Raw genomic sequence first — 52,946 nt, forward strand, 5'->3', positions numbered from 1 at the left:
ACTCATAACTAATTTGTCCCCAAGTCCAACTCTAAATCACCTCTCTTTTCTAGGCCCAATCAACTTCCTTTATATAAAATTAGGTCATTTGTGAATTTTTAGTCCCCAAAAATAAATTTTTTGTTGGGTTTTGTAGAAAAAAATTGTTCCAGTCCAAAAAATCAAAAAAACCAAAAATCGAACCAAATTATGGGCAAACCAAAATGAAAAAAAATTTCATCAAAAATTGGACCGAACTAGACCAGATGAGTAGTACCAATTTCGAGCACGATTTGAGGTGAGAACCAAATCGTGCCCACCCCTATTGGTGTGAGAGCCTCTTTACCCTGGATTGGGTCTGCACTGCATCAAGCAAGAGAAGACGCTATTCAAGTTTTAAGGATTTGGGATTGGGTCTTCAATTATACGGTTGTTGATATCTTGCAAGAGGACTCCTTCCCTTCCGTTGTATACATTGATTGCAGCAATTTTTTTTTTTTTTTTTCCCTTGACCAAAACGACATCGTTTTAATCATGAGTTTTTAAAAATAAAAACAAATAGGCAATGCGCCTGCGCTCAACACAGAAACGCAAAATAGAAGACACATCTACCAAGAGCTCTTAAACCATCCTAAGATATGTAATTTTTCCAATGTGGGATCTTGAGTTCTAACACTTAGAGTAAGCATAACCACTCGTCCGATGGTCTTTATAAAAGGCCTAAGAATTAGACTTTATAGGCTTTATTAGTAAATACTGCACATATTATACTTTTCCCTTCTATCAAGGGATCTCTCAAATAATTTAATTTGAAGGACATCCCTTAGGAGTACTCTACAAAAATATTTCCAACGATCAAAATCATCTATTGTTTAAGTCTTCATTCATAGATCATCCTTGCAAAACATTAGACAAATCAGAAATTATTTAGACATCTAATTATGTCCTTGAAATCTATGAACACGGTGCTTCAAGAAAGTACTAAAATTTCAATAATTTAATTGAGTGGTCAAATAATATTGGATTCAAGTGATTTTTTGTAGAGATGATCTTCGAATGAATATTTACAAAATAGATGGTTTGGATTAATGAAATACAATGTATGATGGCACCTACAAAAATATCCTTTAAATAAACTTATTTGAAAAATCCCTCAACTAAAACTCACTATATATACACATGATTAGCCATTTCTCATGACCGTGTTTATCTTTTTGTTTTGACTGATGACATTGTTTATCTTTTCCGAATTGGCTATGTAACTAATTGGTTATTATCATTGATGGGAGGAAACTGAAAAACTTTGATATCTTCAGCTTCCTATGATTAAAATAATATTTTGCAGAATGTCAGCTTTTAAACAAGCATGAGTGGTTGACCCGAAGAAACAATTGACTAAAATAAGCATGATTAAAATTCAACTTAATTAGCGATTTTATATATCCTGGACTGCTCTTGGTCCACCAAAAGGCTGCTTGAGCATATTGTAGATTTTATTACTTTCGTCCATTTATAAACCAAAACGTGACATTAAAAAACATAACAAAATAAAAACATTGCAAACGAGCAAAAACGACAGTGAGTCACTATGTGAGAGACTTGTTTATGCAATTTCTTGAAAGGAAATTTGATTTCGACTTAGATAGTGTAACAATATGGCTCATTGCTCTTCGTTGTTCTGCTTTACACAAATAATTTCCTTTTTAATTGGTTAGAAGAAGGCCTAGAGGTAGGGATGGCAAAAATCCCCGCGGGGGCGGGTCCCCGACCCTAACGGGGGGAGATTTCGGGGCCAAACGGGTATCGGGTACGGGGATCCCCGAACTTGAAAAATCCCTGATGGGTATGAGGAGGGGATGGTATTGGTGTCCCCATCCCCGAACCCGACCCGAAAATATATATGTTTATATTTAAATAAAGAAATATATAATTATAATATTTATGTTTAACACTAAGTTAATCTCCCTCTCCTAATTCTTCCTAATCTTCTCTGGATTTTCATATTGATGTGATTTTGAATAGTTGATTTGAATTTTATAGTTAATTTGAATGTGTTTAATGATAATTTAATATGAAACTTAATGTTAAAATGTATGATAATTATTTTTTATGCAAAAAAAATTAGGGATTCGGGGCGGGTATGGGGGATAGTCTCCCGACGGGTACGGGGACAGCGATTCCCCGAAACCTATTAAATGGGGATTGATTCGGGGATGGGGGCAGGGATGGAGAGCGGGGACGGGGATGGTATTGTCATACCCGGCCCCTACCCGGCCCGTTACCATCCCTACCTGGAGGGGCTAATAAATTGTCTTAATGCCAGCGGGTGTTTACCTTAGTGGTAGAGGTGTTTGTTTGCAAACTCGATGGCACCAGTTCAAATCCCTTTGTGTGCACACCGACCCACCCCCTAGATTAGTTGATCTCTCTATCTTTTAAAAAAATGTATTAATGATAACCTTGTTGTAAGGTGTAAGCAATGCTTCCGATTAATGAAATTTCCTTTCTTTTGATTTCTTTAAATTTAAAAAAAAAAAAAAAAAACAATGGTGCAGTGATATTAATTTAGAGTTTTCAGAGATAGTAAAAAAACCCTAAACTCTCTCTCTCAAGGTGAAATCGTGAGCTTGCATTGCAGCTGATGTTAAGCTCATAATTTCATACATATACATGCCCAAATTTACTTACTTCTTTTGCTTAGTTTCCTAGATTTCTATGTTATTTGCCTCTCTTTGTGTGTTTTGTAGGCAAAAAGAGCAAGAGAGCATAATTCATGCAATTCAAGCATGTTAAGGCCTAATTTGGATGAATGGATGAAGAGCTTAAAGACAAACTCATTTTGGCTACAGCCCCCTGCCAGTCCAGTTCCGTAGGTCATATTGAAAGCTTTGTTTCAACAACCTACATAGCTCGAATGAGGCCACATTCTTCATGAAAGTTGTTCCAATTGGTGTTTACTATAACATATCCAAAATTCAGCCCCATTGGATAAATCTGGAGTCCGTTACCTAGCAAACATAGAACCATGCTCAGGATGGATCTTATCAGCGCGGAAAATGAGTTAGCAATTTGTTTCGGCCTTAACTTCTTCCTCCGACCTTGGATTGGCCCAAATAACATATGGATGGAAAGAAGACATTCTGAACTTCAATTTAGAGTGCTTAAAGTCCTAATTTGATTAAGAGAAGCCCAAGTTGTAAGCCCTTGAAGTTGCTGGTCATGCTGACCTCAGCATGTGCTGGTTGGATGCTTGGTCATGGTGAGCTAGGTATGAGCTATAATTTCTGGTTGGAAGCTTGGTCATGGTGACATGAAGATGAGCTAGGGCTGCTGGTGGGATCTATTGGTGAAGTGCATCAACCAATTCAAGATTTTCTAATACAAGTGCATCAACCATTTCAGATTTTATAAAACAAGTGTTGTATGCATTAGCCATATTGAATTCAGATTTTCACTTCCCCTAGGCGTATAAATAGGGAAGTTCTCTAAGCTTGTAAACACACCCCAAGGGGGGGAGCTCTCAAACACTTCTCTAGAGCTCCCTTCCCTTCTCTCCCTCAAATTCTCTTAGTTTTGCTTTTTAGTTCTCAATTCTAGCTTTCTTTAATACAGCTGCACCAAAATGGATTCAGTTGCATCCTCAACTTGTGATACTCGCAAGTGCACGAACCGTTCGGTAGTATAGCGTATGTAAGTGCGAGGTCGATCCCACGAGGATTGGTGATTGAATGATTCAATTCATTTTCCCTACACAAAACAGAAATGAAAAAGAAGGGAAATAAATAAAACAAGGAAGAAAGAAAATAACTAACTCAAGCAGATAAGTTCCCAAGTTCAATTAGATTAACGGATTGATTCTAGCTAATGTATGATTAAGCCATGGTGTGTGGTCATAACCTTGTGTTCCTAATTCCCTAATTTGATCATTTGTTGTCTAACCTAAAATTAAGCATTAGGAACCCATTAAGCATAGAAGAACAATTTAAACAACCAAGCATGTATCTAATCCCTGTTGTCGAATGTCCATACATACTCTTCCTATTCATAGTTCAATTCGAATTAAAGTATGGTGTCTACTCTTAATTCAAACCAAGATAGCTAACATGCAAGCCTAAATGGTGATCAATCATTCAAACTAGCATATTAACTTATAAGCATAATGAATAAGAACAAAAATCATAATTGAAACTTGGAAACTTATCTGCTTGAGTTAGTTATTTTCTTTCTTCCTTGTTTTATTTATTTCCCTTCTTTTTCATTTCTGTTTTGTGTAGGGAAAATGAATTGAATCATTCAATCACCAATCCTCGTGGGATCGACCTCGCACTTACATACGCTATACTACCGAACGGTTCGTGCACTTGCGAGTATCACAAGTTGAGGATGCAACTGAATCCATTTTGGTGCAGCTGTATTTACACAACAAGTTTTTGGCGCCGTTGCCGGGGATCGGTAACATTGTTTGATTCTATTTGGCTTTCCTACTTTATTTTTTTTTCTTAACTGGACAATTTCAAGTTTTAAAGTTAATGACGTTAATGGACAAGTTGTGTTTGTAGTCCAACAGAAAAGGACAATTGCCCAACAAGCAAGAGAACTGGGTTTAAGTCCCAGCTTACACAACCCATTGGTGCTTGTTGCTTTGAAGCATGGAATTGGACTTGTGTTGATTTTTCCTTTTCATTTTTAGTTTTTTTTTTTATATTTCGTAATCCTTTAATTCCGTTTCAAGTTTTTGTGTGCGTTTGTTTTAGCAATGTAAATAGCTCAATAAAGAGGGAGAAAGAAGGCAATTTCAAAGATAGGAAGTGTGGAGTAGTGGGAGAAGTCGCGACCTCCAAATGCATCACGCTCGACCTAATCGCTTCAAGGGGAAGTATTTCGATCCTTTCTCTTTACTTGTTTTGTTTTTATTTTAGTAATTTTAAGTTTATGTTTCTTTTATATAAAAAAAAAATTAAAAAGATTTTTTATATGAGCTGACTCGTGGTAACTCCAGTGAGCGTCTCCGTCAATACAGTGTCTAGGAGTTCTTTAGACGACACCTTCGGTGTCTAAGAAGTTTGGGTTTTAAGCGGGACCATTGTGACCCCTCCAACCTTCCCGGATCCCCTGGCTGTGTTTTCTGAGGCCCTTAACTGGTCATCCTTGAGTTACTTGTATATTTGTGTGTTTTAATAAATTAAAAAAAAAATATTCAATTTGCAATTTGAAACCTCTCGTTTTTCTTTTCTGTTTCTTTTCTTTGAGTCATTTTCAGTTTTCCTTCCCACACCAATGATAAATCTTGAGTCTAACTTCTAATATGGCTCTTAGGAATTTGATAAGCATTGTGTTAGGTCTGAATCTTATTCTTTTGCTAGCTAAGTCTCACATAATTATTCTTGAGCTTTCTATGCACCTAAGCCATGACTATACACCTCTTGCATATCTTACCCAATTGTATGCATTTTTTTGCTTGTGTGATTCACTGGAATGTTAAGTTATAACTAAGATATGATTTAGGCCATCTTTGTTAAGCCTCTTTCTTTTTCCTCCATCAACCCATACAATACATATTCCCTTGTAAACCCTTTTGTGCCCAAACACTTAGCCATTTCTTTCTATCACCTTATCATCTATTAAATATCCTACCATCTAGGGGACATGTAGAGTATGATTGTATTTGAGATTGTAATGTATTCAAGGCAATAAATGAGCTATTAAAAAAAAATTCAGAAGAAAAAGAGAAAAGAAGTGTGGCCAATGTAGTCACGACCCTAGGGTGATATAAGGAGAAATCAAGGTGATCTAGGGTAAAGAGCCGCAAAATTGGGCCAAATATTATACAAAGTGTGTAAATGTCAAAATCAAATTTTGAAGTGATTCAATTGCAAAATCTGGTGTTGTGAGCTTTTCAATTTATGTGCCTTACATTTCAAATGTCAATGATCTTGTTTATATGACATGCTCTACTTTGTTCCTTAGACTTTGTGTTTCAATATCCATTCCTTTTCTAACCATTACATTACATCCATGAGTAAAGTCCTATTGATTTTGGTTTAGCTTGGCAAACTTGTGTTCATTCTTGCAGGAATTCATATCGTTGTTTGAGAAGCATGAGTTGTATCTTCATGGCTATTTCACACACACACCTTGAGCATGATTTTTTGTGAGATTGTGGTAGCACTTGAATAATGTTTAGAACTTCCTTAGTGCTTGTTTTGTTCCTTGTTGAGCCATGTCTATGAAGTTTAACATTTTTGTCCGGTTGGAAGGTTAACGGTTTTTGTATTTTGTTTTGTTTTGTTTTGCTTAAGGGCTAACAAATCTATTAAGTTTTCTAACTACTTTGTTTTGTAGAGTCAATAAAACGTTTGTGGGTATCGTATCTGTTAAACCCTCAGGAGACACAACTCCTCCTACTAGGGATGCCTAGAGGTTTAAAGGCTTGTTGCATACGCTCAATGCAATCGAGTTACCTACGAAAGTGGTCTAGTTAACTTCTTGTTTTGTTTTTAGCTTTGTTTTTCTTTTGTTTTGCTCGAGGACTAGCAGCTGACACCCCCCCCCCTCCCCGGGTGTCGGGGCTTCCCCATCTTCCATCTTTCTCTCCTCCTCTCTCTTTCTCATTTCCTAGTTTTCTTCCCCTCTCCTCTTCTCTCCCGAGATTTGTTTGGATCTTGGGTCCTCTTGCCCAGATCTATCTGGATTTTGGCTTTTGTTTGTTTGTTTGGGTATTTTCTTTTGTAGGTCCTTTGTGACTTTTGTTGTTCTTGGATGTGTCTTGCTGTCGCTAGGATGGTTGCGGTGTAATGTTATCGATCCAACTTTTTTCTTTGGTTTTTGTTGTGTTTTTTAAGCAAGTACTGCAATCCACCATAAATACCATGATTTTGTTGCAGCTTTTAGTCCATTCACATGAATTTTGCTCCAGTTTAGTGTTTGGAGTTGGAAAAGTGATTGTTGCCGATTTGTGTGAGATCGGGTTTTGCCTGTGCAAAATAAGAGATTTAGCCATGTTGATGGAGAGGATATGGTACAGTGTCCTTGTTTATGTGTTTATTTTAGTCTAATAATTCTCATAAACTCAATAAGAGTTTGCCAATATTTGTATTTATTGTTTGACTTTTCGATGTGGATTTGTCGTTACTGCCGTTACGCGGTGAATTTGTATTGCAGGTCTAAGTATAGGTGCTTTTGTCTGCTGAATTAGAGGTTTTAGGTTTTTCTGGCATGCGTAATTCTCTCCAGATCAAACCAATTTATTTTTGTGTTTGGTCACTGGATATATTGTACTCATATTTAGCATTGCGGCTGCTGTGTACTTTTTTCTATGTTATCAATAAAATTACTATTGCTTTTAATAAATAAAAAATTTAGAGTTTTCATTTAATGGTTGGATTTGACACAATCAAGATAAACACTCAACATCTCAATAGTCGAGGAGGTTCTAGTCTTGTAGTTTAATAATGAATGCTATTAGGCTTTGTTTATCTCGATTTCAATCTCAATGAAGTCCCCGGTTTACCATTTAAATGAATCAAATTTTCGTATTGGGGTTACCCAAAATGGTGAGGGTGGATGGGGAACTAGGATAGGATTTAGCGATGGCCAAAATTCTCGTCGGGTCTCCGAATTTTAAAAATCCCTAGCCAAAGGCAGGCTAGGGATGGTATTGTTGTCCCCATACCTGAACCCAACCCCATAAGTGATATATTATTTTTATGTAATATATAGTATAATATAACCATGTATGGTTATAATATAATATTTATTTAGTTGTGTCAAATTGAATTGAGATGAGTGTGAATTTTGAGTTGAATTTTATAATTCAATTGAATGTAATTGAGTTGAATAATAGTTTAAGGTGAAATTAGTGTTAAAATGTGTTATAATGATAGTTCGACAAAAAAAAGGTGACATTAGTGTTATAATGTAGGATAATCAATTAATTTTATTTTCATTTATAAATTTGAGATTCAGGGCGGGTTTGAGAGAGAGCCCCCCCAATGGGGACATGGATGGGGGCGGGGAAGGAAATTGTATTGCCATAACTAACCCCGAACCGGCTCGATGTCACCCCTAATAGGATTAGGCTAATGCAATGGTTCAACTCTTTTGCATTGAAAACCCCATCCTCGCCACCTGGGATAACCCTATGGGATTCAACTCTTTTTAGTATTAGTTATTCATTAAAGATTGTAGTAGTTGGATCATCGAATCCAAAACTAATTGGCGAATGGTAGGGAGGGTCATAGCAACCTATTTTGTAACACAAGGCTCAACATTCAGAATGCAGACATAGTTTGAACATGTCACCTCAAATTTCACTTAAGTCAAGTACGTTGGCAATCTATATTAAGTGACATAGAGCACATTTTTTTATTTGACCAAATACGTGGATTACGTACTATGTACTATAATATAATTTTAGCATCCAATCTAAAACCAATTAGTAATAGTTGAAAAGACTCATATGAAATATATTTATAACCCAAGGTTCAACATTTTCGGTGAGTGATGTACTCTTAAAGACGTCTTTGTTGTTAAGACATAAAAAAAGGAACTTAAAAATATTGGTTGTTTCTTTACTCTTCTCACAAATGTTAAATTATATGCAGCTCCGACTAATCAATTATTTTTGTTTAAGAACATGCATGAGCATCATCAAACTACACCCTAAATTCTTAAACTTTTTTTGAATAATTTCCTTTAAAACAGATAAATCAATGGTATAAACTTAGTGGGACAGAGCCAGAGCCAGGCCTAAGTCAGAAGTGGCATTGCCCTCCCCTCCCTCCACCCCCCAATATATATTGGGAGCATCACCACTTTAACCCAAGGTGTATGCTCACTATCCTTCTCAACACTTGACATGTGTTTATAAGCATAACCATGATTATATAAATTAAAGTAAAAAGTTAAGAGTGCTGCTAAACGAACCCTAAAATTAACTTAGTACACCTTACTAGGCGTGGGCACGGTCCGGTTTGGTCCGGTTTGACTCTCAAATCACAGCCGAACCAATTACATTTTCACGGTCCGGTGTGGTTCGGTTTCACCTAAAATCAAAATGAAAACCAAACCAAACCAAACCATTCATAACCGGTTTGGTGCGGTTTGGTTCGGCCAGTTTAGGCATAAAACAACATGTCTTACAGTAACATGCAAATCTTGCCAAAGTAGAACAAAGTTAACATGCAAATCTTGCCAAAGTAGAACAAAGTTAACATGAAAGTTAACCAAATTTCTAGTAAATCAAAGTAACATGAAAGTTAACCAAATTTCCAATAAAACAAAGTTCAACATACAATCCCACATTTGCATACAAATAGAAATAAGCTTCAATGGTTGCCGTATCGTTTTTTCTGTAAGAAATTTATCAGAGCCATGTGAGTGTTATGGCTCATTTTCTTAGACTCTAATGCTGCACTACATAGAGAATGTGAGCAACTACAAAGAGAGGAAAAGCTCTGGAAACCGGCATTGATTCACCATAGTTCTTGGAGCCACTGGCTGTTGTCAGGTCAATATGTGTTTGATTGCCAAAGTAAGTCTTCTTACAAGTGCTACATTGAAAATTAGACCCGGAAGCAGAGTTGCTGTAAATCCAAACAACAAAGCACACCACTCCCCAAATTAACAAAAAAAGAAAAGAGGGAAATAGCAAAAAGCAAGTCAAAATAAAACAATGCAACCCCAAGTAATTCAAAATAGAATTGGAATCACTTACACAGGTAAGTTCGGATCACCGGAACTTGAAAATTGGTCGAAGCATATAGGACAAGCTAATGGCAGCAGCATAAATCTTTTCCTCAAACCTTACAGCAATTTTCTTGAGCTCCTGTAATCCCTCTTGACCAGAGAAAGGGAGATGCCTCTTCAATGTCTCCATTCTTTACATGCAACACAATCAATAAAATTTATTAACCACCATCAAAGCATGGCATGGAGGTACAGTTCTTAACAACAAAAGTAAATTCAGGATAAATAATGTAATCCACTAAACTATTTCTTAAGAAGAATAAAAACACTTACGTCTTGTTGACAATTCTTTGCCTTGAATCTGGCCGCAATCGACTCCTCCAATTGTCTGTGTCCATTGCGGGCTCTCCATCTCCAGAAGGGCTCATTGAGGGCTCTCATCATCATCATCTCGGTAAATATCTCGTCTGCGTCAATGGAGGGTTCTCCATCTTCAGAGGGGCTCTCACCATCATCATCATCATCAGCGTCCACCTTGTCTGTGTCCATTGAGGATTTGTATCCTATTGTTTATGATTAAAGCAAACAAATTTTAAATGTAATGTCAAATATAAACAGTACCCCATCTAAAATTAAATTAATCCAAACACGTTTGACTCATATTTTTTCCGGCTGTTTTCAGGCAACCAAACAGACAAAATACAATTGGGTTTTCCATTTTCTATTCTGCGAATTGATTGGAGGAATTCATTGAATAAACAAGCAAGAAAAGAAGCTAACACAACGTACCATTGGCTCGACTTCAATGAAGGCGGTGGAACGACGATTGACGGCTAGGGGCGGGAGAGGTAGAGGTGGAGCAGAGAGAGAGATATGATGAGGAGTGTAGAGCAGAGAGAGACAGAGAGAGAGTGATGATGAGAGGGAGTTGCGGCTAGGGTTGAAACGAAGGAAGAAGAGAGAGAGGCTCACGCAAGGGAGAGAGAATGGAGTCCGTGAGTATTAGTTTTGGAGTCCAATCAGGTGTGCTAGGGTACATGGTACACTTTCAACTAACCACTCAAGCCTTGCCACATGTAAACTAAATTAAACAAATAATAAATTGATTTATAATCGGTCCGGTTTGGTTTAGGACAGTTTTCAAAACTCCCTAACCGCAGCCGAACCAAACCAAACCGGTTCGGATCGGTTTTTCAAACTGTTGACTTTTTCTTTGGTCAAAACCAAACCAAACCAAACCAATATAATCGGTTCGGCCGGTGTAACCGGATCGGCCGGATTGATGCCCACCCCTACACCTTACTATCATAGTATTTATTAAATTACTAATTTACCCTAATATAAAATTACCAAAAAAGAGATTATTTTTTTTTGTGGGACTGCTTTAGAAGATTTACATCACGTCTTCATTTCATGTGATTTTGTTTCTACTTTTTGGGAGACCAATCCATAGTGGAGGCTTTTACAAAATAGTGCCGACCTGAATTTTAAATGTTGGCTTGTGCAACTGTTTGGTGACTCATATAAAGAGTTTGTAGAACAAGTTTTGATGGTGTTGTGTACACTCTGGAATGAGAGGAATTTTGTTTTATGGACAGGCAGACGATGTGGGATGTTGGAAGTGGTTAATTGTGCTATGCAGGTGTTGCACCAATTCCAGGAGCACAACTTTCCTAAGGGTGTTGTCCTAGCTCGTGCAATGGTAAAATGGGGTAGAGCCCCCGTGGGTTTTTAAAAACTCAATTTTGATGGGGCTTTTTGCGAACAAACTGGGTTTGCTGCTTTCAAGAGGGTTTTGCTTCTTCTTGGTTTATGATTTTAGTTTTATTGGTCAGATATGCAAACCTAAAATTTGAAAAGAAGACATAAATTCATGTAAAAAGAGAAACCTAGTTTAGGATGTTGTGTGATAAAGTGTATTAGGGTGCACTAGGGATATTTTTGGTAGTTAAATAGGGTGTACTTAGTTAATTTTACATTTTAATTAAAATATTAGGGTGCACTTAGATCATATGGTGTACTCAGTTAATTTTAGGGTTCGTTTAGCAGCACTCAAAGTTAATCATGGTTATGCTTATGCTTATGCTTATGGACATGTATCAAATGTTGAGAAAGGTGATGAGCATACACCTTAAGTTAAAGTGGTAAATAAAAATATTTCCATATATATTATATGATGAAAAATTGATATAATTCAGCTTATCGCCACTCAACCACTAAATGGTTGCCAAATGTCCATTTCAACATTAATATATATTAGTAAATTTGTAATATATTACTGGAAAAAAAGTTGCATCTCTTATAGGTAAAAATTACTCAATACGACCAAAAAAATTATATAATTAAATTTTGTGTTTGTCCCCTATATATTAAATTTTGACTCCACCCAAGGTGGGAAACCTTTGATTTTTTTTTCCTGCAAGCGAAATTGAAGGAATGGGAAACCGAACCTAAAATCTAAAATACAAAGATAAATACTCTTAACAACTTGAGCTACAAACCTCTTGTAGGAAACCTTTGGTCGTAAGAGCACAACATCTTTTGAACATGAGAAACAATGGTTGGCTAGTCGAATGTAGAAGAGGCAACCAATAAAATAACGTACGTGTAGTCTTCCCATTTTGGCATTTTCCCTTTTGGAATTGATTATGTTTTGTTATTTTGAATACCTAGTCTCACCATGTCGCTGGCACAACATATTTGTTTGTATATTATACAGGAAATAGTCTTATGCAAGACTGGAGCCTAGAGGGATGGAAATGGATAAGAACAATACTCACTATACTATCAAAGTACAATTCTCGTCATTCTCCTCTTACGTTCAGAGAAAAAAAAGCACAGAAGATATATATATTTGAGAAGGCTAAGTTTATTACATTATTCTTGGAATTTTGACTTTCAAAATCGTGTAGCCAAAACCTCTTTAATTAAAGAACACCACGCAAACGCAGAGAACCCTTCAAATGAATCTATCCAAATTAGTATTGGTTTTTTTTTAAGCAAACCAAATTAATATTGGTTTTTTATTTATTAAGAAAACCAAATTAATAGTGGTTTGGTTGACCTAGTTTTTAGTATATAGTTGATTTGCAAAATTATAATATTGTGGTCTTATACTAATTGTGTGTGATGTATATAGTTAACCTCATTATTAATCAATACCGTCAAATCCTTCATTTAATAAGAACATCGATATATGATTGGTAGTGAAGCTAAAGAATACCACTCAAATGTTGTCAAGGCGAGTGACACGTACTAGATTTAGGGTCTATTTATGTAGGGAGTATTTTGACTTAGTGTTAAATTTGTAAGGCAAAAAGTCACTTTTTCGTACCTGTAGTTTGATGAAATTTTGACTTTCGTCCTTGTGGTTTTAACTCTGGCAATTTGACTCATGTAGTATGATTTTATTGCAATTTAAGGACATCCAAATTTTCATATAATTTCTTGACGGAATAAACATGTGTCTCTTACATGAATGGGTATTTTGGACAAAATTGGATGGAAATTTGGATTTGCCCTTGAATTGATATCAAATCAAAGTATAGGGGTTAAATTGACAAAATCAAAACAACATGGACTAAAGTGAAAAATCAGGCAAACTATAAGGACCTATAGTTACTTTTTTACAATTTGTAAAGAAACAGCTTTAAAAAAATACATATTCCCCCTCAAACACATCCTAAAACTTGACCGAAGTCGATTTTATTAGTTCACATACGTCTACTCTTGTCTTTAAGTGGAGAAGTTGTGAGGATGTGAAGAATTATCCTACTTTAGAAAGTTAAGAAACATTGTAAGCATAAGAGTTTGGGCACTTCCCCAATTACCAATTAGTTTTGGGGTTGAAATCAACTTATTTCATGGTATCAAAACCAAGTTTACTCACGTTTAAAGCTCAATGCCCATGCGTGCTCTAGGTCACTAAGTTAAATTGATCACGGGTTAAGCTTGAAATTTTGCTATGCATACATAAGGGTTCGTGTAAGGATGTGAAAACTTACACCACATTAGAAAGTTAAGAAATCTTACAAGGGCTTATATAGACGTCACTCCCTCATTTTCAATTGATTTTAGAGTTGAAATCAAAGACTCAAAGGCGTTCATTAGTATGCTTTTTGATCATTATTATTAATTTCAAAGATTTGGGTACGATTTCTTTTTTTCAATGGAGCGGTTGTATGTTCCATTAATACTTTAACTTAAGCAAGCACCTACAAGTGTTGTTTAATTAATACTTTCATGGGAAATGGTTTTGTGGGTTACTACCAGATTGCGACCCAGTCCCTACATATATATTATGCACTAAGGAGACAGTTTAACATGCTCAAAAAAGTTGCATTGCTTTTAGGGATTTCTAAAAGGTAAGTTGGGTGCTCTATAGCCTTGATTAAGATGGTCGAGGTGTCGTATAGAATTTAAAGTCAACCCTTTTGCAACGACGACTTTGATTTTTACTGAATATTTAAAAGTAAATATTTAACACGGTTATTCACACTTTGCAAGAGATTATCTAAATATTATGAGAATGTAAAGGTAAGAAGTGCTACATTGGAAATTGAGAAACCTAGCTAGCAAGGACTTATAAGGAGTTGGACTACTTTCCTATTGCCAATTGGTTTTGGTGTAGAACCTCAATTTCTTTCATGGTATCAGAGCGGGTTAGCCCACGTATGAAAATCTAACAACCACACGTGCTCCATGTCATCCAATATGTGTTGTTCATGTGTTAGGCTTGAAAAATTGCCATATGTGCGGGTGCGTGTGAGAATGTAAAGGTAAAAAGTCCTATATTAGAAAGTTGAGAAATCTAATAAAAGCTTATAAGGAGTTGGTTGCTTCGATTAAACATTGAAATGATCACAATGATAATAAAATGACAATTTGATTAAACTTTTCATGAATAATCTTGAAATTGGACATTTTGGGCACTAGACTGAAAGAGAGAGTAAATATAGCAATTCCTCTTTCATCAAAGGGTAATACTATGTCTCTTAAATATATGCGGCGCACAAAATTGACAAGTCATATACTCATTTATTCAATTGCCTTTGTTTTGTATTATCTGAAATTAATGAGATGGCGACACTTGAAACTTTATCTATTTGTTCTTTCTCTCTATAAAGAGTAAGTCTTTGCTCTACTTGGGGTATGTAAAACTATCACAATTACTATTTTCACCTTTTTCAACTACCAACTATATTTCTAAATTTAGAAACAAAAAGTGAAATAATTATCATATTTTCACCTAGTTATGTATTTACTCAATAGATAATTCATCTTCACTTTCAACTAATTGTGTTCTTTTCTAACATGAAATGAGTTGGGATGTGTATACCTGAAAACCCAAGAATTAGAGGTTGATTAGGGGAATAGTTGATCCAATTCCAATTCATTGTCCCTGATTTCCAAGTATTATTTAAACAAGATAATACAAGAGAAAAAAAAAAAAGTACCGGCAAGGGGATCGATCGACCGAAAAAGCCTTCGGTATAGAAGTATTTACTATTTACCACGAATATTAAGTTCTTAAATATTCTAGAAGGCATTTGTAACTAATAGTAAACTTGATATGAGAAAAGCAATGGAAGTTTCAGAAACTCACAAGGACGCTTATAGCATTAAGTACAAGCAAAGACTAAAACCGTTGCCGACTGACCTGTCCCATTGACAAGGGACGCAATAGGCATTAAAATGCAGGTTTAAGTCCCAATAGAAAATGGGTCAAACGCGTCGGGGTTTCGTGGCCAAAACACGGACCACAAACAGAAGGTTCAATTCAAGCTCAAGCCAAAGCCAAAGCCGAAGCCCCAAGGTTCAAGTCAAAGTCCCTTGCAGGTCTCTAGTCTTTGCTTTTACTTTTAATTTAAAATCTTGAAAGGACGTTCAAGAAAAGAAAATAAAGCAAATGATTCAAATGTGTATAGGGCTCACTTTCAATTTGAAGTTTAAGAACAGGGGTTTCTAGGTCTATACGATACAACTCTTTTATATTTCTGTTGGAAAAGTATAATTTTAGGAGGCGATTCGGAGTTTTAATATATATACAAATTTTGAATTACATCATAAATAGCGTCATCCTTCCGTTAAAATACTTCCACTAAAATAAAGTGAGATTTGAACCTGAAATATTCTTTTACAAAATAAAGACAAATGTCACTAAATCGAATGATCTTGACAGACACTCGACCTTTGTAATGTACATAACAATTCAGTTTTAAATATTCAGATAAAGGTAGTTTAGGAAAACAATAACATTTGCCAGAATATGTATCTTTCATTTCAAATTTGTTCAATCTTGAACAAAAAAAAAAAAATTGGAGTAAAGGGATACATTCCCTCTCTAAACTAAACTCCTTCCCTCTCATTCAAAATTCCCAATCAAAAGATAAGTGGCATCTCACCTTTAATTTCCTTTTTCTTTTTTCTTTTTTCTTTTCTTCATCACCAAACCCCTTTCTCAATATGGCTCATTAGTTCTATAATTAGATAAGAAAAGAATGAATGAGAAAATAAAAGCATTGTTTTCAGGAAATGCTATTTTCATAGGTTTGTGTTGTACAATATGACACCGATAGGAGTATAATAAAGAGAAGAATTTTTGGTAACTCTTGTTTTTATGAACCAAAAGCTTTTTTTTTTCGTTATTCTCTTGGGAGGGGAAGGGGGGAGTATTCTATTGGGTTGCCTCAAGATTGTCTCCTACCTGTAACGTGAATCAAACCTGAGTGCACTTGGGTGAAAAGGGAAGAGTTTGACCCACTTTTTCCACCGTGTATCACCCCATGTGCGAACCAAATTCCCAAATTAGTTTCTTCCATTTTTTTTCCTTTCCATGAAAAATTGAAAAACTAACTTTTTTTGGACCGAAACGAAAAATCTAACCAGAAACAAGAAAAAAAAAAACCCACAGAATTCCACACTGCGACTTTTGTTTTTGTATACTATTCTATGATACAATAATATTCTACAGATTTTAATCCAATAATGATAAGACTGGTTTAGATCCTATACTATTGGATGAATACTTTTACGATTGGAAGAAATAAATTTTTATTCCAATAATAACTGTAAATACGAAATAAAATATAAATAGTGATGAAACCCAACATCAATTTAAATATTGTTTAGCAATAAAAAAACAAATGGATATTGAAATCCTTCCAAAAAGCCCATATGCTTTGGCTTTGCCCCCACAAGGCAGGAGATTTAATTTGCTCCATCCAATTCCCAAGCTTGGTTATGCTCATCCACGCGCCTATAATTAGTGGTGCATTAACATCTCCTCCGAGGTGGTAAAATCTTAAACCCAACTCATAATTACAAGCAAAATCCTAACTACAAGATAGGATAACATATGTCAAGACTCAAAACCAGATTTTCCCTCACCTAATGATTGAAGATTAAAAACACAGTGTTTGCGCTGTACATTAGAAAGTCAAATAGAAGATATTCAAAAACTAACAATTCAAATTTACCACCATGGGTATGAACGACTGCCAACTGTTGATGTACGTAAAATTCACGCTTAGCGTTGACTGGTAACTAGTCAATTAATTATCCGATAAGCGAAGAAATTATGTTTTTGGTAATTGTGATTAGGAGAGGTGCTGTCTTACAGGCATAGCCAGCCTTCCAAATTAATTTGGTAATTGGGTAAACAACAAGCTGTTACATGCATCATCCATGAACATCTTCTTCTCTCAAGGCTTTGAGCCAAGTAAATGAATTGTGACCCTAAAACCCAATCCAACCTAGCACATGTTCTTTCTTATACTTCAACATTGACTCTCTCTCTCTCTCTCTCTCTCTCTCTCTCTCTCTCTTCAAAATTTAATAAAGATACCAAATAGCATACCCCATTGCACACCTCACACAAGCACACACCCACACACACACACACAAATACCCGCATAAAAACTCCCACCCACTCCCCCTTTCCTTCTCAAATACAAACCAAAGCCAAGAAGAAGACAAAGCTCCCCCTTTTGGCCAGTGAAGAAGCCCTCTGGGTTCCTCATCATTTCCCATAGAGATTCAGGAGAAGATCTCTTTCAATTTCATACCCAGAAAAAGAAACACCCTATTTCCTCAAAAATGCTCACAAAGCCTTAAATTTCTCCTCATATCCACTTGCATAAGCATTTCACGTTCAAATTCAATTGTGGGTTCGGATAGTAAATGTTTTAGATGAGGTGCAAGAAGCACCTTTGCGACCTCACCAGCGCCGTCGGTGTCTGCTCCTCCTGCCTCCGGGAACGCCTCACCGCCATCATCGAGGCCCAAACCAAGGCCCAGGCCCAGCTTTCTCGGCTCCACTCCCGGAACTCCGCGCCGCCCGATGAACCGAAGCGCAAGTCCGACCCGAACCCCCCGCCTCTCATCTTCCCTCGCTCCGTCTCCCCCTACGTTTCTCGAAGAAAATCGGACGACTCCGCGTGGCACCACAACCACCGTCCAGATCATCAAAACCACCACCACCAGCAACAACAGCACCGTATTCGATTTTACAGTACGCCCCAGGTGGGCCCCACCTACAACAGCGCCACCAGCACCACCATTGAAGGGTCGTGTAGGAAGACTAAGACCAAGTTCTCGCTCTTATCGAGCCTTTTCCGGTCCAGATCCGATAAGTTTTGGTCGGATCCTAGTTCTTCGACGCTTCAGCCCAAGTCGTCCTCCTCGGCTTCGTCGCCGTCGTGGTTCTCGGCGATCTTCTCCGGAAAACGACGGAATCGATCGAAGCAGCTCTATGCCGACGAGTCCAACAACACCGGCGGGCAGAGACCTCGCGGGTTGTCGCCTGATATAACGCCCGATCCCTTCGAGGACTGCGAGCGATCGCGGTCAGGCAGCGGGGACTCGTCGGGGGCGACCCCGGAGTGGAAGCAGACGCCGGCGCTGGCTCCATCGTCGACTCGGAGGACACGTGTTGGCCAGGGGAAAAACAACGTCTCGGGTCTGGCGTTTTGCCTGAGCCCGCTAGTTCGGGCCAGCCCGAACCGGAACTGGGGCCAGAAGGGGTTGCCGCCGGAGTTCGCCGGCGAGATTCGGGTTGCGGCGGCGTTTTGCAAGAACCGGTCGAGGAAGCTGGTGGATTTCGGTAGAGCCAATCCTAACCGTTGATCGTACTGACCATTGTTGTGCTGTTGACAACCACACTGTTGTTTATGGCGTTTGTCTGTCGAAAGTACGATTTTGCCCCTTCATGTTTAGTTTTTTTTTTCTTTTTCTTTTTCTAATTTTCTTTTTTTAAACATATGGATGGTAATTTACAAGGGAATGTTGGCTGTCTTTCTGTACACTAAAAATGTTGTTACTTGTTGGTTACCCACAAGATAGATTCTTTTTGCTGTATAATTTGGAATCTTATATAATTTTAAATACAGTGAGTAATTTTTTAAATTACGCAATTGCCCTCCCCTCTCTCTCTCTCTCTTCTCTCTCTTCTTTTTGAGTTTGGGTCTGAAAGTGGGAAACGCCACCGCATTTGTGGGAACCATGGGGGCTAAGCACACAGCTGACCCAAATGGGGTGGGGCCAGGTGGTTCCAAATTTTTGATCAGTGGCTGGTGTGGGTCCACGCGCGCACTTAAGACTAAGGTGGCATAGTGACCATTGAGAATTAGTGAGCCGGTGGGGCCCACAAAACGCCGCGTTGTGTTGTGTCATATTGTTGTGCGCGTGTGTTAAATTTTTCAGTAAATAAAATTTGGTGAGTCTGATGGATCGGATTCAGATTTTCAGACGCTTAGGAAAGGTAATAGGGTGGGGTCCTACGTGGGTTTTACATCGGTGGGACCCAATGGAACGGGCTTCACCTGACCAAATCTGCAGCTGCTTTATTAACGGTCATGGTAAGAAAATATCAAGGGTTGGGGGATCTTAAATCTTCAATATTGTCCCAATTCCCAAATTTTTATATACTTACTATAAGTTTACACATAGATTTGTAGTCACAATCTGTAGTTTTCTTTTTATTTTTGGTTGCTATTCAACGCAGTGTTTGTATAATTTTGTATCAATAAACAATTTCACCGTATGTTATCGATGTAAATTGCAACGGCAGAATTATATTTGAAAGAAAAAAAACAGATTCTTCCATTCGAATCATAGTCTGATAGATGAGTCATTCGAATAATAGTCGTGTAACCTAATCATCCTTCAATTTATTCAACCTAATATATATTTTTTTAAAAGTTGGAGGAATATAAGGTGAGAAAATAAAAATGAAAACCACAAGGTTCTTTTTCTTTTTTTTCTTTGTTTTAAATTGTGAATAAAAAGCTTTGTTTAGAGTTGGATGGGTGGTTTCCTAGAGAGGTAGATTCGGTACGGTCAATGTCCTTTTGGCTTTTGGAAAAAATGAAGTTTTGTTGGTAGTGGTACTTTTCAGTTGGCCTTTCCTTTTCATTGGGTGGCTTAAATTATTTGATTTGATTACAAGTTTTTGTTTTGGACCAGTTTGTTTTTGATTTGAAGTTGAAGCATGGAACTTGCTTCATGATGTTCCTCTGATTTTTTCTTTTCTGACAAGTTAAAATCATGGGCTTCTTTTTGCTTTTGTTTCCTTTATTTGAAATTGATTTTCTTCTTTACTCAAACTGAACAAAATCATTACAAACCCAAAAACTATGAGAAATCTCACAAATTATGAACAAACCTTATGTCACTCTGACGAAAGAATGATCGCAGTATTTCATAGAGGATTGTAACAAGCTTTCATACTTTTAACTAAGATGTCGTTTCTTCTAAAAACAATTATTCTTTGATAATAAAAAAAAATTATATCTTCAATATTATACTCGAATGCTTAATTTGTCACAATAGCTCTTCCTTTATTGGTATTTCTCTTTTTAATATTGAAAAAAAAATTATAATATTAATTATCAGTTTTGAACCTTCTTCAGTCTGCAACCCAACTCGTCCATTAATGAATTATTTATTTATTTAGTCAAAAGCGATAGGATTTTATTGATGATAGGAAGAACAAGTATAAAACTGGACTATGTCTTAGAGGATTAGACGAGCATCTCTACACATAAGGATACGACGATCGGACTAACCCAATAGCCTATTCTCTCAACCGCATGAGGGGGGAGGAGTCGTACCCTTGATAGAGCGCCCCCCGTCCCGATAGAATCATACCCGTAAAAACTACATGTTACAATCCTCAAACAAAACATCTAAACGAAAATTTGATGGTTCCTCACACCATGATAACGACGCCTTGATATGTAGAGTAGAGCGAAACATGCACCTGTCCATTAAATTAAAGTTTAGCATTTTTGTCAAGAATTGTGAGATGACCAAACGTATTTCTTAGTTCCAATCAGAAAAGATCAAGAATGTTATAATTGTAGGCCAAATTTAATGTGGTGGACCGACTCTCCCATTCCATGTGCCACCGATTTATTGCCAAGGAAGGGCACAAATATTTTCACCCACATTGCTACCAAATAATTAAAGACATATCCAACATCCCATTTTACTTATGAATCTGTCCCCTGTGAATCTTGAAGCAATCCCATTTAATTATAAATCTGTTTTTTGGAATCCAAAGGCGATAGACATTATAAATCTGTTGATTATGTTTTCAAAGATATAATTGGATTTAAAAAGTCTCATGAAGCATGAAATTATGGATTATACATGTGTGATGTGAGTTGGTGAAACAATAATATGCGTGGCATTAGGGTCAAGATGATTTAATTGCTTTTAACTCTACGATAAATTATTGACCTGAATAATTCAGACCTATCAACCCTAAACTTACTTCAATAATACTTCCATTCCTTTTTCTTGTCAGAAATTTATATTGTTTTAATTGTCCTAATTTCACTCTAAACTTCTAGGTCTAAAAATGTCCCTAAACCCTAATATCAGAAAAGTGTCCAACTTTCAAGTGGCGAGGGTTGATGGAAAAATGATCGTAGCTTCGATCTATCATAATCTTTCTTAATTGCATGGTCGAACCTTTGATCTATCATAATCTGTACACATTTTCTCATCCTTATTCTTTGGTTACATTGGAAAAAAATCTAACCCTTGACCCATATCCTAATGTTAACTCATTTTTCCACTCTCCCTCACTACTTAAGCTAATTCGAAGAGCCTTATTTTCATAATGCTCCGGTCTTTTATATATATATTTTGTTTCATAATCAAAGCTAGCCTACTTATTGAAATTTTTTGACTCCGCCCTTCAAGATAAATTTACCGAAGAGGAATTTGATAAATTCTTAAATTCTTCTTCTTAATATTATTTTTTTTAATAAAAAAAAATTATTTTATCTTTTTCCTCGAAGCTCAATACTTATACAATGGAGCCTACCTATTTATGACACACCCACTATTCACTGTCGCACTTGATGAAAGCAAAAAATTTCTTTGCTTACAGAAATAAAAGGAAATTTCAGTTCATTAATGAAGCTCGCCATCCATGGACTGACCATAAATATTGGTCAGTCAGAACTTTGGGCTGGAGAATGTTAGAAGAATTACAATTCTCGCATTTACACTGAAGGAAAAGAGATAGCTAGAAGAAGTTTTCTAAAGCTAACATTGTTACAAGTTACAACAATCATAAGCATGCACGTATATGAATATGAGACCTTGGTGTTTTATTCTGACCCTATTTAACATTTATGATTTATTCCATGTGTCACTCTCGTTCTCGACCTTCAACTTTAGGACCCAGAGATTGATGGCTTTTCTTTACAAGATTGGCAAGCAAATTAATTAGGGGACACAAGTTTGGTGAGCTTGGTCTCAAATGGAAGACAGACAGAGAGGCAAAAAGTGAGGAAATGCAAGAGAAGAGACATGGTTGGTGTACTTTTGTTGAAAATCTAAAGTCTTTTATCGGAAATTTGACAAAAATAAATACAATATATAATGAGTGGTTCCATTATTAATCATACTGACGTTTTTTTTACTTATGATGAAACTCAACTCCTACTCGGGGTAAATCAGTGGTTAAGTTAAGGATAATATATGTGTTGCTAGTAGTGGGTCATTCTTTGTCTCTCTTCTTAGTTGATATATACCACAAACCCGACAAAACTATATTAGTGATAATTTATTATTAGTTGCTAATGAAGGGTCTTATTTGTTTGAAACGTGCATAAACTTGTTTATAAACTCCAAAAACATCATTTTCTGAACTCTACCAACCCGAAATCAAACGGTTTCCATCGCTCTCCTTGGAGACATATTTATTTGTAGTCAACTACTAAGATGCTATAAATTATGTGCAATGCATGTGCATTAGACTTTGACCTATAAATAATGTCCTAGTTCTAAGCCAGGCCCAGCAGAGACAATCATACAGATGAGAGAGAGAGAGAGAGAGAGAGAGAGAGAGAGAGAGAGAGAGAGAGAGAGAGAGAGATGAATCCTACAGTTGCCTATAGATTGTAACATCTCATTCAGCAATTAATTTATGTATAGTTGCTATAATTTATGTAGTTGCTATCAGTGACGGACTCGAGATTTTGAATATGTGAGGTGAACGTAAGCGATAATTGATGATTTAAAAAAAGTAAATCATCTGCAAGAGAGAAGAATAAAAGTTCAACTAGAAGCCATCATGTATCCATCTTTTGGACTTGGGGCAATCATATTTATTTGCAAAATATTTGTAAGAAATCTACTGGATTTTGATATTTTGACTTACGAAGATATTTTGCTTGTCAAATTGAATGAGAAGAAGTCAGTGAATTGCTTGTATGAATTTCTTCATCTTTGCTAAACTCAGAAGGGCACAAAGAAGAGGGAGAGAAAAAGGGGATGATGGGAGAAGATGGATGGGATGAAGGAAGACAAATTGAATGTGTATCTCTAATTTTTATTTATTTACTAGCATGTTTACTTACAAGTAGTACTAGGTATAGGAAATGTTCCAATTCTTGACTTCACCTGCGTTTGCTAACACATAAGGTCGGACAGTTGCTTGACCCATTTTGTAAACTCTCTCTTTGAATTGGTTTTTATTCTTCTTATTATTAACTTTTAGGAATTAAAAATGAGTTGTATGGTATGAGTTTTGGTTATTTGTTGATAATATATTAATATTTATGGGTGAGCTTGTGCTATTTATTTTTGTGTTGTATTGCATTTACTTCTTGGGTTTTTTTTTTTTGGTAAGTTTTTATTTATGTATAAAGATGCATTTGAGGGTAATGCTCATTACATATATTTTTCTATGTTTATTAATGAAATTTACTAGTGCATTTGAGTTTTTAATGTAAGTTTCGCCTGGTCGGCTTTTGAATCATAGATCTGCCATTACATGTGAGTCACACCCTAAAATCCGTAATCACATACCTTCAAAATCATGAATTAGATTAATTGGGGGGGGGGGGGGGGGGGGGGGGGTTTACAATTTTAGAATTTCCATTCATGTGCTGAGGACTTCTTCCCATACCAATTCCTTATTTTCCCATTGCTAAATTCTTTGATTCATTACTTCACCCCATTCATGATAAGTAAAAATGCCATACATGGGTTAGAGAGAAAGGGAATGAGGATGGCTAAGATGAAGAGCGGAGAAGATGGTTGGGATGAAGGAAGACAAATTGAACGTTTGTTCCTAAATTTTATTTATTTATTGGGCTAGAATAATGAAAAGAGTTTAGATAAATTAAGGAGCATGAGTCAGGATTTAAATTATTAATTATGTGTATCGTTGGATTAATTCAAAGACCTTTATTAGAGCACTTCCACTCGTGTAGCCCAGCACACGCAGAAGGCCCCCACAACCCCTAAAAATCAACTCCAGCGGTGAAGGCCAGCCAGGACAAAGAGTGGACTCCATCAGCCTAGGCAAGCCCAAGGGCAAGACTTGCTTGGGCTGCTGGCTGGGTTTGCTAAAGTCAGCATGACATTAGTGACCAATTTAAATACCCAAAAAATACCAAAAGATTCAGCAACAAAAAATTTCTTTCACTTGTGCATGTTATTCACTTCCCACACCAAAACTCTATACAAATTCCTCTCATCATATCTCATGTGAATAATGTTTGCTTTTACTTGGCATGGCAATGGGTGGAAAAGCAAAATAAATAAAGGTAAGGCAGTCACCATTCACATAAATAGTGTCTGCCCTTACTTGCCTTTCCTTTTACCATGGCACCATGCGTGGAAGTGCTCTTAGAGAGATCCTCATAAGTCCTCATTTAGGTGAGTTAGATTGATATGCAGATTATTTGGAAAGACATAATAACATTTTATTGCAGTGAAAAATCGGAACTCATATAAATGGATTTCAAATAAGAGTGTTGCTATTTCCACCTCATATCCTATTTTTCTACCCATCTTATTTTTATAAATTTAAAGACAAATTCACCCATATATAGTTGAATCAAACTCCCAGATTTTCATGGACATGGTGATTGGAATAAAAAAATTGAAAATCATAGTGGGTGGATTTTTGGGATAATTTCTTTTGGTTGGAGTGTGAGAGACAGGGAGAGACACGAAGACAGAGAAAGAGAGATTATTTTTTGGGATAATTTCTTTTAGCCGTGGCATGTGGATGATGGCGGATGGGAGGGGGTGGTTGTGGGTGAGAAGGGTGCATCTTAGTTATTTTAAATTATTTTTTGTATTTTAAAATTTATTAATGATTAGAAAAGAGAATTTGCTTAAATAAATAATTAAATGGTATTTTATGAATAATGGTGGTGAAAAGATAAAATTGTGTTTTTTCAAATTTACATAATAAATGGGAAAATAAGGTAAGTGAGAAAATAGAACAAGTGTGTGGAAATAGCAGTACTCTTAAATAATCGGGGGCAAAACTTTGGATTGTTGTTGGTGTTCTTTATTGGCGGCCTTGGTTTCTGTGGACTGACCTGGGTCCAATTTTCTTGCACGAACCAGTTAACAAGACGTCAAAACGAGCTTATCTTATTCATCCACGTAATTGTGTATTTTAAAACTTGGATTTTGTTTTTAAATCAATATAATTGTTTATGTTTTGTTAACGTTGGATACAAAACATTCATGCCCTAGAAATTGAAAACCTAGTGGTAATTAACTAGACATTATTTCACAACCAAATATTGTCGCATTGAATAGTCACACCAAGGGGGATGAGTTGACCATGGACTAAGAAGACTTTCGATCTTACGTAAAAGAAAATTTAAAAAAAAAAAAATCAAAATAGAAAAGCATATAGTAAAATGATAAAGTCAATGTTAATAGATAATATGTGCATCTGTAAATGGATTAAATTTGGATTTAAATTCGATATAACTAATGGGGGATGGACTGGATTCTTAATCCTATTATGACCAAAATCCGATAATTCATTAGCTGAACCAATCAAATTTAATTTAAGATATTATTTGATTTTTATGTGCTTTTATGAATATTATATATGTGTGAGTAGATTGAGAATACACTTAAAGTATTTAATTATAAAAAAAAGAACACCATAAAAGAAATTTATTACTAAAGAGATTTTGATTGTTTCTAAGTCTTAAAATGAATCTGATAATAATTCGATATGAATTTGATGGTTATCAAATATGGATCAATAAGTTCAATTCAATAATCCAAATATGATCGGATTTGGGTTGATGCCATTTTTGTCTGAATTTATAGGCCTACTAGTACACAAATAACCATCATTATTATCCAAGAGATTTACACATAGATTAACTTCCACCTTAGAGCACTTCTAGCGGGTGAGTTTTGTTAGGGCAAAAGGAAACCCAGGCTGGGTTTAAGCTCCCCAACAATGAAAGGATGTCCAGGCAAAAATGGGCCTCATTTACCTAGGCAAGCCCAAAGGCAAGAATTGCCTGAACTGCTGCCTGGGTTTGCTGATGTCAGATGTTAGCAACCAATTTAAATACAAATATATAATACCAAAAAGTCAGAAATTTTTTTTCTATAAATACCTAGCCATGTATTCACTTTCCACACCAAAACTCCATACAAATTTATCTTGTCATATCTCATGTGAATAGTATTTGCCTTTACTTGCCATAACAATGGGTGGAAAAGCAAATAAAAAGGGAAGGGCAGTCACTATTCACGTAAATAGTATCTGCCCTTACTTGCCCTTGCCCTTTGCCATGGCATCGTGGGTGGAAGTGCTCTTACAAGTCCTTGATTTAGCTCATCTTCATTAGTATAAATTAGTAAAAGTACTCATACAATTGAGAAACACTACTATCAACAGTTCACATGAAAAACGCGACTATGAATTATTCACATACACGTAGGTGACTGATAACTGAACACAAAAACTCTATTGAAATCTACCAAAACCCTTTCAGTTAGGAGCAAATACTACAACAAGTCCTCTTTCATCTTAAATAAGAAGGGGAAAAAAGTGAAATAGCTAACCCTTATCCTAGGCATTTGTGGCACATCTATGCTATGCTAAGAACATGTGTATAGCTTTTGCTGGTATGCTTTCTAAAGTCTTATTACAGAGGTCTTTGTATGATCAAATATTACTCAAAATTCCAACAATTTCCCCCAACAATAGAACTATCTTCGCCTCAATAATTTAGAGATGCCCTAATCCAAATCAAGCGAAAATTGACCTCCTCAATTTAGAATATTGCCTGGCCTAGTGGTTTGCTTGCTTTGGCCTTTGGTTCTACATTGCCTGCACTACAGGTTTTCTGTTTGTCTTTTATCTTTTCTCTTTGTTTTTCCTGCTGTCATGCTTCACTGGATGTTGCTGGCTGCGCTTTGTGCTCTTCCAAATAATTGGCTGCTCTCAGGTTCGTGGTTGGGGTTTGATTTTTCTGCTTGTTTGTTTCTTCCATCATGTCCTTTTTGCCATGGGGACTGGGGAGAGAGGCCTGCTCCCCTCGGTTTGTGTTTGCTATGTAACTTCCGCTGGGAACTGTCCCCTTGCTTGTGTCTCCTTTCCGGTTAGATATATTCATTCATATACCACAAAAACAAAAAACCAAAAAACCAGCGATTTACATGAAACGTTTTCCTTCTATCATGTTGATTTAGAGGCTACCTACTGCCAAATTTCCACCCATTATTATACGTCGCTTGTGCATACGTTTTAAGCACTTTCTTCCTAACTAAAGCATCTGAAATCACTTGGCTGGAAAAAAGATCAAGAACCGACACAGAGGTACGATCCTACATAACAGATCCTGCTCAAGATTGTGCTCTCTCTCACCTCTGTCATCAGTCTACTAAACCTAAAATTCAAGTTTAGACCGTAGAAAAGCTAACATTAACCTTAATTCTCAAAAGGACTATTTTACACTACGTGCAGTTCAAATGCAATAGAGTATAAGAGGGATCTGAATGACCAATTACATAAGAGACTAAGAGACAATAACACAACTCCATCCCATGATTGTTTCTATAATTCTTTATCTATTTCGACATTTAATCATCTTAGATGACCATGACCATAAATATTACAGAGAAACAAAATAAATAATGTGATTTCAATGACATCAAAATACTTCTATAGCCAATATAATCAAAGTCTTAAAAAGACAGCTGCTATAAATAATTGAAGAGAAAAATGTATTCCTGTGCATTTTTATTTAACCAATCAGGCAGAAGAATCATTGTGTGATTCCCTAACACCAGTCTGCCTTCTTCTTACCTTAGAATCATCAAGGTAGTTCTGATAAATATAAGTGGCAAAACCCCAAATAGCCAGAAGCATAGCAATTATCTTGACACCGTCCATCTTGTCATGGAAAATTATCACAGCAGCTATAGGAGTAACAGCCAAGGAAAGAGTACTAATTACGTTGGAGAAGAGAGAAGAAACGACGAAAATTAATCCCACAACACCAACAGAACAAACTTGCCAAGCCACAGCTGTCCAAACTAAGGTCATCACATAAGAAACTCGTCCCTTGCCAAACTTTTCCATTTCCCCATGCAAAGTCCTCCATTCCCCACTGGCAAAAAGACCCACAGTTGCAGCACAACTGGCAACCAGTGCTGTATAGATTTGCATTTCCAAGACCACAGAAAAGGTTTCCTTCTTAAGAACTTTTTGGAAGGTAAGCTGCATGAGGGAAAGCAGAAGAGAGTAAATTGCAGAAGCTCCAAGGGTACAGATGAATCCAAGGATATGTTTCCACTTTGAGACTCCTGCTGGTCCACTGGAATCATCACTGACAGCAATAAGAGCTGCTGAGAATGACACGATAATCACTGAATTAAGAATCAATACAGTGAACTTCTGGGAGTTGATGAAGTACGAGAAAACTGCATTGAAAGCTAACTGAGTTGCACAAATGAGGGAGTAAGTAGAGGCAGATAGGTACAAGAGTCCGACAGAATACAACATGTTGTCACAAGCCAAGAGCACTCCAAGGGCGAAGTAAATCAAGGCAAGTACTTTAATGGAAGGTGGGCCTGAAGAAGTTGATGGATCTTTGGATGAAGGAATAAAATAAAGTGGGATGAGAAGAACTGGGAATGCTGCAGTTTGGACAAGAGTGGCCATCCACTTACTATTACCACCCTGGTCATAATAGAATCTCCCAAGTAAAACCGCAGCAGCCTGCCCCACAATGAGGAAGAAGATGTTGAGTGCCACCATAAACCACCATTGACAGCGGCCAAGTTTGACAAATTGTGTTTGCTCTATGACAGTTTCATCTTTGGGTAAAATCGATTCTTGGCTATCTGTATTTTACATGTAAACAAATTAGCTTCTTTATGGGTTTATCAAATTATCGTAAACCAAAAATTAAAGCATTTGAACCTGGAGAATCATGAAACATGTAAACCGAAAACACATCATCTATAAAGAGAGTTTTTCTCTACTGCTCAAGGTTTGCTATAGACCTGGTAAATGTCATAGCCAAATTTCAGATAGACATTATTGGTCGAGAAGCAAGACCTCATTTCCTCATACTTACAGTCAGCATAGACCCTTAATGATCTTTGAAAGAATATTACTTACACATTACTGCGGATTTAAAGGTCTCCTGTATCTCTTTTTTTTGTAATTGCAAAAGCATATGCACACTTCTATCAGGTTAGCCAAAACAAATCACAAGCAGGAAACCTTGGGAATGTCCTTTTCTAATAAAGGTGATTCTAAGATTCAAAACAGAACGAAAAGGCCTTCTTTTTTGTATTACTTTTTGGCTCTTACAATACACAGAAGAAAAATGAAATTGTCATGCCCAGGAGGAGCATTTGATGCATTGATATGATCAGCTCTAATCAATAAACATGCACGCAGTTAAGCATATCATTTATAATCACTAACACATTTATGTTGCAACAATATGCCTGTGGAAATAACCATAAGGTCAAGAGTATATCCAAAACCAAAAAAGACAACAAGAAAAAAAAAAGCTTAGTTGAAAGCGAAGAATTGGCCGTTTGTGCCATAAATTCATGCCCAACAAGCTAAAAGCACAATGGACTCAAATCCTCACCTAACCAGCTAAAGCATATATAATACTCATCAGAAGCACATAAAATAAATAAATGAACTAATTTGACGAAAAAAAGTCAAAAATTGAAATCCAATTGAACTTTTCAAACCCGCAAGTAACCAACCACCGAAAGAAACCAAAAACTACGAAGAATAAGCATGTGTGAAGATTCAAAGTGAGTCAGTGACAGATTTTAACCGGAAAAAAAACAACTGAGTGCCCAGAATTCAAGATTGCATATTCTGTTCTTCTCATAAGTTTCTCAGCAACCAAACAGAACCTCATATTTTGATTAGTCTGACGAAAACCCAATAACATATCGATCAAAATAAACAAAACCCATGTCTAATTTCGCCTTTAATCCTTAGAATTCAACACACAAAATCAAAAACCAAAAGAAAAACAGAGAGAGAGAGAGAGAGAGAGAGAGAGGGAGAGAGACCTGGCATGGACATGCTTCTTAAGGTTTGCGTGACTGAATGAAAGACTTTCAGGTCTAGAACCCACTAAGAGCATCTCCAAGGGAGATGTCAAATACCAAACATCAAATTTAAATTTGATGGCTGATGTGGCAATTTGACATCTTACACAGCTTTACACTCCACCCGATATGTCAAATTAAATTATTATTTTATTACATTTTAGTGTTAATTTATTTTTAATTAAAAAGAATAGAAAAGAAAAAATAATAAAATATTCATTTGACATCTTGCTTTTGGGATGTCAAAAATAACATCTCAATCTTCAGCCTTCATTCCACATCAGCTTTGACACATCGGTTGGAGTGTGTGAGATGTTATTTCTAGCTGTTAAATGTCTATGTGGCACTTTTGACATATCGGTTGGAGATGCTCTAAGCGGTGGCCGGTATTGTTAAGAATGGAACAAAGAGGTTTTCTAGTGGGTATTTACTGTTGCGGCTGCGTACTTACACGATTCGAATTTTCAATCATGTAATTATGTATTTATTTATTTTTGTGTACTTCGAGTGGTTTAAGGGATCAAAAATAAAAATAAAAATATAGAGCCCAGGGTTAGAGGTTAGAATCGTAAGATGGTTAACATGAATCAGATAACTGGGGTACATACCTCTCCACCAATCAGATTCTGCCTTATGTAAAGACATCAGAAATCTGCGGCTAAAAAGAAAAGATAACACGAGAAATTTAAAGTGCCCTTCCCAAAATGTGTTTGAGTAGTGAGAAAGTACAGATTTATGTTATGCTATGATGTTTGCCCCCAAAATAAAAGGGTATTCTCGGTATTTGGCAGTGGGCACAGCACAACCAAATGTGATATCTGGCTTGTGTTTGGGGGGATATCTGATTTGGGGTTGGCCCAACCAAATGTGAGTGTATTAAGTTTTTTTTTTGGGTGGGAAAATCTTCGAAATTTGGATTTCATAACATGAAAATGTTTTGTAATGAAAAAAATACATGAAGTATCTCTTATGTGATTATAATACAAAGAAAGTAGAAAAGATTTTAGTAATGTGACATGTGGATGATGTGCTACGAGTTTACTCAAATTATAATATTTAAATTATAAAAGTTAAGGGTGTATTTAATTCACGGAATGAATTGTTTAGGAATGTATTTCCCATGCCTATTCAAAAGCTTGGAAATGCTGGAAACTGATAACTAGGAAAGACCTTCTATTTTCTTTAACACGTTTGGTTTGTATAGTTATATAGGAATTGAACTTTGTTCCCTTTTCTAATAACACCCTAATTAACTAAAGAAAATCCAATTTATGATTTCCATGTTTAAGGTATTTGATTTTCAAGAATGTACTTACCAAACATGAGAATGACAACTCATATCCATTCCCAAGCTTCTAAACCTTGAACCAAATTGGCCCTAAAAGGTAAAATCTTAAACTCAATACACGTGTTTACAGTGGTATTCACTCAAATCATAACACACATTCCTGCCCAACATGAAACTAATTTCTATAGATAATTCTTCCACATACGAAGGTTAAGACAAGACTAATTTTGAGATTTTCTTTAACACCAATTTCTAAGGAAAATTTAAAAATATGTCTTGAGTCGCGTAGTAAAGGTAGTGATTTAGCTTTTTATTTCTTGTTGAAAACCAACAAAAGAAAGAATAAAGAAAAAAATCGTCTCACATAATTAAATCTGCAAAACATTCTGATTTTTTTTTATACAGATGATTCTTTATTTTTTAAATAATAAAGTATCATTTTAGAATCATATAAAATTAACTATTTTTTTTTTAATCAACTCACAAGGAGAAAAACTAACTTATACCAAGGATACCATTGTGGCACTATCCCGAGCCAATTACCTGCATGTATTTTAACTTTCTGACATAGCAATGCAACTTTTTGACATGACAATGAATGACAGGCTTGGGATACCACCACGGTGACATCCCCGTGTAAGTTCTTCTCACTCAAAGGAGTCGAACTTGAGATATCTTTCAACATTAAGACGATTAGTACCGCTAAACTAAGAGCTAGTTGGTTAAAATTAAAACTCAAAACAGAATCTTTCTTAATTATTTTCTTTTTCCCTTTGAACTTTTTTCCAAGTTCTCAGGTACGGATAAAATATTAGAAACAAAATGCAAATTTAACACTTATCTTATAGGGTGGAGAAAATATAAGACTATTTCAAAACATAAAATCATAGAAATCTATTAAAATCACTTTGCAAAACAAAACGTCGCTTTTAATTACTTTTAATTTAACTGAGAGCCTGAGTGTTTGTGATATTCTAAGCTTAGCCAAACAGTGTAAAAATCCTTTACCAATCAATCAAACACAAAACTCAGAATACTACAGTAACTAAGCTTTACAGACACAGTAGGATCACCGAAGCATATAAGGAATGGGGTAAAGAATTTGAATCAAAAACCCATGTAAATTAACAAGCACATCCACCCGACTGTGCCTGTGACTGTGATGAATTTGCATTGGATGACTTGAGGTTCACATCAACCATATCCTCTTGCTTTGTCGAAGAAAGCGTTTCCATTCCAGGCAAGGCAGCTGCTATCTTTCGGAACAGTGCCTGCAATCGGATTAATGAAAATTAACATAATGACGTGTCCATCTGCAACCGAGTAAGCATATAAAGTGACCTTGACGAGGGTGCAGTGTTCTCAACAGTAGTATCTTGATCGACCCCATGCAACATAATCATACCATTAAGACATTACATTGCTATGATATAACTCATTAAAGATAAATGTGACTTACCTTGATATTGAAGCCAGCCTTGGCACTAGTTTCGATGAACATAACATTGAGGTCACGAGCTTTGGCTTCTCCTTCCTCTATGGAAACTTGCCTGTCCATCCACAACATGGCCCATATATGAGCACCGGAAGTGGCAAGAAAAATCGGATGCAATAAGCTAGCCTAATTGACAATGAGATACGACCTGAGGGGAAAACTTGTAGTATTACCCTCCTCGTTCCCATCTACAGTACCAAACATGTATTCACCATGCATGTTTTACGAAGGTACATCCGCACAGCTTGATTTAAAGCATCTTCTTCTAGTGCTCAGATTGGTCAAGCACGCAAATGAAATAAATAGCATGCAAAAGATGCAACAAGTCATCATTCTCATGAAGACCACGTTTACATGACTATGGAACTAAAAAGTGTAGGAAACAAGAAAATCAACTGTCTTCATAACTTACGGCAGAGAAGAAAGCAGATCACTACCTTTTGTCTACAAGATCTGTTTTGTTTCCAACAAGTACAATGATAACATCACTTCCCCGCTCAGTGCGAACCTCTTCAATCCACTTGGAAGTGTTTAGGAATGATTGCCTGCCTATACCATAAGAATGAGCCAAAATTGAAATTCATCAAACATTGAACATAAGACCAGTGATTTAATTAGAAAGAGATGAAGTTCAAGCTCAACAAAGTTACTTTTGACTAGATTTTTTTTTTTCAAAACAAAACAAATCCCTCACAGATGGGACTCTTAAAAAGAGCTTCTTCAAAAGAATATTCACAAAGTATTTGAACAGCCGGACTAAATTTTAGGCCCAACAATTTAGATACAGTACACAGAGAGAGAGAGAGAGAGAGAGAGAGAGAGAGAGAGAGAGAGAGAGAGAGAGAGAGATCATACTTGCAACATCATATACAATGACTGCCACAGAGGAATCCCTGATATAGCTTGGAATGAGACTCCTGAACCTTTCCTGCCCAGCAGTATCCCTGTCCAAATTTCAAACCTTTATGTTTCACAAGATACAAATTTTTTTTCACAATGTCAATCTTGTCCAAGGATGAGATAAGTATGAAAGCCTAATAATCACAGAGAGAAAATATGGAAACAAATCCAAAGCTTTAGAATGAATGTTCAAGAAAGAAAAGTAAATGTGCCCCAAGTACTTAGAATTTTTAATGAGAGTACTAGTGACTTCTAAGAGGCAATCTCTTTGATAAAAGCAACCCAGTAACCACTCATAAAGTCCACGATTAATTAAAGTCACATCACAGAATGAGAACACTGAGCAAGCTCATGTATATAAGAAATCTAACTGTATACTTTGAAAAGGGGGTTCTAATCCATCAATTGAACACAAAACCTACGAGAAAACATGGTAACATCTACAGAAAAAAAAACTTCAAAAAAGGATAAAGACTGACCAGAGCTGCAATCGAACAGTTCGATCTTCAAGGTACATTGTCTTTGACAGAAAATCAATGCCGATGGTAGCCTGGTCATCAATGAATAAACATATAAGCTAAGAAAGAGAAAACTCGAACAAATAATTCAAAACATGTAATTAAGAATTGAGCATAGATATATGTACAGTGCCAGATAAGTACATAAATATGTATGTGTAACATTACATCAAAACAAAAAAATAAATAAATAGACAAGCGTCTGCACATTAAAAGAGATGGATGACAAATAAATAAGTATTTTAAATAAGGAGCTGTTTTTCAGCCGTTATCAAATTTTGATGAAGAATGCATGTCATCCACTGTACAGTTAGTCGTTCGTATATAACATAATGGCTGAAAAACATGGTCTCATGTAAGAACTTTATTAAAGAATAACTATATACATGTACAATTATGTCAAAAGAACAAAGACATCCACAGGAATCCCAACCAAACGTAGAGTGTCAGCAAAGAAAGACAAATGAATGACATTTGAAAAATTAAAATAATTGCGTTACAGAAAATGCATCCACAGGAACACCCACCAAAATAAGAAAAGGAAAAGGTGAAAACAAACAAACTTGTGCAACTAAGACAAACAAGATAGATATTAAATCTAATTATTCCATTGGGAATAAACATTTAGAAACCAAAAAGTGTTGCCCCTATGGAATGATAGGTGAAAATCCATTGCTAGTGCTCATAGCTCAATGCAGAGCATTTGGCCAAAAACAAAAGGTCAGAGTTACAAATTCCAGAATGACACACCTGTTTAGTACTAGGTTGTACTAACTTATATATCATGTTTATAACTAATGCCTTTTTCTTGTGGCTGAGGACCCAAATCATAGACACATATCCCAATCATCCATGCATATCCATAACATAGGTCCATTTTAGGTTGGCTCTGTATATATTCACTCATAAGCTTTTTAAATAACGATATGTTTCTCAGCCGTTATATCAGATATGAACAGCTGGCCACCATTAATGGTTGAGAAATAGATACTTATTTAAGGATCCTATTGCTGAAACAGAGGGTGACACCCTCCAATCCCCGTCGAACCCCACTTCAAGTTTTAATTTTGAATCTCAGCCCCACCCCATACCAATCCATGAATGACTACTGTTGCATCATTTGAAGAAAGTCATAAGCAACTGGTTTAATTCTTTTTCCCTACTCCAAAGTAAAAGAAAAGAAAAATCATAAACTTCTAATATTACGAAAAGTTATTATGGGGGCCAATCCTTACCATGGTTATGAACCTCACTTCATTAGAACATTTTCAGCTCCCGCTCAATGTTTGTCCTTTATTTATTTATTTAATTTTTTTTTCACATGCAGTACTCCAAGCAATACATCTTTCTTTTTTTTTTCTTTCTGCAAAACTCTACTTTGTTATTAAAACTTAACGTACTACTTCAACATAAAAGGAGAATGCTATAATGTACTTGGCACTTGGCAGGCACATTCCAGCCGCCGTCACATAAGGACCCACATCAGCTTCCACAAGAAAGTTGAAATACTATAATTAAGACTGCCAAACTATAGTACAGCAATCAGTGTTTGGATTCTAATAGCAATACCAGCTCGTGGTTCCACATAAAGATTTGTATCAGCATTTATTCACAAATTTCACAAACATGTACCACAACCAAAAAAGTCCAACAAAATGTAACGAAATTTCAATACCCCGAAGAATTCAGAATTTGATACCAAACATAGCTCATAGCTGTTAGATTGAAAACAAAATCCGCAAATGAAAGCAATTTCAAATCCATTATGAATTGGAAAACTCTATGCCAATCAATCGAAGACGTTGTTGATGTTCATAGCAATTGTTGACAGAAATGAAACAGCAAAAGACTGCAAAGCTCGAAAAGTTGAAGATCAAAGAAATTGCAAAAGAATTGGATAGGGAAATTTGATTACCTGATACGTGTTGTCGAACTTGTCGTACATGAAGCGAGTGATGATGCTGGTTTTGCCGACGGACTGGTCCCCCAAGAAGACGAGCTTGTACTTGGCGAGAGCCGAAACGGGAGCCATGGCGATTTCGGATCTACGTGGATCGGATCGGGTTCAAGGTCGAGATCTCGCCAGAGATTTATCGGATAGATCGAGATCTCGGAGCCTCGTTCTAAATTCGCTTCGTTTATTTTATTATTCCTCGATTTCGTTTGGGTGCGTATTTATACGACGATGATCTGTTGGCATATAGAGAAAGAGAGAGACGGGGACAGAAAGAGACTGTTTTTTGCGCGTGAAATTGGTTTGAAGAGGTTTTCCACGAAAATAAATTATTAATGTCAAAAATATTCTTACACGATTAACATTTCAGGTCGTTATTAGCTTTCTAGTAAAATGCATGGCTAAGTGGAACGGGCCTTGATAATTTGGGTAAGAAACTTCCTCCCTAGTTTAGACGCTTGTATTTAGAAGAAAAAGAAAACATGCTATTTTGGAGGCCAAAACGTAACACATAAAGCTTATTTAAATACATTTTCTTTTGTTAACAAGGTCTAGTCTAGTGAAAAAGGTTTTGATTTGCAGCCAAATGATCTCAAGTTTGAACCCTTTTGGCACCAAAGTAGTGTGTGTGTGTGTGTGTGTGAAACCTCTCATCTGACAAAAACAAAATCGATTTATTGGTTCACCAACTGTCTCAAGTGTAGGTCTCCTCGCTATGGCATCGGTCTCCAGGCATACCGATCTCATCGGTTAGGCATACTTGTAGGCACCACCTTATAACTTGTGAAAAAATATATATTTTTTGTTAAATTTCAGAGAGATGGGTTGCAATCCACTATTAGCAACACTGATATTGTCCACAACTTAACCACATACATAGCCCAGTGGGTGTGGAGTTTTATCACAAAAGCTCTTGGTGATATTAGTAGTGGAATCACTCATTATATATTGTATTTATTTTGTCAAGTTTCCGATGTGGGACTTTATATTCTTCAACATTTTCAACTTAACTCTAGTGAATAATCTAACACTTAGCCGTTTATTAAAGATCTTATCCATAATTGGAGCTAATAAGTACACATAACTACCGATGGGTGTATCCAATCCATACTTATAAAGACTTTTTTTAATTGAGTGACTTTCATAGAGTTGACAAATTCTTAAATACTTTCATAGAGTTGATAAAATTCACTAGTAAATTGGAAAGACTTTTGCTCTTAACAATTAGCCTTAAAAGTATGGAAACGTCATTCATATAATAAGATTTTTAAAAGTCATTAACTTTTTGGATACTGCCAAATTTTTTAAAGTTTTTTAAAAGTCATAACTAAATACCACCAAACTTTTAAATACTTTTTAAAAGTCACAATTGAATACCACTAAATTTTTATAAACTCTTTAAAAATCTAAATTGAATACCTCCAGACTTTTAAACTTTATAAAAGCCATTAAAAGTTTGAATTGGATACACATCTAATCTTCTAAAGAACCTAGCAAGCTAACTTAATAGGAGCTTTTAGCCAATGAGGTCTAGTGTAGTGAAAAAAGGTTATGACTTGTAAACTACTGGTCTCAAGTTCGAATCCCTATGACACATTAATAGTGTATGTGTGTGTGTATGATAAACCTCATCCTCTTATAGTTTAAGAGAGGAACTTACTTATACTGGAGATACCACTAAGGGTCTGAGGTGACCACCACCCCAAATTATTTGTTCTCAACACGGTAAAGGTTGAGCTTTAGTTCATATATTTAACCATGCAAACCATATAACCATTCTAATGGGCACATTCCACAACTAACATTTAAGAAAAAAGAGGAAAGTATTAATCCTCTAATAATCAAACTGATGAGCCAAGGGAATAGAAAATAAATAGTTTAAAGGGAAATGAGATTTTATCAATTTTATCAAAAGACTTTTCCATTTTGATACATGAAATTGAGTACAAAGTTCTAAAAGATGTCCATTTTTCCTTATATATATTATTGATTTTCTCTTTCCATACTTGTATTACGGTTCGGCCCCCCACACATACAATTCTGGCTTGGCCATTGAATACTACTGTGGCGCTATTCCAAGCCAATTACTCATTGACATGTATTTTAACTTTCCAACATAGCATGTGTGATAAACTTGGGATACCATCACGATGACATCCCTGTTACATGTAAGTTCTTCTTGTAGTTTAAATTATTGCTTGTATTTTAAATAAATAAAACAGCTTTTACGTTATATCACCATATATATTTTATGGATATGGGACCAGGGACGTCTCCATATTTCATCCCGCTATAATATCTTGGGAAGTATGTGTTGAACAATTAATCTCAACATATATATTTTATAAAGAAATTAAGATCCAGTTTCTTTTTTTCTATATTAAGAAGTTAAGAACCAAATTGATGAGCCCGACGACAAGGTAAGATGTTTTTGGTGCAGCTTTTACATGGTAAGTTGGTGAGGGCCAAAGATAAATATTTCCTATTATGAACCAATTTATTCATATCCTGGTTTCTCATCTTCGACTACGACTAGCGTTTCTTTCCTCTTTTCTATTTGTTATTTGGGTGCCGTATTCAATTTGAATTTATTGAGCAGTATTTTGAACTCTTTCTTTGAGAGGAAGTTTAATTATTTCATACAAACAAACATTCCTTTTTTCGTTCGGACAATTGCTCCATTTGGTAAAAACCAGCAAACAAAAAGGTTACCAAAAGCTTCATAACCCTACTTTCCATGTATGCACTCCATGGCTCATTATAAAACCGAGGCCATAACCCTAATTTTTTTTCACTCTCAACCTTCTTTTCTCTTTGACCCCAAAAGAAAAGAAAAGAAAAAACCTTATCTCATGGCTGCCTCTATGAAGAAAACCTTCTACTACAATTTTTTCCCCACCAAGGCCGAAGAACAGGAGGAAGCGAAAAAAGGCTGTAGCAGCAGCGGAGAGAAACAAATCAGCCGAGTTCTGATAGAAATGCATGACTTTCCGGACAATCAGCCGCCACTGCTACTAAAGCATACCGATCAACGGCGCATCATAAAGGCGGTTTCTGTAAGCGAAATCCAGATGGGGATTCTTTTCTTTTCATTCAGTGAGACGTTTGAGCACATCTTTCGACATTGGACGCTGGACGAAGTTAACTTGGTCCTAAGTGGCTACAACAAGTTCCATGTTTTGGTGAAGGATGTTACTGATCATGAAGAAACTGAGTACAGAAGTGACAGAATATTTTTCCAGAGGTTGCAAAACGATGAGTTCTATATTCTTGGGTGTTTAGATGTGATAAGAAATAGGTATCTCAGTGCTGGTGACGAAATTGGTTTGGCTTGGGAAAGGGATAGAAACGGAACGGGAATGTTTCTGTTCAAATTGTTGAGCAGAAGCAAGAGGGCGCCAGCAAATATCATGTTTTAGATTGTTAAGAGTGTGAGTTTTTTTTTAAAGTCCTAATAAAGCATGGTGGATTTGGATTTTTATATGTGGTTTTCATGATTGTTTTGAGTTTGATGGATATGGAACTTTAGTAAGTGATGTTTCTGTTCTATGCGAATGTCTTGTTTTATATTTCAGTGATGATTGATTTCTCTTTTCTCGTGTGTTTTTTTTGCTAGCTAGCAAAGATTAATTCTAATAACCTGAATTCTATGTATAATCAATAATTTTGAATATAAGGAACGAATCTTTGACACTCAAATCATAATTCGACCTTTTTTTTAATGCAAAAGATATTGGAGGTGTGGAAAATCGAACACAAATTTCTTGTACAATGGTAACTGCTTTAGGGCCTGTTTGGGAGTGCTTCTGGAAGAGCAAAAAACGCTTTCTGATAACAAAAAGTGCTTCTGATAACGTTTGACAGAAAAATTTAGAAGTTTCTTATGGATCATAGAAGCGCTTCCTGGAGAAGTACCTGCTATGTGCTTCAGGAAGCACACCTAAGTGCTTTTTCACGAAGCACTTTAATTTTTTATGAAAATTCAAGATTTTTATAATAAAAGCACTTTTGTTAGAAGCGCTTATGAGCAGAAGTACTTCCTAGAGAAGCAGTCCCAAACGAGCCCTTAGCCACTTGAGATATAAGCCCTTGTCTTCTTCTTTTTTTTTTTTTTTTTTTGGGGGTCTGATAAACCCTTGTCATAATTGTTTTTTCTTTGTTATAGAAAAATATGTAAATAAAGGAATTGCGTTGGATATAATTCCATACGGCATTGTCAATACATTTTGAGATTGGTGTTACGAGCAGTTAATGGAAAGCGCAAATAGCGGTCGCTAAACGAGTATACTACTAATGAAATTTACTTTTTAGTTTCTTTCAGGACAAAAGCTAACGACTATTGACTAAGTTAGGTAAGTGCGTAAAAAAAACGAATAATGGTTTGGTACGGTAGTTAAAATAGCATGTTGAATTAGGGCTGAGCACAGTCTAGTTTGGTTCGATTTTCATGTACAATGTCCAGGGGGATTGAACCAAACCTGGACCTATACAATTTCGGTTTGATTTGCCTAATTTTCAGTTTTAAATAGGAAAAGGTGAATAAGAGAAAATAAGAACACGAGAGAAATAGGAAGAATGAAGAAAGGAGAAGAGATAGGGAAAGAAAGAGGTAAAGAAGAGAGAAAGACGGAGGCGCAACAAGAAGAATGGCTATGTTTCATCGAAAAGAAAAAGTAGCCAAGCCAGAGTTATCATTTGGTTGGGTATAATAAGACTAAGGCATTGAGTTATTAATGAAACTAAAATATCTTGATAGTTCTTGGGATTACTAATGTTTTTGGATTATAATTGGGCTTACTAATAAATTTGGATATAAATAAATAAGTTAAATTAACATAACTGGTCTGATTCGGTTCAGATTGGCTTTTCCAAGGCAAAAACTAGAACATGAACCTAAAACGATTCAATTCGGTTTTGAGACAAAGTTGACTTCCTTGGTCAACATGGTTTTTTTCCCCTTTTAATTGTACCAAACCAGGTATTATAATTTAATTCAGAAAATAACTTTTTATTGTATGTGACATTGTCTTACAGGCAAGGTCTAAAATATCGAGAGTTTCAGAAATATCGGTGGTCCAAAAACACGGATATATCGATATCGATAAAAATTGAATAAAAATCACGGAAATTGTGAGAAAAATTTGGAAATTTGTATTGAAACTTTAGAGGATGTTTACTTAGTTAATTGTCTATTATTTTATCACAAAAAATTGGAAGGAAATGCATGGCATGGTGGGTTTGAGTGATTTAAGTTGATTATGTAGCGACTTGACAAACATTGTAATTTTAGAAAATATGTAGTAATTAGTGAAAGAAAATTAAACACACCATAATTTTTTAGTTATAATAATTTACTACAATATATTACACTTGATACATATCGCCGATAATATCAATATTTAATACCTTGATGTTGTCTTTGGGTTTTTGCCCACCTATTTCATTATTTAAAAAAAAAAAGAAAAAAAAAGTGGTGATGTTGTCTAACCAATAGAATTGAATTGAGCCCAATTGACTTTACTGTTTGCACATTTTAGCAGACAACTGCTTGTTCAACTAAAATACACCATGCACTGACTTCACATTTCTTAACCTCTTCTTTTCCTTTGTTTTGAAGTTGCAGAAAAACAAACATATACGCGCCCAGGGACGGACCTAGGATTTGAAAATAATATGTGCTAAATTCAAGGGTGAAGTTAGGAATATTTGTAGGAGTAGGCACAATGTTGAAACGAATCCAATAATTGATATATTTTTTTAGACTGTGTTTAATGGATATCTTTTTTTTGGGGGTAAATTATAAGCTCTTGTTTGTTACTGAAAATAATTATAAGCCCTCTTTTTCCACAATATATATTTTCTTTATCATATTTAGATCTCTTTTTTTTAATTCTACTGACATTTGAAACAGAAAAAAATCTTGGAATTATTGATAATATTGTTGAAATATTTGGAAGGGATTGAAGGGAAACAAAGAAAAAAAAGAAGAAGAAAGCTACACATGTACTGGGAAATATTTAGAAGGAATTGAAGTAAAAATAAAATAAAAACACATAAACTCATCCCAACACACACATCCTTTTCTTTATTCTATTTCCTCCTCTCCCCTATTTTATTCTCTCTCTCTCTCTCTCTCTCTCTCTCTCTCTCTCTCTCTCTCTCTCTCTCTCTCTCTCTCTATTCTTCTTCCTCTCTGTTCTTTCTTCTTGTCATCCGGCTAATTGCCTAGACTAGAGTACTAATTTAGTCCCAAAACAAAGAAGTTACCTGGGCTATAGCCCAGGTTAACATGTTCATGGGACCGTCCCTATACACGCCCATCACCTCTCTCTCTTAACAAACCATTTCCGCTCCAACCTTCTCAGTCTCTTTGCATCAGTCTCACAGTTTCTCTCTCTCACTCTTTGTAAGCCTCGACGCTATTAAATCCGTTTGGTGGCCGAGAAACCCAAGGAAAAGAAAAGAAAATGAAGAATTAGGGCTCGATTTTCATTTTCTCTTCTTGTCTTTCTCTCGGAATCCAATTGGAGCTCTAGAATCGATGTCTGTTCATTCTAATTCGGTAAACTGATCACAATCTCTCTTTTACAGGTTCTTGTAAGATCTTCGTCAACTCGTGTTTGCTTGCCTCAGGTTTATTCAAGGTATGCGGTATCGATAATATCGCGATATATTGCCCAAATATTACATGAACGTAAAGGAAATTATCGTCCCCGATATTATCGCGATAATATCGACAAAAATATCGATATATTTACGATAATTAAGTGGATATGTGCTAAAATATCTCCACCTCAAAAAAACGATATTATCGGTAAAATATCACCGATAATATCGATATTTAATACCTTGCTTACATGAATTTAAAGTGTGATTAGATTGTCATTAAATTGATTTAGGATTAAGTAAAAGAGAAATACTAAAAAATTGTACTGAAAATTGACAATTGAATGTCAAAGAACCAAATAAAGACACTTTGATGAGCTTGTGCTGTTTGGGGCCGTGCCCGAACCAAAAAATAATAATAACAAACTTGAACAAACAAATTCTAAGAGCAAATTTGTAAATCTAGCCTATCTAGGTTCTATCCTTTCTCCATCCTTTATGTTAGAAGTGCATCATAAGAATTTTCATCTCCTTCTTATATATATTTTCATATTTTCAAATACATGAACTAATAGGAAGCATTTTCTCATGTTCACTGTTCTTAAATGAAATTGTGTTTCTTTTTAATAGATTTATTGTTGGTTTTGTAAGACATTGCAAATATGTTTGAGTTGAAATTAGTCCTATATTGGAAAACTAGCGTTCCTTGTAGGTCTTTGTAAGATTTACTCTTAGAAATAGAATAGTTTGGATTGGGTTATGCAAGTGGCCCAATTGAGTGGGTTTTGGGTGTTGCATTTGAGTCAATGCCTAATTAATTGGGTCAATAGTTAATTAATATATAATTTATATGGGCCTTGAGACTTGGGCTCTTGGACTCTATGGTTTAAATTAATTCCGAGTTAATTAATTAATTAATTGTTTGAATTATTTTTAAAATTCAAATATCAAATAATGTTTTTGTCTGATTGGGTTTGTACAAGCATTAGCCACTCTATTTAAACACAAGCCCTAGGTCTGTACAATCATATCAAATTCACATAGAACATTCATATCATCATTCATGTATAGCCTGAGAGAAAAACACATAGATTTCACAAGAAATCAAAACCCTAGTGCTAGGACGTTGATTTAGATAGTTGTACCCTAGTGGAGCAGATGCCTGCAGAACTACAAGTATTGAGTAGGGGCGAAATTTTGTTTCAAGGACATTGCAATTCTGCAAGCCTCTATCTGCAAGAACAGTAAGTTTTTAATTTACTGCCATATTTAATTTTGTTATTCTATTTGTTGTTTAATTTAATTATTAGAATAATACTAATTGTTGTTCCACCAACATTTACTCTATGGGTGAACACAATGAAGAGTCCACATTGTTAAATGGGGAAAATAATGGAACAGGATGATTTAGAAGATGTTGTGTCTGAGCCAGAATCTGAATCAGAATATGGAGATGAGGAAGATGTGAAATTGACTAAGCCTTCTAAGAATGCTTTTTACACGCAGACTCTAGAGGGAGCAAGGAGGGCCTTTGAGAAGCTTCAGTCTATGGGGCTTCCTTTTCTTAGGCTTGAAGACTACTATGCAAAAATGGTGAAGTTAGATTCCCACATAGAGAAAGTAAAGGGCCGTCTTTTGATAGAGAAGAGGAAGATTGAGGAAGCTGGGAGATAAGGAAGGCTACGGTGGCCAAGAAGTTGTTCAAGGAGATTCAGGCTTAGAAGTTGAAAGAGAGAGCTAAGCAGAAAAAGGAGGACATGGAATCGGTGAAGAAGTGGAGGAAGCAGAGGCAGCAAAGTGGGTTTCCTGAGGGTGATAAAGGTAGTGAGTTGGATTTGGCCTTTGAAGATGGGAAGCCATTTGAGAAGTCAAGCAATAAGAGGCCAGGTGTGTCTCGTGTAGATCGATTTGGTGGAAAGGCAAGACAAGGTAGGAAGGTGAAGAAACCGAAGAAGAGGGAAATCAAGGATTCCAAGTTTGGATTTGGAGGGAGGAAAGGTTCCAAGAAGCAAAATGTAGCTGAAACAACCAATGATTTGAGAGGCTTCAATAGAGATAGTCTCTCAAGAAATAAGAAAATGAAGATGTGATAGGATACATGTAAACTTTTAGGTTTTTTGTGCTTTGCTCTAACATATTGATCTTGTAGTGTTCGTTATGCCAGTGGTGGGGTCTAACTCGGTGAAAAAGGGCTTTGACTTGTAGACAAGTGATCTCATGTTCAAATCCTAATGGCACCTTGGTAGTGTGTGTGTGTGTGTGAGAAACCCCTCTCCGCTTTTATTATAAAAAAATCATTATTGCTGCCAAGCCCTCATGAATTATACCGAGTTATGTTCATCTTCCTGCTGATTAAGAACAAGTGAGTCTAGCGGATGAAAGGCCAATTAGGTGTCTTATGTTCACAAGCCCATTTCATGACAGACCAATTGCACTGTAAATCCACATGAGGGTGCATGAAGGAAGATAAAATTCACTGCAAACCTTTGCACGAGTTACTATTTTGTGAGTTTACCATTTGTATCTTTCCAATTACAGGATGTTACTTTCCTTTTTTTTTTATTGGCAAAAATTAGAAAATTCATTAAGAAACTTCAAGAGTAATTACAAGAATTGCAGAAGACATAATTCCCTAAACATGAAGGGTTCCACCCAGATCTAAGAGTACGCTTCAAACCACAAAAGGTAGAAACAATGAGCAAAAGAAAACCACAATAACATCAGCCTGTTAGAAGTCATAATCAGAAATAAAAAAAAAAAAAAAAAAAAAATAGAGCAAAGCATTTAAGAGTTTGGGTGATGCGGGCCAAAACAGAGCCTAGAACGACCAAATGCCTCCAACTTGAGAAGGATCCAGTAAATGGATGGAGACACAGATCTGGCCCAAAGGCCATTTGAAAAACCCTAGATCAAACTAAGGGGAAACTAAAATCTTAGTGCCCGTTTGACATTGCTTATTTGGGGAGATAAGTGATTTTTTAAAAATTTTGAGAAGTCCAGCCTGTTTGGTAAACTGTGAGAAAATCACTTATTGTTAAAAAATGTTGTGAGAGAAAGCTATAAGGGAAAGCAGTTAATGAGGTGCTTTTATTTTCTGATTATGCAGGAATCAGTTTTGAAGAGGCGCTGGGTTTAATGATTATGCCACAATCATTTTCTAATTATGAGGAAATCAATACCAACAACACTTTTAACAAAAAATTTACCAAACGCCAAACTGTTTTCCCTCACAGCTGATTTCTTTCACAGCAAATCTGATAGCGGTTATTTTCACAGCACAGCAATGCCAAACTGGCCCTTAGTGCCCGTTTGGTATTGCTTATTTGAGGTGATAAGTGATTTTTTCAAAATTTTGTGAAACCCAACCCGTTTGGTAAACTATGAGAAAATCACTTATTGTTAAAAATTGTTGTGGGAGAAAGCTATAAGGGAAAGCAGCTAATAAGGTGCTTTCATTTTCTGATTATGCAGGAATCAGTTTCGAAAAGGCGCTGAGTTTAATGATTATGCGGCAATCATTTTTTGATTATATGGGAATCCATACCAACAACACTTTTAACAAAAAGTTTACCAAACGCCAAACTGCTTTCTCTCACAGCAAATCTGACAGCGATTATTTTCACATCACAGCAATGCCAAACTGGCCCTTACTAGAATGCAAGAAGAAGCAAAACCCATCCCAAAGTCAAGTGGGAAAACTCTCCACAACATATCGGGGAATGAATGGGGCAGAAGAGGCCCGAGAATTAAAGATTCTTTATTTTTTCTGATAGGATTTGAGAAATCCTGGATCCAAATAAGGCAAGGGTGAAAGTTCTGGGTTTGTCTGGAGAAGAAGAGAGTTTTTGAAAGGCTATATTTTTTGTTGTTGGAAGAGATGCTTGATAAAAATAATAAGCACCATAAGAGTGTACAAAGATAGCACTGACACATCCAATACTATCCAAAAGTCAAGCATGAGAGACAGGAACAAATGCGTGATATTAGAAAAGACTCGTGTCTGAACAACTAAAGGGGAAACAACAAGAAAATAGAAAAAAGAATATGAAGCCCTTGGTAGCACCAGAAACTTGTAGTCTGGCAACCTGCAAAGGTTTACCTAAAACAAACCAGAGCAACACAACTATACAAAGACGAGTGAAAAGAAACTGTAGAAAACTTAAACAACACAACAACTAGAAAACCCCAAACCAAATTGAAAGCAAAACAACCAAAAAATCATAAAAAAGAAACAAAAACCTACTAAACACAATTACCCTTAACTAACCCACCAAATTGTCTGCCGGCAAGGGCGGTAGAGGAGAAAAAGAATCAAAATTACCCTTAACTTGTTTAACCGAACCAGATTGAATAGGAGTAGCAGGATCGGCAATCCGCCTGATACCAGCAAGTGAACCCTTTGCAGACCCGACAATAGTGAGAAAATTGGAAGCCCCATAGTGTTTTTGGAAAGTATGGATTCAGAGGCCGGAGTTAAAATTGCCATGTTATCCACTAGATCAGGAGCATTAGAGATAGAGATACCCCAACTGCCTTTGATGAGGTGGCGAAAGTAACTGTTGTTCAATCACCTTCAAAGAAGAAACTACTTGAGAACCACCAACCACTTATAACTGCTGCCCAAAAACTTCGCTGTGTTTCACTTAACAAGCCAAAGTTATGTTACTTTCCTTATTGAGAAGAGTTACTTGCACGTTTTTTTTTTTTTTTGGTGAAACAAGAAAAATTATGATTCACTAAAGGTAGAGTACGCACAACACAACTTTTCATATTTGATGCCCTGCACTTGAGGTCATTTTCCCCTCCCGCAATATGACTTGTATAAGAAAAAAAGTAAAAATATATTGTATACTTGAAAGAAATAAGATGGTTGATTGCAGAACCCTTCCAATAGAATTAACCTATAAGATTAGACCTCATGGTGTAATTTCTAAAACCTTACGAGTTTTGTGAAAATATTCTTAAAATTAAAAAATTAACATAAAAGATTAGAGCATAGAATAGAAAGGACCTTATCCAAAGCTTGTGATAAGGCGAGGGGAAAATCCCAAGTTTAATCCACTGTGCTTTTATATTTTTGAATAAGATATAAAAATGATTATAAAAAAAAAAAAAAGGTAAGAGAATAAGGTATAAAAATCACTCCAACAAAAAAATAAGAGGCAAAAAATAACTTTTGGTCCATGTGGTTTACGACTTTTACCCTTAAGGTCCATGTGGTTTCAATTTGGTCACTTCTGCCCATGTGGTTTTCAATTCTAAGCAATTTGAGTACATTACCCAATTTTCGCCGATGCTTACTCAATAGCCAACGTCATTTGCGAAACCTCGCAGGGATGTTCAAAACCCGGTGGACCTTAGCCATATTTGGTTCGAGATCCAACTTTTTGCTAATATCCCTCTCTATAAGCAGAAGATAGAAGTCAGTCAGCCACACATCAAAGAATTCAAATGAAATTAAAGTAGGTCAATAAACTATGACTCACCATGGCAGTAGGTTCTGGGAATAAGTGGACCGTCGCCTACCTAGCCTTCCCACTTTCCGCTGACCTCCAGCACATCGGTGTTCCACACATGGTCTCCATGGCTGAGACAGTCAAACAGTTTGGCATTACTCACACGAAGTTGGACATACTTCTCACAGTGTCTCACCTTGAAGAAGTAAAAAATCTCCCGCACTATCAAGCTCAACTAAAAGAAGCAGTTCAGGTTATCAAAGCAGATGATCGCCCGATAGACATTTGGTGTACATTGGCTTGGGGCATACTCCATGGCACAAAATACCTTCCTGAAGAATGCCAACAGCGAAAATGTGTAGCCCAAGGAGAAGTAGAAGTGTTGGAAAGAGATAATCCTGACATCCGGGTTGTTTGGGTCCACTTGAGGCATATCATTAGTTGAAGATTCCACCAACTTGACATGCATGTCACTGGGTGTAGCAGAAGCAAAGGTAGCGCGCCACTTCTGGAACTGAGTCTCGGACGTGATGCGATGCAAGTTTCTCTTCTAGAACACCTTGGAAACTCCCTATAAATATAAGGGCACTTGCGAGCCAGATGACCGACTACTCTCATCAGAAGACATGATGAGTGAAAAGCTTCAAAAAAGGAAGAAAATTTCAAGTCAAATAGCAAGTCAAAACCCTAATTGGTGGTAAAAAAAGAAAAAGGAGGAGACACGCGGCCCAAGTCGCAGCACCTAAGTAGGCTGCGACACAGCTCCAACAAAAAAAAAAGAAAAAAAAAAAGCAACTTCCACCAGCAAAAGCTGACAACAACTATGGCAGTAGCCTCCTCCCGCAACCTTGGCACAGTCAACATAGACTGGTCTCGCAATCAATTCAAGCATGCAAGCCAATTGGCTCGCGCATAGAAGAAATAAAGAAACAATGGAGCAGCCACAACTTCCTTCGCCAGCAGCGGTAGCAACCATGACCGCTCAGCCACGAGTTCACAACTGGCCTCATAGCACAGCCAGCTCGCGCAGTCACGACTGCAACCAGCCATTCTTCGCCGTTAACAAAAAAAAAAATGCTACAGCCACCGATGTCCACCATGGTCGTTGCATCACGACGACAACTAGCCAAGCCACGCTAGCTAGTCCTCGCCGTGAAGAAAAATCAAAGAAGAAAAAAAAAAAGGCATGACCTATCTTGGTGTGCACAGCAACTCCTCTCCTCAATAAGCAGTACACTCCTCCAAGATCTCTCTCACAAACTAGAAAGTAGAGGAAGAGTGTTGCATTCCTAAAAGGACACAAATTAATGTGCAAACAACCAATTAAAAATACCCGCAAGTGCACGAATCTATCGAAGTATAGATTATGTAAGTACGAGGTCGATCCCACGAAGAACTTGTCGGTTTCCTATAAGTTCTAATTCGAGTACAAAGAGAACACTTAATTAACACACCAAAAATGCACAAATAAAAGAGGGAAACTAGAAATGAGTAAAGAAGTGTAAAAGAAATGAAACAACACAAGAAAACTAAAGAAAAACACAAACAGCACTTTTTATCACCCTTTTATCACCTATGAACAGTGCTAAAGCGACCGGTCGTGAGGCAAAAGCGACCGGTCGTTTTTGGGCAGAGTCGAAACTCAAATTTTGACGTGAAAAGCGACCGGTCGTCAGGTAAAAGCGACCGGTCGTTTTTGGGCAGATTCATTTTCTCTGTTTTTCAGTTTCGACCTCTGTCCAGTGTTTTGCCTATAACTTTCCAACTGTTTATCCAAATTTCACGTTCTTTATACGGTTGGATTCAGCACAGAAAATGCAAGAACACAGCGCGGACCAAAAGTCCAAAACAATTACAGAAAGAAATAGAATTCAGTAACAAAGACACGTAACGTGTCAAACACGCAACTCACACACACATTGGGGGGGGGGGGGGGGTTTGATTTGTTTGAAGTGACCTATTTCTATTGCATGAAAGTAAATGGACTTTAAAATTGAATAAGAAAGGCAGAGATGAATTATCAAAGAGTGGAATCAAGATGTAACAAACACTAGGGTTTCGGAATCCACCCTAAACAATTCTACCAATGTTCATGGATACTCAAGTGATGAACTCTAAACGTGTTGATGAAGATGTTCGCAATCAAGACCAGTACGAGTGGCTCAAGACGCATTGATTCTCTCTAATGTACGTAAATTGCAGTACGAGTGCTACAATACTTGTGCCTTCCCTATAATCGAATCTAGGTGTGCTTAGTACTTTGATTCAATTACAAGAAAAACCCATTAAGTTCAAAGAGAATATGAACATCACAAGAACCCTAATAGCATGGTGTTTACATTAGGTATTCAAGAAACCAATTCACATGGATGATTCTTACTTCATCCATTTATTGCTTAGGATAACATGAAGATACACATAATCCCAACAATCTCAAGAAGCATGCTTTCAAAGGTGATCAATCAAAGAAGAACATACATCAAGGATAGATTAATTTGGTGAATTGGAATTCATTAACAATATCTAGAAATTCATACACTCAAGCATCAAAACAATAAAGTAATCATGTTTAGGGCTTCAACCTAAGCCCTAGCTATGGAGTTTAGTTCCTCATAATCATTTCAAACACAAATTCGAAATATAACTAGAAAGAGTTTACAGATTTGGAAATGATGAAAGCTTGAAGTCTTCAATGGTGGAAGTCTTCCCCCTTCTTCCTGCGGCTGCACCTCCTTCTCCTTCCTTAGCTTTTAGCTCTCCAATCTGCTCCTCAATTGTGGAAAATGGTAATGACCTCCTTTCCCACGTTCAAGAGCCTCTCCAATATCAGATTGCACTTCCTTTTGCTTCCCTCTCTCCTCCTTTCCAGCTTTACTTTTAGTATTCTAATGCAAAGTCTTCACCCATTGTCTTCTTGTCCCCTTGCAAATGATGAAGCCTTGTCCTCACAAAGATGCCAAATGCTTCAGAAAATATCTCATCTACGAAGGTAAATTCTTGTTACCAAGTGTTATGGTAACAAGAATAATCAAGATGACACAATGGGGGTAAAAGCTGGCCAATTCCGGATTTCCAGAGCTGTGGTAACATGCTGGATTGGTTGGATAGGCAATACTTGTCCAATGGAGCTCAAATTTGGATATGTTGTAGTTAACATCCATTGGAACAAGTCTCATGAAGATCATGACCTCATCCGAGCACCAGACCATGTTGATCCCAGGCCAAGAAGTTGACCTACGAAAATGAACAAAAACAAAGTTTATAACCAATAATGCACTTTTAGTTCATTTTCATTCCAACCAAGGTAAAATCTAAGAAAACACAAAAAGGAAGTAAAAAGCTATAAAATGTCAAGAACTAACTCAAAATAGTGGGTGAATAGCATGAAAAATCATGTGTAAAAATGAACCGAACAAAGAGAAGTTTGCAATTTGAAGAGGAGTGAAGAGAAGCCTTGTATTTATGGTAGTTGGGTATACTTGACCTAGAAGGAATCACAAGCTTATTCCAACTGGGAGTCTAATTCTAATAAGAAGTCAAAAGCCTACTCCAATTAGGAGCCCAACTCACAAAGGAGCTCAACTCACAAAAGGAAGCCCAGATGCAGTTGGAAAGCCCAATAAATATTTCACATTTCCTCCATGCCTAATAAGGGCCATGCAGAAGCTGGGGGGCATTTGTGGCAACACATATTTCGACAGCCAATAAGAAGATGACACGTGAAAAAAAAGAATATTCCTTAGGTTAACTAATTATCCTAATTAAATCCTAGTTAATTAGGAAATTACCTTTGATTTAAGAGAGGAATATCTCCCTAAATCAAGGAACCAATTTCCCGCAAATCTCTTTGACTAATTCCTATCATCTTTTTGAGTAAGAATAATCCTAATTAAATAAGGATTATTCTTCAAACCTTAGCCAAGCAAGGAGTCTATAAATACATGGCTACATAACACGCATGAGGTAATTCCAAAACCCTAGCTGAATCCCTTTCTCTCTCTCTCTCTCTCTCTCTCTCTCTCTCTCTTCTCTCTTTCACAGCTCTGGCCACCCTCACATATGGCTCCAACTACATAGTTCTCTCGTATCGTAGAGAAAACTCCGACCTTTTCTGTTATTTTTGTATCTTTCTCAAGATCATCTAACTAACTTAGGCATCAGAGGGCCTTTG

The 52,946-nt window shown here is 36.3% G+C and overlaps 3 protein-coding genes, 1 long non-coding RNA gene and 1 pseudogene across 5 annotated transcripts; 2 read left to right on the top strand and 3 right to left on the bottom strand.

Moving 5' to 3' along the window:
- Positions 1 to 9,480: 9,480 nt before the first annotated feature.
- On the bottom strand, positions 9,481 to 10,625 carry LOC148296794 (uncharacterized). The gene is made up of 4 exons (XR_015834073.1): positions 10,456 to 10,625; positions 10,000 to 10,229; positions 9,695 to 9,857; positions 9,481 to 9,563 (listed from the first exon to the last, which is right to left on the bottom strand). It is a non-coding gene; the product is annotated as an uncharacterized LOC148296794 (long non-coding RNA).
- A 6,889-nt stretch (positions 10,626 to 17,514) lies between these two features.
- LOC110771809 (uncharacterized) lies at positions 17,515 to 19,071 on the top strand. Its single transcript, XM_021976162.2, has one exon. The coding sequence runs from the start codon at positions 17,857 to 17,859 to the stop codon at positions 18,790 to 18,792; it is 936 nt and encodes a 311-aa protein (XP_021831854.1). The 5' UTR covers positions 17,515 to 17,856; the 3' UTR covers positions 18,793 to 19,071.
- An 8,884-nt stretch (positions 19,072 to 27,955) lies between these two features.
- On the bottom strand, positions 27,956 to 31,218 carry LOC110771799 (putative purine permease 11). Of its 2 annotated transcripts, XM_021976150.2 has the most exons (3): positions 30,931 to 31,066; positions 30,520 to 30,583; positions 27,956 to 29,313 (listed from the first exon to the last, which is right to left on the bottom strand). In XM_021976150.2, the coding sequence occupies exons 2-3, from the start codon at positions 30,530 to 30,532 to the stop codon at positions 28,220 to 28,222; spliced, it is 1,107 nt and encodes a 368-aa protein (XP_021831842.2). In that variant the 5' UTR covers positions 30,533 to 30,583; positions 30,931 to 31,066; the 3' UTR covers positions 27,956 to 28,219. The 2 variants fall into 2 exon arrangements, with proteins under 2 accessions (XP_021831842.2, XP_021831841.2); XM_021976149.2 differs by lacking the exons at positions 30,520 to 30,583; positions 30,931 to 31,066 and adding an exon at positions 31,167 to 31,218.
- A 1,495-nt stretch (positions 31,219 to 32,713) lies between these two features.
- RAB6A (Ras-related small GTP-binding family protein) lies at positions 32,714 to 36,966 on the bottom strand. The gene is made up of 6 exons (XM_021976151.2): positions 36,675 to 36,966; positions 34,721 to 34,791; positions 34,197 to 34,285; positions 33,779 to 33,890; positions 33,306 to 33,396; positions 32,714 to 33,117 (listed from the first exon to the last, which is right to left on the bottom strand). Exons 1-6 carry the CDS (start codon positions 36,789 to 36,791, stop codon positions 32,971 to 32,973), a joined length of 627 nt encoding a protein of 208 aa, XP_021831843.1. The 5' UTR covers positions 36,792 to 36,966; the 3' UTR covers positions 32,714 to 32,970.
- A 7,699-nt stretch (positions 36,967 to 44,665) lies between these two features.
- Positions 44,666 to 45,409, top strand: LOC110771796 (putative rRNA-processing protein EBP2 homolog pseudogene; annotated as a pseudogene).
- Positions 45,410 to 52,946: the final 7,537 nt, after the last annotated feature.

Source organism: Prunus avium, chromosome 2, assembly GCF_965620075.1.
Source record: "Prunus avium chromosome 2, drPruAviu1.hap1.1, whole genome shotgun sequence".
NCBI lineage: Eukaryota > Viridiplantae > Streptophyta > Magnoliopsida > Rosales > Rosaceae > Prunus > Prunus avium.

What these genes read in the sequence shown, in the direction of transcription:
- LOC110771809 (XM_021976162.2), top strand. Translation starts at nt 17,857, where the DNA reads ATGAGGTGCAAGAAGCACCTTTGCGACCTCACCAGCGCCGTCGGTGTC.
- LOC110771799 (XM_021976149.2), bottom strand. Translation starts at nt 31,203, where the DNA reads ATGTCTTTACATAAGGCAGAATCTGATTGGTGGAGAG. An exon ending in AGAATCTGATTGGTGGAGAG is followed by an intron (nt 29,314 to 31,166) that starts GTATGTACCCCA and finishes TGTAAAATACAG; the next exon opens with ATAGCCAAGAATCGATTTTA.
- RAB6A (XM_021976151.2), bottom strand. Translation starts at nt 36,791, where the DNA reads ATGGCTCCCGTTTCGGCTCTCGCCAAGTACAAGCTCGTCTTCTTGGGG. An exon ending in ACTGTTCGATTGCAGCTCTG is followed by an intron (nt 34,286 to 34,720) that starts GTCAGTCTTTAT and finishes AAATTTGGACAG; the next exon opens with GGATACTGCTGGGCAGGAAA. An exon ending in CATTGTATATGATGTTGCAA is followed by an intron (nt 33,891 to 34,196) that starts GTATGATCTCTC and finishes CTTATGGTATAG; the next exon opens with GCAGGCAATCATTCCTAAAC.